At 45.3% G+C, this 70,987-nt stretch overlaps 5 protein-coding genes across 7 annotated transcripts in view; 1 reads left to right on the top strand and 4 right to left on the bottom strand.

Moving 5' to 3' along the window:
* Window positions 1-21,519: 21,519 nt before the first annotated feature.
* LOC119396807 (translation initiation factor eIF-2B subunit delta) lies at window positions 21,520-40,985 on the bottom strand. 2 transcript variants are annotated; one of them, XM_037664136.2, is made up of 14 exons: window positions 40,913-40,985; window positions 40,363-40,421; window positions 38,559-39,668; window positions 37,391-37,433; window positions 36,309-36,536; window positions 35,304-35,424; window positions 34,364-34,478; window positions 32,270-32,346; window positions 29,913-30,015; window positions 27,517-27,644; window positions 23,869-23,960; window positions 23,656-23,741; window positions 22,779-22,959; window positions 21,520-21,921 (listed from the first exon to the last, which is right to left on the bottom strand). In XM_037664136.2, exons 2-14 carry the CDS (start codon window positions 40,372-40,374, stop codon window positions 21,719-21,721), a joined length of 2,499 nt encoding a protein of 832 aa, XP_037520064.1. In that variant the 5' UTR covers window positions 40,375-40,421; window positions 40,913-40,985; the 3' UTR covers window positions 21,520-21,718. The 2 variants fall into 2 exon arrangements, with proteins under 2 accessions (XP_037520064.1, XP_049273204.1); XM_049417247.1 differs by having other exon boundaries at window positions 40,363-40,416; window positions 40,909-40,976.
* Window positions 40,986-42,772: 1,787 nt separating this feature from the next.
* LOC119396809 (3-oxoacyl-[acyl-carrier-protein] synthase, mitochondrial) lies at window positions 42,773-44,935 on the bottom strand. The gene is made up of 2 exons (XM_037664140.2): window positions 44,790-44,935; window positions 42,773-44,139 (listed from the first exon to the last, which is right to left on the bottom strand). The coding sequence occupies exons 1-2, from the start codon at window positions 44,805-44,807 to the stop codon at window positions 42,793-42,795; spliced, it is 1,365 nt and encodes a 454-aa protein (XP_037520068.1). The 5' UTR covers window positions 44,808-44,935; the 3' UTR covers window positions 42,773-42,792.
* A 376-nt stretch (window positions 44,936-45,311) lies between these two features.
* On the top strand, window positions 45,312-48,108 carry LOC119396812 (transmembrane protein 14C). Its single transcript, XM_037664145.2, has 4 exons — window positions 45,312-45,566; window positions 45,648-45,749; window positions 46,971-47,058; window positions 47,891-48,108. The coding sequence occupies exons 1-4, from the start codon at window positions 45,491-45,493 to the stop codon at window positions 47,973-47,975; spliced, it is 351 nt and encodes a 116-aa protein (XP_037520073.1). The 5' UTR covers window positions 45,312-45,490; the 3' UTR covers window positions 47,976-48,108.
* A 1,073-nt stretch (window positions 48,109-49,181) lies between these two features.
* On the bottom strand, window positions 49,182-56,469 carry LOC119396810 (adenosine 3'-phospho 5'-phosphosulfate transporter 2). Of its 2 annotated transcripts, XM_037664141.2 has the most exons (8): window positions 56,121-56,467; window positions 55,807-55,928; window positions 55,568-55,722; window positions 54,982-55,089; window positions 54,128-54,225; window positions 53,002-53,094; window positions 51,878-52,059; window positions 49,182-49,440 (listed from the first exon to the last, which is right to left on the bottom strand). In XM_037664141.2, exons 1-8 carry the CDS (start codon window positions 56,280-56,282, stop codon window positions 49,326-49,328), a joined length of 1,035 nt encoding a protein of 344 aa, XP_037520069.1. In that variant the 5' UTR covers window positions 56,283-56,467; the 3' UTR covers window positions 49,182-49,325. The 2 variants fall into 2 exon arrangements, with proteins under 2 accessions (XP_037520069.1, XP_037520070.1); XM_037664142.2 differs by lacking the exon at window positions 53,002-53,094 and having other exon boundaries at window positions 56,121-56,469.
* Window positions 56,470-59,301: 2,832 nt separating this feature from the next.
* Window positions 59,302-70,987, bottom strand: part of LOC119396805 (proteoglycan 4) — a 24,043-nt gene continuing 12,357 nt past the window's right edge. Inside the window, exons 12-16 of the mRNA XM_037664134.2 lie at window positions 67,904-68,933; window positions 61,838-62,241; window positions 60,210-60,748; window positions 59,723-59,758; window positions 59,302-59,637 (exon numbers count right to left, since the gene is read on the bottom strand). Coding sequence (XP_037520062.1) covers window positions 59,581-59,637; window positions 59,723-59,758; window positions 60,210-60,748; window positions 61,838-62,241; window positions 67,904-68,933 — 2,066 coding nt within the window. The 3' untranslated portion in view covers window positions 59,302-59,580. The remainder of the gene's footprint in view (window positions 59,638-59,722; window positions 59,759-60,209; window positions 60,749-61,837; window positions 62,242-67,903; window positions 68,934-70,987) is intronic.

The following is a 70,987-nucleotide window of genomic DNA, read 5'->3' as shown; positions in this document are numbered from 1 at the left end:
CTGCTAACGTTAAGAACATCCCCGTTTTTTATTTTCTCTCTCTCTCTCTATCTGCATCTTATTTAACAAATGATGCTAAGCTCTTCCGTTTCATTTTTTTTTTATTGTCTTGTATTACTTCCGACACATTCTTATAGTAAAATGCTCCGGGCTTTGACAGCGAGGACAGCAAGCATTGCCGTTCAACACAGTGCTGATAAATGCGATAAATTCCAGCATGCGTCTTTTTCTTTCTTTTTTTTATCCAGTTCTTGCCTCCCGTAGGGAAGAAAAAGAAAGCGTAACACAGATAAGTGGCGGGAGAAGTGATGGTCGCTTTCAACTAGTGTCAATCAGCCAGCCCGTGTTTACGCCAAAAGCACAACTGATGTGCGTGTGAGAGAGAGAGAAATTGGCGTAAACCATGCATTTGCCTTATGCTTCATTTCGAAAGCTGTATACCTACTCTCTCTCACAAAGACACACACAAAAAAAAAAGAGTAATATCTGGGGAATTCAGAAAAAAGATAAGTGGAAGTCACGAATGCGATATCCACGTTTGTTTATCGATTTTTTTTGCTTGTTTGCGCGAACGTGACAGCTAGCAAACCGGTAATCCGCGCGAGCGAGCGCGCTTTCCGAGCTCACCAGGCGGCGCACCTGCGCGGCGTTACAAGCTGCAAACGTCAAGAAGAACCTCAGCGGGGGCGGGCTTTCTTGTCTGTTTTCTTGGCTCGTTGTGGATACACGAAGCATATAGTATAGTATACCCATAGACACTCGCTGTGAGAAGACGTCGACAAGACGCGAAATAAGCCGCAGGGGTGATGAGAGTATGAGGAGTTGGTTGAGAAGAGACAGCAGAATCACCCCACTCAGAACGCTAGTCACTTTCCATTTTCGCCGCCGTTTTCTGTGATGCCTTCAGGTGGAGGCTGACGCGGCGTTTCTGCCACGAAACGAACCCTCCCCCTGGAGTGTTCTGGGTGTAGTGTTTTTAGGGACAACCGCGAAGAGAGATTTTTTTTTTCCTTTCTTTTGTGCATATGTCTTCGCTTCGTATTGCAATCGGACAGAAAAATGCCTTAAATGATGCACGACGGTGACGTCATTCGCTCGTGCTTGTTCTTATTTTCGCTCCAACTTTCTTACGTAAATACCCTGTACGTAAGCTATGAAGTATTCGAAACGGCGAACTTTCGTGTAATCTATGGAATACAGCCAAACGCCTTTATAGGGAAGCTATCGGGAACTTAGAGTCGGGTACAGCTTTGGAAGGCAGCGGCACATCCACATAGTAGGCGACACAAGCCTGCACCAATGGGCGCGCACCCTAGTTACGTATTATGAGCCGGAGGGCTGGTGATCCTGCCGGCGGGACTGTTTATGTAGTCGCGGAGGCGATGAGCTTCTACGCTTCGGTCATGTAGGCTAGGCATGTTCCGACTTTCTTAAATTGTGCCCGACTGTAGATATACTTCCGTCAAACACGTCATTTCGCTGCGAAAGTTGTGAACCGTAACGCTTGCGGTCCAACTGGGACCTAACAAATCCTTTGTTATATTGGTAATTTCGCTGTATAGAAACGTTCACTGTATATGTTCTCGACTGTACTGCTTTTGGGAACGAGGTTGCGGATTCGATTGCAGCTTACGGCAGCGGCACTTCGGGTGATAGGCGTCTCTGAGCTTCGAGATCACGTCAAAGTGTATGCACTGTGGTAGTCCGAAATCGATTACTTTCTACGGTACCACAATGACCTCGCTTGCATAAACGCTTGCATATTTGGGACGTGAAACCCCACCGAGCAATCGTTTCAAATACTGTAGGAGGATAGGCTGTGTGTTTGTAAGTAGAAGAGTGCGAAGTGACGTGCGGAGTAAGAACGCTCAGTGTCTTCGATCGCTGTTGGAGCGCTAACCTTCGGCAACTACATCTTTGAATGTTAATGCAAAAATTAACTTGGTCGGCGCTGGACGTACAAGTCTCACTGAACTTGGCATTCCAGAAAACGACCAATTAACTGGCAGTACACGACTGTTCGCACCTCAAAATGTCACGCCTTTCGAACGTATATTTGTGGGTTCATCTTACACTATACAGACCATGCGAGTCGAAGCGAAGTCAATGCACGATCTCTCGCGCTTGATTGTCTCACTATATTATAGCCTATGCTTCTTTTTTTATTTTATTTTTCCGAGCCTGTACATGTGTGCTGTTGTTCATGCCCTCATCTTCGGGTGTTTCTGTTTGTCAAGCGATGACTTGTGTAAATACACGCGACTATGTTGTCTGCACATCACCTAACTTATAAGGCCAAATGTTACGCATTAAAGTGAGAACGTTACAAACAAAATCACTGCTTTGTATTGGTCTAATTAATAAGTGTCTTCTCCTCATTGCTTGCGGTGTTCTTGAAGTGAGAGCTAACTGTATGTGCAGAGCAGCACTTCAAGTGATACGCTGCGACGCCTCAGCTGCTAAAGCATTCGGCTGCTGGTCAAGCTTTCCGGAAAACAGAAGAACGGATGACAACCACACAAACTGGAACTTACAAGCGAACACACACACACACACACACACGTGCGCGCACGCACGCATATACAAAGGAAAGAAAGGCGCAATCACTGTATATGACATGTTTGCATGAGAACAAGCAACAATTATTATTTTAAAAATATGATATGAGTGGAGACAATATCATTCCTGTTCCAAACACACACGAAACGATTGCGTCATGCATGATGGTTAATTTTGTGGTTTGTCATCTGCTGTTGTGTCTAAACGAGCATTTCACGTAAGTAGTGGATACCTAGAACGATGTCGTGAGAAACGATCTCATGTGCATCCGTGACAACGACAATGCAAGTGAAGTCCATAACTTTCTTTTTAAAAGGCTTTGGTTCTCGTAAAGTGGCTAAGTGCATGCATAATGCAACGCGCGCTACCGGCGCCCTCGAAGTCTATACAGTCGTAACATGTACGTAACATGCACGTTAAGCGTAACATGATCGTTTCTACGCTGTAAAGGGCAAACTAACGGTTTAAAAAAAGTCTGTACCGGCCCGAATGACCACCAGTATGTAGTGTCATTAGTGCCCGCGCTCACCCTCTCTAGCACATTCTCATTTCAGGCCTTTACATGTACATCATGTGTAGGATAGCAAACCACGCCTTCACGTGGCCTGAACAACCTTAACGTTACACTTCGATTACTTTCTTTTTTTTTTCTGTTCCAGTTTCTGTGCCCGTTTTATTCGCGATGAAGGCGTACAGATAGGTGTGATTTGTCTGGTTAATTTTACAGTTCAGATATTGGAAACGGAGTATTCAGGTGCATGTAAAGACGACGTGTACAGTGTCACTTCCATGCACGTATGCTTCTTGTTTTCCAGCAGTTCATGCGTGCACATCACCTTTCGATTGGTCTTCTCCACCTTGCCGTCGGCCAAATGATGATCACGATGTTCTTTATTTGACACCTCCTTCCACTACATTCGAAGGCAAACTTTTTTTTTTAGTAATCAGAGCTATTTCATTAATGGTAGTCAGGCATTCTGGCGCTATCTTATTTATTCATTCTTTCTTCCTACAAGCCTCTATTTTTGTGGTTTACTTTCACCTATACTTCTTTGACGACTCCAATCTTATCAATATCTTCTCTGGTGTGTTTTTCTCTTTTAATATTTTAAAAGTACATTTTTACCTCACCAATTGACTTCCATCTACTTCAAAACCGATGAGCCTTTGAAAGAATGGGGCAAAGCGCCCCCTGCAGTAAGAAGGCCGACTCTACGCCCAATCGAAGCTGATCCAACGACAGCACGCGTCGTCCTGCAGACCCTCCTACACCGTGTGGTGCCGCCTGCCGCTGCGCATCAAGTGTGATGATGCCGGGACCAGATTCGCGCGTGCACGCATCACACACCCGATGAGGAGCATGCAGCAAGGAGGGAGGGAGTGGTGGCCGTGGTAGCTGAGGTAGGGGGGGGGGGGGCAGCAGCGATGGGGTGGAGTGTGTGGGCGTGCATACGGTCGCGCGCCCGTCACGTGCGGCGCGCGCTTCTCTTCTTCGTGCGGCCGGGCAGAAGGGGGCAGCGCGGCGCACGCCTTTTTTGGCAAACCGGTGGCACGTGCTGCTAGGTCCGGCTGCAGACGCGCCCCGGCCGCCGGACCTCCACTGACCGATGCATGTTCGGGACGAAGGGGTCCGGCGAGGTCAACGCGCGTGCGTGCGCCTTGCACGCGAGCACTGCGAGTGCGTGCCGCTCTCCGAAAAAGCTCGCCCGCCTGACCATTCAACCAAACCAACTCTTGCCCGCACTCTCACGGCACTTTCGTAACTGTTGCACGCGGCCACGAGCTGGCAACCGGAACCGGCGCGCAGGAGCTGCGTTCCCTGAGAGGAGGAGGGACGGCGTTGCCGCATTGACCGTGGTGTCCGAGAACGTGGCACGCGCCGACCATCACATAGATGTTGTATAACGTTGGTGCAGTATCCCATAGACAATTCCATATATTTAAACTCCAAAATTGAGACATTCTGTCACGTATCACTGACTGGAACAATCATTTGAATGTTCTCGTTCCACTGAGTCTAAACGCGAGCTCCGCGCCGAGATTAACAGCAACACCTTTCAAGTGCAGTGCCCTCTGCTCCTTTTGTTTTGCTTTTCTCACTCCTTTACCGCTATTCTCTAGTGCAGGGTAGCAAACCGGGCGTGCGGTTGGTTACTGTCTCTCTCATACTACGGCATCAACAGTGTGGTTGTCCTTTAAGCCGCAGCACGCGGACATCGAGGGCTGCGAGGGAAGCAAGTGCCCCTCGCTCCGTTTCATCGGTCCACACAACCCGGATCTGGAAGACTAAAAGCAACGGCGGTGCCGAGAGAAGGGGGGGGGGGTGGCGGCCGCAAGACGCATAGCGCACACACGCCAGCGGGCGGAGCTGCCGGCGCCGCTCGCGCGCGGCGAGTAATCACACGTAGCCGGCGCATAAAAATGAGCGCTGCCGCCGCCAGCTCGCGCGCAATCAAAAGTAAGCGAGCGACAGCCCGATCCCAGGCGAGGGGGTGAGCTTCGGACACGGCCAGTCTGCGGCGCGCGCGCGCCACCTTGTGTCCGGCGCTTTGCTGCGAGGAAGCCTCCGCGAGCGATGACGCACGGACAGGATCAAGTAGCGCGAGAAGTAAGAGACACTATAACATAAAATTAGCGCAGCTTGCGCTTAGTCGCGCCAGGCTGGGTCACAGCAGAGCCGCTGGGCACCTAGCTGGTCCTGGCTTGGCTATAGGCTTTAACCCCTTCACCTATCTCTTTCCCATCGCTTGCTGTTGTATACTATACATGACTATGCATGCTCTATTGTTTTTCTATCTTATTTTTTTGTATATGTTTCTGTCTCTTTCTCTATCTTTTTCTCTCTTTCCTTCCTCTTTTTCTGTCTATTTTTCTATTTCTCTTTCTCTGTCTTTGTATCTTTTCCGCTCTTTATTCCCTTACTTTATATTTTAATTTTTCTTTCTATGAGGTGGTCAGAATTTCCGGAGCCCTCCACTACGGCGTCTCTCATAATCATATCGTGGTTTTGGGAAGTTGAACCCCAACGATTATTATCTTTCTTCATGTGTATTTCTGTCTCTCTCTCTCTCTCTCTCTCAATTGTCGTTCTCTCACCTTCTATCTTTTTCTCTCTTTCTTCCCTTTCTTTCTATCTATTTCTCTCTTTCTATCTTTCTTTCTCTCTATCTCTCTCTGTACTCGTTCTCCCCTACTTCTTTGCCTCCCCTCACTCTCACATCTGTCCTCCTCACCCTCGCTTCCCTTTCCCACCCCTTGCTGTACTATACTATACAAGGCAATGCTAAGCTCTGCTCGCGTGCCTAGATAGCCTAATGGTTACGACGCTCGCCTTCGGATCGCCGGGACTCGGGTTCGAATCTCGCTTCGCCAAGAAACTTTATTCGCCAAGAATTTCTCTCTCTCTCTCTATCTTTCTGTGCTACCCTCTGTGTACTCGCACTCTCGCCCATCAGAGTTATTGCATCCCGCGCCGGAGAAATCGGCGCACGTGTTCTCGGAGCGAAGCAGACGAGGAAGAAGAGGACGACGATGAAGAAGAGGATGAAGAGAGCGCGTGCCGGTTCATGATGATGATAATTTTCTATCTGCGACACACGGCAAACCTTGAGCATAACAGCTCTGCTGTAAAACGAAATGCGTATGACGACCCAGAGCACTCTGTGTCTCTTCATACCTTTTCTACCTGCTGACGCGAACTTCGGTTCTTCAAAAACAAAGCTCACATACATACATACATACATACATACATACATACATACATACATACATACATACATACATACATACATACATACATACATACATACATACATACATACATACATACATGCGTGGTACCTCCAAACAGAATTAAGTAGCATATCTGAATACAAAGCAACTATACATAAATACAAAATGAACTCTGCTAACCAAGTGATCAGCTATCACGAAAATATATATATATTTTAACACCACAACGCAGCTAATAATGAAAGAGTGCAAGGCACCAAAGGACACAGACACACCCAGATACATACAGTTTTAGTCGCAGATGACATAACATTTCTTGGTTCTCACGCTTACGCCTGTCCTGATTGTAGAACCCAACAATCTGCATGTATCAAATGGCGGGAGTGTGAATCATGTCATCGCAGTCATATGTCTGTCATCACGCATGCGCTCGCGTCACACGCACACGCACACGCACGCACGCACGCACGCACGCACACACACACACACACACACACACACACACACACACACACACACACATACACACACACACACACACACACACACACACACACACACACACACACACACAGCGTGTTTGTATGCGTTCTTCTGGCTGTGCCAGACCATCTCGTCCCATGCCATCCCAAAAAACGACTTCGTTTCAGCTAGAGTGGGCTGACACGGGCTGGCTTCTAGCCTTAACAAGACCTCGAGAGAGACCATGGTGTGGCCAGTCGTGCGGCATGCACTGCACACATTGCAAAATGCTCCGCCTCGCTGATTGCATCGAGCCCTGCTGTGACGAAATTCGAACCGACTCGCAACCGCGCTGGTCTGGTGCGTAATCTGACGCTCAGAGTGGGTGTAAAACCATTCGTGCGAGACTGTCTGACATTCGAAGGGGTTAAAGAACGTTGCGAGCTTTCACACTCGTAAACAAGGCGATAGCAGCGATACCATCGGTGGATATGTGTTGCCCAATGGCATTTCGTCCGCGTACTAGTGCACGATGCAGGTCACACTCATATATCTGCAGTGTAGAACCCTTGCTTAAGATGTCGGCGAAAATCGCTGTGTACTAGTCTAAAGCACAGCGATGGCGCTGGGGTCTATTTTTGCAAGGAAGGGGGGAGAGGTTGCCCCCGTGCCCCCTCCTGGAGTCGCCCATGCTAAAGGAAATTTGTTAAATAAACTGGCTTTTCTACACGTAGTGTAAATGTTTGGGCCAGACGAAGTGGGAGGAAGTGTGTTGTATGAGAGGCAAAAATAATAAGTTTACTGATAGTCACACTGTAGGTGAAGGGGCTCGCTTACTCACTCACGCAATCACTCTTACGTCCTTCGTATAGTCGGCTACAACCTAAGAATCGATACAAGACGTCCCATCCAAATACATTTGCTCATTTCTGTGACGTCAAGCACTATTTGCGGGTTTAAAAGAGCTGCAGGGTGTATCCATATCGACAAATGTTCGTGTTGTTGGTTTTAAGTCGAAAATCTGTACGTCCTGTCAAATTTCATCAGACGTTCTCACGTCACTGCTTAGTCAAAGGTCATATTTTATGTAGGAATGACGAACATTTAGTTTTCGATATGCCTGGCATTTACATTAGCACAGAAAAAAGTTATGAAGCAAAAGGAAACCAGCTTGGACGACTCTCTTACATACGTGATTGACAAGCGCGCCGCGGTTCTGAGGGCGGAGCATGTATTTATTCTTTGGATGTAACAGACTATACTGAGCGTATCTGCAACTGTAGAGCTAACTTCACCTCACTACTTAGAACCAGTTTGTGAAGCACGCGCATATGGAGGCGCGTATTCCGGTACTCTTCAAGCCGTGCTGCGGTATACGGGCTACTCCGTGAATCGACGGGCGCTGGCGGAGCGAACCGGCATCGCGAGAGACGCGACCGCTCGTTTTCACGCGCGGAAGGAGTAACCACGCAAATCCGGCATCTGACGCGCGCGCCGCTCCACGTTCACGGCGCACAGGCACTTGCCCTCCTCTCGTGCCAAAGGCACGCGTGATTGATGGGGAGTTAAGTGTTGGGCATCTCCTCGTACATTCGGTAGGTGCGGCGAGTGCGTTGCGTCCGCATGACGAAGGGAAGGATATCGCACAAAGGCAGTGTGGGGAGCTTACGCGGGCGGACCCCGACCTCCCGTATGAGCACGTGAGGGTGAACGCCTTTGTGTGAGCGTTGAGCGTTTCAGTGGATGTGGCAAACGTTTACCGGGTTGTGAGCATGTCCGGCCCAATAAAATCTAGCAGCTGAGTGGAACGAAAACGAATTTGTTACATGTTTTTTCCGTGTTTTCCCTTTAATGTTTCGAAGATAACCTACTTTACAAGTGGCGGTAAAGAAGGCACACTGCACCTCATGAACTCTGTGCACTGCAGTGAAAGCTAAGTCACTCAGCAAACAGTGAGTGAGTGAGTGAGTGAGTGAGTGAGAGAGTGAGTGAGTGAGTGAGTGAGTGAGTGAGTGAGTGAGTGAGTGAGTGAGTGAGTGAGTGAGTGAGTGAGTGAGTGAGTGAGTGAGTGAGTGAGTGAGTGAGTGAGTGAGTGAGTGAGTGAGTGAGTGAGTGAGTGAGTGAGTGAGTGAGTGAGTGAGTGAGTGAGTGAGTGAGTGAGTGAGTGAGTGAGTGAGCGAGTGAGTGAGTGAGCGAGTGAGTGAGTGAGTGATCCAGAAATTTCGAACATCTGAGGTTCTTTAGCGTGCCCTAAAATTTAAGTGCACGGACCTTTATCATTTTCACCTCCATCGAAAATGCGACCGCCGCGGCCGGAATCGAACCCGCGACTTTCGAGTCAGCAGCCGAACACCGCGACCACTGTAGCACTGCATGGGGCGGCCGTGTTTGCGATTCAAGTTTAGTGGCTGCATGCACATTATGTACCGAAAAAAATGAAACGAAACCCAGTTTGAGTTGCATATCGTTCACTTTACTTTAGCTTCACTCTTTAATAAAAGCATTGGTGGTCTGATCGGCACCTGCTTTATCTATAACGAATTCCGGCGCCGCCCGTAAGAAATGCCGAACAACTTCAACATCAAAGTATAAGCCTTTCCACACGAGTATCGTCCTGCAAAGAAGCTGCACACGATTTGTCGGGTAAGCCACTGTCGCGGGAAGTGGAGTCCATCGTTTCATGCTGAGCTGCTGTACGCCTTTATCAGCCGACAATTTTAAACATTTGTCACTCGTCTCGACAGATGCTCAGTGGGATTTCAAACATCGTTCGCATACAAATGTCCATGTACTCTTCGAGCAGTAGTTCGCTGTACGGCAGCGCGTGCATTAATACGCAATCGCTTCAGGCATACTTCCTGCTTTTTCTCTTTTTCCGCAGGAGCGTCCGCCATCGTACGCGTCGTTTCAGAACCGAACATTTAGACGGGTACACCAACACCACTTCAATACATGTAGTTGTGTGTGCGGAATGCTACACGAAGAGACGTATAGGAGAGAGCTGTTATCAGTACAGTGTGCGTATATGAAAACAAAACGGTCGCACAAAACTTTGAGCGGTAGCGAGTCTGAGGGGAGATATACATCTCACTTTATTTCGACTTCAAAGGAATCCGACCACTCGCCTGTAATGCTTCCTTCTCTCTCAGCACATGTCGCGCCAAGGAGGTCCCTACTACATCCTACACACGCTCCACGAAAAGTGCCGCATGAGCTCGACATCTGATACTGCCACGGGCGCGCTAAAAACGACACCTTAGCGCGCAACTTGTATATAGAGCACGTCTTCGGCGTGGCCGTTTTAGCTTTGCACGATTAGTGAAAAGTGGTTTCCTGAAGCACAATCGAGTCTGAGAGTAATGTCCATGCGTATATATATACTCGGAGGGGAAGAACACAAGGGAAGGCAACAGCAAGAAGAGTAAAACAAAGAAACTACAAGCTATACACTATGTGGGGTCGACCCTCCGCACACATCTCTTTAAGCACGTTTGACCGAGTGCTTTGGGGCCGTACGTGTGACACCTTGGCATGCGTCGGACGGAGGTGCGATAAGCTGGGAGACCCCCGAAACTATCTGGAACATCGGATGTGCATTACCGGACCGAGCGCGTCGGGGACGCAAGATGCGCGGCGTCGTTGTGCAGATAGCGGTGAGCCGCGTTGCCGGAGCTGTATAATGCAGAAAGAGAACCGAGCCATGGTCTTTTTTTGTTTTTCCATGCACTAAAGCGAAACGCATCGTTTCGTTTGTCTTGTTCCATGGGCCCGCGAGTGTCCACTGCAGGTATGACGAGGTGAACACCTCGTTTGGCGTAAGAAAAGGGACAACATCTATAGCAGCGTTTTTCGTGCTATATTGTTCTTCAATTACCATAAAAAGCGTTCCGTGGTTAATTAACTGGTGTCGCAGTATACGCTACGTTGTGCTTTATAGTTTAGACCGTTAGGCCATCGTCAATGTCAACGTAAATCTGGGCTGTAGTGATGCTTAGAATGAGAGTGAAGTGACATACAGGCTGCATGTGCAAGAGAAGGAAACCAAGTATGTCGTTCGGATTCTACGGGAAACCGGTACGATGTCGTAACGCACCCGAAACCGGCACTTTTGTACCTTCTACAAGCGCCTGCTCTTGTGCAGCGAAGTGTCTGCATGGCACGATACGCAGCACTGTCAGACCGCGGCATTTAGCTAAGTGTGAGCTGTTCCATTTGAGGCGAGATGTTGCTACGAACAACTTTTCTGGTGCGCGTAGGCAAATGGAAATGAAAGGAGAGCATACGTAAAAGTGATCGATTACATCTTAATAATTAATCCGTTACTTTCGTAAGGCAGTAATCGGCAATTTGTAATCAATTACACTGTGACTAATGTAAGCGTAGTTAGTTACTTTTTTTCTGTTACGTGTGTAAGTCTGATTTATGGACAGTACAGTTACGGCAGCAAGTGAATGCACCATAAAGCCGGTGCAAAAAGAAAGTATGACAATATACAGTTGCCACAACAAGTAGCTAAACCATGTGAGAGAGTGGTCAGATGTGCCCCGCCATGGTGGTCTAGTGGTTATGGCGCTCGACTGCTGACCCGAAGGTCGCGGGATCGAATCCCGGGCGCGGCGGCTGCGTTTTCGATGGAGGCGGAAATGTTTGAGGCCCGTCTACTTAGATTTAGGTGCTTAAAGAACCCCAGGTGGTCGAAATTTCCGGAGATTTCCTCTACGGCCTCCCTCATAATTATATATCGTGGTTTTGGGACGTTAAATCCCAGATGTTATTATTAACTATGTGAGAGAGCATATCTTAGTGCATCTCTCCCACTTCGATGTTGAAAGAGCGATGAACGGTGGCTTTTCTACCGTTCTGGCCTACCGCATTTACTCGCACACTACCGTCACGTGACTTACACCGTATGCGCCGTAAGAATTCGTTAATGTTGAATAATGTAGGATAATGCTGACTAGAAGTCGGCTAATGTCGTCAACTGTTTAGCTACATCATCTGCCACGTGAACTGCAATAGCGTTCGCAAACACAGATCTTGAACTGTTATGCATCGACGTGCAAGTGGCACCATCAAATCAGTCAGTGCATGTGCTCAGCACCTCAACAAGTCCGTGCAAGCACAGCCGGTGATAAAGCAACGCGCGTTCTTTTCCAATTGTGTTGATTAGCCACGCCGCTTCACGCATATCTTATATACTCTAAATGCGTTGCACCGGCGAAAGCACTTGTTGGGCGTGTCCGTTCGCTTCCTATCTTTGTATTAGTGTTCTTGCATGTTTTCCCTCCTTCTCTGCTAGCTTAGTCGCACGCTCGCGACCGAAAAATTGCCTCCGACAAGGTGTCTATGTGGTGGGCCGTTGTTTGCGACCTTCCCACATCCCCAGAAAGCGAAAGATAAAATACACTTTGTTATTACCTTAAGACGAAGGCATAATATACATATGCGTACATAAATGCACGAGAACACCTGTTCCTCGTGTGGGAAAAGTGACCGCTGCCGCAGTACGCGCGTTGCAACTGCCGCGCCGCGATACGGCGTTGATGGAATGAGCTCGGCGGTGATGAATGTGGAGCTGCTAAAAGGAAGTGAATGCGTTCGGGCTGACGGCCAACGTCGCGCAAGGTCGAAAGGGCGTGACGGCTCGCCGTCCTGAGGCGCGCATGCGCATTCACGTAGTGCCGAGCAGAGCGACGTGTAGAACAGATGTCATGCAGGCTGAAAGTGCTGGGTCGAAATGTCTATAAAGCTTCTTCGAATGTTCATTCAACACTCCACTTAGCATGCGGTCAACCACATCCACCCGCTCGCTTTCAATGACCATTGAAATAAAAGGTCATTATACAATCTGAGAGCTCGAGAAAATACACGCGGATTCCAATTATCTGTGTTTTCAATGACCTTGGAAGCCGAGCGTGTGGCTGCGGGACATAAAGAGGGGAATTTTTTTTTTCGTTTTTTATGGGTTGGGGTGGGGGGGGGGGGGGTTGTAGTGTCCCAAAAGCACGATATGATTATGAGGAGTCCTATGATATGGCCACCTGGGGTTCTTTAACGTGCACCTAAATCCAAGTACACGAGCCTAAAGCACTTTTGCCTCCATCGAAAATGCGGCCGCTACTACCGGGATTCGATCCGCGACCTTCGGGTCATCAGTCGGGCACCGTAAACCACCGTGGCGAGTAAAGAGTATAGTATTAAGGGTTACTGTTTGCGCAGGTGACCTCAAAAGGCTACAACTACCATTATTTGACTTTCTTGTATACTGGTATAATACCAATCCATGCCTGACCCGACCATTACTGCTGGAGCACTAAAAAAAATGCCAGACGATGGTTACTGAAGTCGCCCTGAACAACAGCGACGGTAAACTAATGGCATGAGAGACGACAGTTGCGAACAGCGAACAATGCGAACAGTGCGACCGCTTCGGTGTCTTCAGGCTGGCCATAAAAACAGCGCACGCTATATGCAACACGCCTAATGAATGTACAGTAACCGCAAGCCATAGTTTCCCCTCCATGCATGTACCTCCTCTATCTCTCTCTCTCACTCACACACGCACGCACACACTCGCGCTTTTCTACATTTCCTTGAGATTGTTAGACATCGAAACGCAGCTGCCGTGGCCTGGAGTCGAACGCGCGTCCACAATGCGAACTTAGCAGCGCAGAACTTCATTGCCACAGAGCAACGATGGCGGTCACACTATTCAGTCAGTTTTAAGCTAATCTTCACTGCAAAGCATGCAGTGAAGCTTGCTATCATGCAGTGAAGTGCAATGCTTGCTATCGAGCCTTCAGTAAGGCTCGATAGCAAGGAACAGGATTCAGCGTTTTGCGCGATGGACGTATGAGAATTGCTTGCTAGGTCGACCCGATGAACAAATAGAAAATGTTTGCCATTGATTTCCAGAAATACTGGTCAAGGCTCCTCGTGCGAGCAGCGTAAGTATATACAGACAATTTTCACAGCCGGGTTATACCCACCAATCAACAGCTCTCGTCTTCGCACCGCATTTTCCTCCTCGACGATCGCGTAGGCTGCCACGAAACTTTGTATCAGCATGTTGGGAACGACTACAGGCAAGCGCAAGCAAAGGCCCTACACCATAAAGAACTAAGCAAGCAGGGCATCCCGAGTTCAACAGTTCGCGCGGCCCGTAACTCATCGCGATCGCGCCACATAATATCCAGCGCTGTGGTTTCTCGGCACACTGTAGCTACTATATACTTCGTTGCGTGAAAATGTAGCAATAACAAGCACGCTCGCAGCTTCCGTTGAATAAGAGCGATGTATATGAAGGAAGTAACATTAATCACCCTGGCTCCAGGACGAGACGAGAAAAGAAAGAAAAAACAAAGAATGCAACTAGCAAAGCAGGAAGAATGGACAACAACGGCCCATAGCGTGCAAAAGCATGGGCTAGTTCGCGACCGCGAAATAAGATAGCACAAAGACGCTTACAAAACCGGGGTAGACAAGCACAGGCAAAAAAGAAGTCACAAATGGCTGCGATATGCCAGTCCACCAGACGCATCGCTCGCCACTGGCGGTTCGCGGAAAGTAACTCGCGACCATGTAAATAAACTTCGTCTTCCGCCCGCTCTATATTTTGTTACTTCTCGCGTTCATCGCCGCCTCGACGCGGATGAAGGAATGATTTAGCGCCCTTGCGTGCATATGGGCGCGTACAAACGCGTACACACGTATACATCCAAGGGAGAGGCGAAGTTCGGGAGTTGGTCCATGGCGCCGCGTCGGATCACCAGCCTGCTCAGTTGCGTGCAGTGTGCTTCGAGTTGCCGGAAAATTTACCGTTGTACAGGAGATCGTTCCACGTTTGGCATACTTTCGCGCGAACAACTAATGCAATTTTATAAAACTTCAGACGGTCGAATGTAACGGAGAAACGTTTCTTTTTTATGTAATAGTGGTGAGAACCAGGTATAGGTATTTCTGCAATTTATATTCATAAATATAACCTAATTTTTCGTGCCATGTCGCAAGATGATGTTCGTGTTGATATAGAGCACACTGAAAATCACCACATCATTTTAAGCTGCAGCCCAGATACCGCTATCACCAAACGCATATACAAATTTTCTTATTATTTTGATGACAAAAAAAAATTTTGTGACGCTTACCCTGAGTGTATAGGTCAAACTTGACATAGTAATTGCTAGAGTGTTACGTCCCAAAACCACGATATGATTTCCGGAAATTTCGACCACCTAGTTCTTAAACGTGAGCCTAAATCTGAGGGCACGGGCCTCTATAGCATTTTGCCTCCATCGAAATTCGGCCGCCTCCGGCGGGATTCGATCCCGCGACTTTCTGGTCAGCAGCTCAATCTTGACAGTTAGAAGCAATGCGCAAAAGCACCTTCGGGTCAGCAGCTAAAGCTTGACAGTTAGAAACAATGCATAAAAGCATATGTGCATTTGGACATGGAAGGTGAGACCGTACCGACTTTCACTTACGCCAGATTACGCGATTTGTGTCAGTGTCGGGAAAGCTATAGCTGTTACAGTAGCTGCGATGCTGTCGTGCGATGCTGTCGTCTAAGCTAGTAGATGACGTGTCGTCTTTAGAGGTCAATGCGCAGATCCGAAATCTCGCCAAAATATATCCTCGAAATTCCATCTTTCAAGACACCTCTCCCCCATCTCTCATCATAGTTGCATGTCTTCGAATTGTGCATAGCTTTACTTACTTTAACTTTCTTTTCCTTTAACTGTATTCGGTAAAGATGTCCGGGATTCGTTTCATAGATTTCGACCGAAGCAACTACAGACAGCTGGCAGTGACGTCATTGAAGCCGTCATGTTGTAGCATCCTCGGATGAGAAGCTGGGTCCGTGACGTCAAGAAAATGTTATCAGTACATCGCGCACACAGCTCCTGTCGTAATTACCCTGAGAGGACAAAAAAAAAAAAAAAAAAAAAGCTCGGGCCGCGTCTTTGCGACATTGAAGCAGGCTAGCTCAGCAGTGAATAAGCTGCTTAAACTTTATCGAAGCCACCGTGCTGTAGCAACCAGACAGTGCGTAAGCTGCGGCCCTGACTATACGTGAAAGCCATCAATGGTAGTGACAATGAACAGTGCACACATACGCATAGGTCGGCAAAAAATGTGGAGCTCACTCAGACTCATTCATGAAATATAATTTGCCCGTGGGGCTCACTCGGACTCACACTCGCCAAAAATTTCCTCAACCGGACTCACTCGGACTCAGAGACACTATAATTTTTCTCAACCGGACTCACTCAGACTCACACTCACGGCTCGATCTGAGTCTCAGTGAGTCGACTCATGAGCCCGTTGGCCTAGAATTTGCTTTTTCTACCATAGTGTCAATCCTCTTTAACACTAACATCTCGCATAATCGGTGCTCTAATTTGTACATTTTGATCTCCAACCTACAAATACGAGTTATCAGTGTTTGCAATTCAGTAAGGACATTTTTTATTAAAAGAGATGACTCACATGAGATACTTGTATCAATAACTTCCCGTGAAAGAGTTTGCGGGGGGAGGTCAAAGCACCTCTCTCCCTCTCTCCCTGCGTCACTTACGCCTCTAATCAATAAATATCGAGCTCACGTATGAACAGTAGCGCGTGGAAGTATGTGTGAGTCCGACGTGAGTAGAAACGTGAGCCGACACAAGGCTAATAGTAATGCTGAAGTTGAGGTGATGGGACTATAGGTCGGCAAAAGATGTGGAGCTCACTCAGACTCACTCATGAAATATAATTTGCCCGGAGGGCTCACTCGGACTCACACTCACCAAAATTTTACTCAACCGGACTCACTCGGACTCAGACTCACAAAAACATTACTCACTCGGACTCACTCAGACTCACTCAGACTCACGTCTCGATCTGAGTCTGAGTGAGTCGACTCATGAGTGAGTTTGCCGATCTATGCACATACGTGAGAAAAACAAGCGGCTCCAAGAATTTCGCGTAAATCAAATCGTTTATAGCGACAGAAAGTGGAGCTAATGAGTGGTAATTGACAGTGAAAGAAGGTTAGGAGTGCAGACGTGTACTCAAGAGAAGATAACCAGACAAGTTATGTTGCGCCCGTGTTTGCACGCGTTAGATTATTTCATTAGAATAGTCTTCCTTCATAACACGGCGTAAAACTCGAAAATCAAGCAGTACACTTTAACCATTCCGCTCGTTTCTCGTAGTACGGCCAACTTACTATGAAAGCGAGTCGTGCCGAAGCGCACGTACAGTCTGAATCACACTTGTCTGGAACGGCCAGTCGGCCACTTCAGCCGCCGTTTTTTGAAGATATGTGAAGAGACCGACGCCGTAACCATATCAAACATAGTCACGCCGCATGCTAGGTCCTTGTGCTATAATTCAAGCATGGACGGATGCCTGTTAACGCGAGGTAGCAGCTGCGGACGGCGCCAGCGTCCTAATCAAGTGTGATTCAGACTTCATTGGCCGTCGGAATCTCCGCTGTGCTGCACGGAAATGCTGGGAGTACCAGGCGCGATAAGAAGGAACGCAGAAGCTGGCTGTTCGAGCGAAAGGGGGGTGCGAGAAAAGTCGCCTACCCTTGTTCTAACGCCTCCGTCCCGTCGCAGGAGAGGAGAGATCGTGCGTGACGAACGAGCCGCTCTTTCACGGAACGTCACGTCTGTGACAAGTGGCCCGCTCACCGAGTGAACCGGGGCGTAGTCGTCCAGTGCCGCCCTTTGTTCTTCGCTTGCCTCCCCCATTCTTTGTGTTTACGCCATTGACCCCTGCCGGAGCAGAGCGGAGTGAATGCGCGCGCCACTCCCATTTCACAACTGTTTTAGCAACGTGCTTATCAGCGTGTGCGCAACATAATTTCGTTAAAGGGCCCCACAACAACCTCTGAAAATACGAAGAGCGAGCGCGTTATTCTTTCCTGGCGTTTCCTGTCTTTTCGGCACAATTCGTAACGCCAGCAGTCTGTTCACGTGACGTCATCAGGAAATAAGATATCGATCAGTTATACAAGGGATATCAGTTGTGAATTTTCTCCTACCCTGCTTCGCCACGCAGTCGCACGCCCGTTCTCCTTGTCTCGCATGACCATCGTGTGCTATCTACTGATTTCACTTCGTTTTGTGCGTTTGCGCCTGCGCAAGCGGAGATAACAGCGAGTAGCCGAAAAGCGCGAAATCCTGACAGGCTCAACGCTTAGCTGGCTTAGCGCTCACACTGCCCACGTGTTTTATGAAGAAATACGCGGTGAGGAGGAGATAGCGACAGTAGGAAGGGTATAGTGAAGGCGAACAAGGAACCACACACTCGTCTTTGAACTCGGAGTGGCTTAGGGGTTTAGGGGCCCTTTAACACAACTCACGGTTTCGCCATGAAGCATGGACAGCGATATAGCAAGGCTTTCGAATATCGCACGAGACACGAGACACGTAATCCACCAACGTTAAGTGAGGGACAGTCTATTTGCACCTAAACGGCTCGCAGTCACGTATGACGAGTGCGTCTCATATGACGTCGCTGTCATCCCTGGATCTGGCACTAGTGATTACGAGTGGAAAAACAGCGCTAAAAATACGGGACAAGAAGGGACACGAGACCACGGCGCTGTTTTCTTTTTTTTTTCTAACAACCAAATGTGTTTATTCCTTCAGTAAGCACATGTATACTTCACCAATGAAATAGAAAATTGAATACTCAGCCTGCGCAGAGGCAGCGCCGTAGCCTCGTGTCCTTTGGTGTCCCGTATTTTTAGCGCTGTTCTTCCACTCGTAATCACGAACCAACCAGCCCAAAGACGTACCCTGCTACTGGCAGTAGTGACATCGAAGCGGCACGACGTAGGCGCGTGTGTTAGTGCACGCCCCTCCCCCTATGTGACACGGGCCAACCGCTGACACTGGCAAAATAGACACACTTTTGTGACGTCAGGCAGAACTTTGCCTTGCACTCTTAATTGTAAGCCGACGTCATGCGACGTTTCTGTTCAAGTCACGTGAGCACGAGCTGTTGAGGCTTTCTTTCCGCCTTGAGATGGTTGTCTAAAAAAAAACGGGCCCCTCGGCCATATTGTAAGAAACTCTATGCCCTCGGCCGATTTCCCACTTTTTCGACATGACATAGATCAAAGTAGTACGCTTCACTGCATGGCGACTCTTTCCGCTATTAGTATGCTTCCCTGCATAGGCGTGCGCAGGGTTCCCCATCGGGGGGCGAAGGTTCATCCCAGCGCCCCCCCCCACTCTACTAAGTCAATATGTGGGGCAGATTTTGTGGCACCCCTCTTAGGTGATTAGGGGGGGGGGGCGCCCCCCCTGCCCCCCCCCCCTGTGCGCACGCCTATGCTTCCCTGCATTACACTACCGCGCTGCAGCGAAGCTTTGAAAAATTCACCTTGCTCATTTTTCTTCGACGGCACTCAATTTCTTTCATACTCAGCGCCTTGGCTGACAGCATCTGCCAAAACTGCTGCTTCGTCGTCATGCATATTTGCGCTGATGCGCGCTGTAACAGCGGTACCGGGGCAGTGGCTTTTGAGACAGGATGCACCTCCCACCAGTGAGATATTTGTATTTGTTTTGCTTTATATGTTGTCGCCTTGCGTTTTTGCAATGTGAAAAGATGCGCCTTTTACGTGTACCACGAACGCTAAGCGACGTCTGTGTTGACAAAAAACGCTGATTGCAGGCAGCCATCACTTTCCACAGCGGTGCGAAACACGCCTATACTGGACTACTTTGGATAGGAGCACTTGTACAGAAGCTCCGCCCCTGTAGCTTTTCCTTCATTGCCAAGAAATGTTGTCTGCGAGTGTATCGAAAAAAAGGTCGCAGTTTCACCGCAAGGGCGAAGCAATGAATGCGACAGCAACAAATTGTAGTGTTACACGAAGTGAGGCTGGCAGCTAACTGTTTTGTATCCGATCTCGCGTAACTACAAAACGCTAGTTTCAGAGAATACGGCCGCTCCAGGGAGAGATGCTCTCCGCATAGTCACTTCGCGTTGAGAGCGCAGCACGTAGAAGGGTATACGAGCCGCCCGCTTTGATGGCTTTCGAGATAGCGCGCGCGCCAGCGATCGCGACCGCGCCCTTAGATTCAATGTTCAAAGTGACTGCTCGCGCGACAACCCCCCCCCTTCCGCCCCCCCACCTCGCGTCTTTTCATGGTCGTTAAATACGGGCGGGGCGTTTCCTGTCTGCTTCGACGGCAGGCCTCCCAAGCGGGGTGATGTTATCGCATGCACCCTCCGAACGACGGAAATGGGCCGGCTCGTTTGATCTTTGCTTCGGCCGCGTTCGTCGCCCCCGCTCGCTCGCTTTTACCCGCGGTAGAACATACAATGCACGAGGGGATATTATCAATTTGGACTTCATACCAGAAGGACATGACGGCGACGGCAAAAACACGTAGAGACTTTCATGTAATTGCTATCGCAATAAAATGGGAAATTAGACAAAGGTCACGTCAATGCACGGAACAAATAGAATATAGAAAAGTTTAATGTGATATATGATGGCTGAATATTAGATTATATACAAGCACAGGGTGGGCTCAGACAGGGCAGATGAAACATGAGTAGTGACCTTTGGGAGAGGCCTTTGCCTCGTGACATGATGGCTGTGCTTCAAATGTCCAATTAAAGGGCACTAAACAATAACATCAAGCAAGACATCTAGAATTAAGATTGCCATAAAATGGCAAAATGCTAAAGTCAGCAACTTTACTGCAGAAAATCACAGTGCGGGAAAGATAAGGAATCAAGATTTACGGCTCGGCACAGTAGAATGTGCAACAACGCCTCTGCAACTTGTACTGCACAAGGTGGTGTGTGATAACCATCACATTCACAATTTTTTACTTTGTGTTACACAACAAGTTTCCAACTCAATCTCACTGAATATTTTTTAAAGGTAATGTACAAGAGCGTTACTTTGTCAAACACAATGCAAGCTTTGACCTTGTCTGTATTGCTGTAACTAAATTTATGCATAATGCAATGCACTGCTGCTCATTTAAAAGCGAGGACTCCTGTCGAGCAGTATTGCACTGAATCTTTCTCTCGTATCATTAATTGTGTCCCTCCCCACAGGAGCATGGTGTAAAGCTTGCACAAAAGCACGCACACACTGCGCATGACAGGAAGTAATGCATAAATACGGCGGTTGTCATCACCCAACCCTTGTGAATCGGCACGTATTTTCCCGCAAGCAACTAGGTACACCCCCAGCAAAAGTTTATGGGACGCGAAATTTTCGGGAAAACTATATTCCTACTTTGTATGAAAACATAGCCTCCAAATAAATGTTCCAGCCTGTAGTGGTTATTGTGACCTATACAACCACATACAAGATTAGAAGCGTCGTGCGTTAACAGAACCAAAATGCGCATCTGAAGCCCAAATTTTGTAAACTGTTGTTGGAGGGTGCACATCTGGTCTATTCAAGTACTCTCAATGTACTTCATAGTACTGCATCTTTGTTTCCTTGCTAAGGAATGATACTTATAATAGATTGTAGTACGTAGTGCAAACACTCAAAACAGCCCTGGCTCCCTGATAGTGAATGCCTACTTTAACTATCAAGCGCTCTAGACTTGCTTGAATACAGAACTTATCCCAGATGTTTGCCACGAACTCATTTCTTTCAACTTTCAGAGGAGCGCTGGACTGCAACACCACTCTAAGTAGTCTTCACAAGCAGCGCCGGCCCTGTGAAAGGCATTCAGGTCAGGAATGACACCACCTAGAAAAAGAAACTAACTGTGTAAACCCTAGTCACTGTCATTTACTATATTTTATTACAAAAGAAAAACAAAACAATCAAGATCACTTCATACAGCATAATTAAGGAGTCCTCCCACCTCATCAGTCAGACTGCTGGAAAGCTCCCGAGTTAATGTGAGCTAATTCCACGAGCCTGCCGTAGGTTTTGAACACTGTAATATCCTGAAACGAGGATTATCCTAAAGGAGTTCTACTGGTAGACTGCGTTCCGCATCCGTAACACGACAGGCACTGAGGTGCAGGGAAGTATGCCTTTCTCGGTGATTACCATGTCCACAAACTGGGGTGCCGTAACGTCATACATGAGGTTAAGAAAGCTGAGTGACGGCAAGTCCTTCAGGCCGTCGGTCTTGACGCTAGCAGGCAGACTCGACTCAAGCTGAGAAGTTGGCCCTGCAATGGAAAAAAAAATATATCACACACAGTTAAGCGACACCTTCCCATAGCAGAAACAGTTATGAATCTTCTTCTATGCTTTATCAATCTTTTGACATTAGATTACTAGCAAACAACCTCTGATAAAATCGCTGAAGAGAAAACCAGAGACGACTGTAGACGTGACAATGAAAATCACAGACAGGATCATCAAGTTCGTTTGGTGATCCCAGCCAATGTGAGGCCATCTGGAGACTAGTAAATTTACAAGAGCCTCAGGAATAAAAAGAAAAAAAAAATGATGGCTGACTCCTCTTTCATAAGAATCATTCGTGACATATTACACGAAAGTGAAAAATGCCTCCATAGAAGTATAGTCGCAACTATGTTGGACATTAAGAAATACAATTCATGCAGTGTGCATCTTTTAGGGCAATTACACAATATCTAAAGAATCACTACCTACGCAAATATCAAATATCATTTGCATATTTCACACATACAGTGGACACATCTCTGGACTGAAGATGTAGAATAAAGATGAAGAATATATGTAGCATTCACCAGAAAGTGTTGCCCCAGCTGGAGAAAGAACGCTCCCTAAAAGAATGCAACCAAGATCTCCTATGCACAAGCTTTCTCTTAAAGTAACAATGATCGTGTTTTCAAGAACATGAGGTCAGACCAGTAAATGAGTCAAATTTATCAAAGCAGGGTACATGCAACTGGCTTTACAGTGCAAATTAAGAAACGTTGGACTCAGCTTCACTAACGAGGCGAATGCTTTCTTATCTTAGAAAGCACTCAACACCAATGGTGCATCAAACCCCAAAGGATAAACTCAGACAATGATTTTGGCACAAATGTTTTCTCACCCAGTTCATTGAGCGCAAAGGAATCGGTGATGACCCTGTCAGAAAACTTGTATGTTTCGCAGCACACCAACACAGGTACATTCCTCGATTTGGCAACTAGAGCTATTTGGGAGGTGCCTATGTGGCCCATGACATAACCGTTGGCCAAGAGAGTGCTGGCTCCGAGCACGACTTTTGTCACCTGGAAGAATGTAAAAAGCATTTGATTAATGGCAACACCTCATCTTGCCAGTTCAGCTACAGGCCACAGATGCCTTATTACCAATGCTAAGGCACTGAAACATGCCACGGTCACAAGTGCAAAGCCTTGTGAGTGCTTAGTCACGGAGGACACACAAGGTAAGACCTGGATGCCAGTAAGTGACAAGCAATATGCTATGACAATAGAAGCCGTTAACAAAAAAAGCATGAGAACTATGCTGGACAGAAATATCTTTTCATTTTAGTTTCAAAGCAAGGCAGCAAATGTGTTCAAGAACGATTAGTTCTGAAATTATGACTTTCATTGGACATATGGAAACAAATTAAGGAAGAATTAGATTGTGTGAGATGCCGGAAGTGGTTGGTCATTGACGGGTGGTTTCTTTGCACATTGATTGATAGTGTGGCAATCAGAGACACCAGTGTGAAGTTTTTTACAAGCATTTTAAGCGTTCTAGCATTGGAAAAGATGGTCCAGCTAAATTAGTATTCCATATAAAACTTGGTAATTCTTAAAATATGTACATTCATACTACAGATGAAAAAAATGGCAATGAAGACCAAAACAAGTGTGACGGAACTCCTAAAAACCTTTTTCACCAGTGGTGTTCGTTAAAATTGTCAATGGAGCCAATATCGTTTTTTCTAACCATAAACCAACTAGTGTGAAACCTACCTCCTTCATTATATAAGATACAGCAGTTATAAGGACGTAAGTACAGTTGATTCCGATATTGGACAAGTACTCCAACATTTCTCGACCTGCAGGAAAGAAAACTGTAGTAAGACACTGCTTTGTCTGGAACACAGCAATGGAAACAAGAAAATAAGGAAAACATAAGCAATGAACAAAGACTGCAGGGGTTATAAGATAATGTTGCAAACCTACCTCGAAATTGTGGCCGGCTGTCAACAACAATGACCCTGAAGCTTTTCCCGGACTCGTGTGCCACCTTGAGGACACTCTTGACCAGTGATGAGCTGCATTTAAAGATAGAATCACGGATTATAACAAAGATGAAATGAAAAAGAAAGCAGTGATAAGTATATCACCAATAACTTGCAGTATATTCAGCGATGTACGACAGACTAACCCAAATCGGAAGAGAAAACAATTAACCAACAATATAACCAACAAACACAACTGTAACTATAGAAGTACAGTCGAGCCCGACTATATCGAACCCGTTTATATCAAATTATCCCGTATATCAAACAATTTCTAAACACGTTAAATTTACATTGAGAATATATAGCAAAAGTTACTGTTACATCGAACGAAAATAGCAACGACAACCGATATATCAAACTCCATGTGCCTCAAAAGTGCCCCAGCAAGTTGGCTTTCCCTCGCGGTTGCGGGGAAAACTGCCGGCGCCACCCTAGAAAAAGTGGTTTAGACCCAGCTGTGCACGGGCGAACACCCCCCTGCACAAAATGATCCTGGCCTGCTCGCAGCGCCTACAGCCAATCAGGGGCCGCCATGCTTTCTCCGAGGTGCGGAGGTGGTACAAGTGAGCGCCATTTTTTCTTTCTTTATGCTTGCGTGCCTACTGCTGCCTCTTTTCCTCGAGTCCTCATTCAGCGTGGTCCGTGCTGGTGGTGTTGCCTGTTGGCGCTCTGTGAACTTGCTTAGCGCACTGTCGTCATGGCATGTGCAAAGAGGCAGAATTTGCCGTTCGCCGCGAAACTCGGAATCATAAATCGAGTCGAGCGCGGTGAGAAGTCCGACGTCGCCGCCGCGTATGGATCGACATTCGACGAGTTCGTCAGTGCGGACGATGATGTCGCCATCATGGACCAGCTACAAGATGAGGACTACATTGCAGATGTCGTGCCGACCACGAGCCAAAGCGACAGCAATAAGGAAATTGACGATGGCCCGTTGCCTACACCCTCCAAAGTGATTAGTGCACTTGCGTTGGTCCGGTGCTATTGCGTGAATATGAAAGGCTGCTCCGACTCGTTGGACAATGTGGAGGCGTGCGTGCTGTCGCAGGCAGCGAAGTCGTTCAAACAGAAGAAAATCCAGGACTATTTTGTTCCAAAGTAGGGCACGCAAGTAAGCCACCATATTAATAAAGTACTTTTCTTATTGGTATGCGCCTTTGTGTCATCAAATCCTACAACGAGCCTATATCAAATTATGCCATATCGAAGTCGTTGAAACAGAAGAAAATCTAGGACTATTTTGTTTCAAAGTAGGGCACGCAAGTAAGCCACCATATTAATAAAGTACTTTTCTTATTGGTATGTGCATATGTGTCATCAAATCCTATAGCAGGCATATATCGAATTATCCCATATATCGAACTAATAAACGTTTTTTGGCGAGTTCGATATACCCGGGTTCGACTGTACAACATGAGCCCCATCTCTTTTTTTCACACTTCACCAGCTTGAGGAAATGCTTGACATTATTGCAAGCGCACCCAGAATATCCTATATTTATTCAGGTCTCCCACGTCAAAATGTGGCAAGCTCAACCATCAGGTGACTGTGCTTTGCAGAAAAGCCAATCTCTCAAATAGCACGAGTTCACCAACACAGCAACTCCAAGCAGAAACGAAAGGTAGTGAGAATGGTATCAAAAGGATCCAATTAGACTGTAGAGTCCTACAGCAATGACTCTGACATCTAGATGCAATTGATTGATTGATACACTACAGAAATGCTTGCCCACGAAGCACCAGCACACCGTCAAAGCCATGCCGATGAATGCATGGCCAGCTCCTCAGTACAGTGCGTGTCAGTTTTAGAACGTTTTAGCACAGTGCAATGTTACCATGAGCGACGTCGTGAAGCGCATACGCACAGCAGTATAACGAATTGCCCGTTGCCCAACAGAGACATTGCCTATGTTGTGCACGCAAACACAGCCTATACCGTGTGTCCTCACTTGAAGTTATAATTAGGCTTGCGCAAATATTTTTTTTCATACAAAATGAAGTTGTTGTGAATGGCAATTACCGGTAGTGTCGAATAATTTCAAAACAAATTCAAACAGTAGCACGATTTAAACAGCAGTAGGGTGCAAGATATAAGCTGCAAAATACGTTATGTTTTGAAATATGCCATACTTAGAGCCTGTATAAGCTGTATAACATGCTTTTAGACTTTACAAGAGAATTCACTGGGGTGCGAGGGCTCCGTACACATAACCTTGAAGTGTGGCTTCACGACAGTGCCGATTTCCCTGAATAGGCGGTTTCGCACCATAACAGCCCCAAGCTGCAGTGAAACTACCTTCTCAGGTGGGTTGCATGTGGTAAAATACGTCTTGTTGGTTTCAAACACTTTGAAATTTCAGAAATTCGCGTCAAAGTGAATTCGAACATTGTAATACTCATTCGAATATTCTAACCACTCAGTTATTCATACAGGCCTAATTGTAATGATGTCATTACTTCGATCATGCAGTTGTCAAAAGCCAACCCTCACTTTGTGGTCGTGGTTTTGTTATATCCTGGCAAATGCTGTGCTTTACAATGCAGTCAGAAAATATTAGTATGCCAAAGAGAAGTACTGATAGAGTGACGTACGAGGGTCTTTCTTAAATAGTTTTTAACAGTTTCTTAGGAAGAAAAGGTGATGTGCTCTATTTACCCTATTCCATTGTGCACTGTTTTTCTTCCAAGAAAATGTGTCTGAGAATAAGCAGGTTGTTAAGACCAGATACCATATGACATTTAAGGTGCTGGAAACAGCAATCCTCCAGAACCAGCGTCTTCACCGCTGTCAACACAGGATGGAGACAGAATAAGGGCTTGAGCATTTTAGCCACACTGGTGGATGCGTTTTCTTTACAAAAAATCATTCAAAAGTTAGTCTAGATGCTAACTTAATGGCAATTGTTGCCATTGTGCACTTCTGCCATTCCAGAGACTCCACACAATGCAGGACAAAGCAGCTGGTCTAGATGTGAGCCACACTCTCATTCACGATTGCTGCGGAGTCATTCAAGAAATTATGGATGTTATGGATATCATTCAAGTACAACATGTATGACACACTGTGGTCTATAAACAGTAACAGAGTTGCCCGAGAGAAATAATGATGGACAATACATGTGAATAAACCTAAAATCTGTGAAGGTAAGCTCAGTTTATAGTTTTTTTTCTTCATAATCACAAAAACCATGTGCACTCACAAATTTCAGTGTGCAGTATAATTGGGCACACATGAGTTCATTATTTCGGATCTACAAAAAGCAGATGTGCATTAGATTCGGGGACAATTTAGAATTGAGTAATTAACAACATTATAAGAAGATAGTCAAACTTAGTAAACAATGAACAGCAGTCATCTTTCCTACCGAGAAGCTTTCGCAAGGTAGTTCTGCCAAAAAAACGTGCAGTGAGCGTGTTCATAAATCCACTTAATTAACAGAGCACCGTCTATAAGTATTTACTAACTGCCATTTCTAAAACCATAAGAAATATCAATTTGGCACAAAATGTCTATCATATGTCTATCATCAGAACAAATATAAGAAAACTGATATATCAGAAATTTTAGGGAAAGAAGATAGCTTTACCAGCAATAAGTCAAAATGACGTCTTCGTCCTTGATCTTTTGCTGGGCCTCCACCGTAATCTGACGCTTTGCCAGACACACTTCTTCATACACAAATTTCTCAATCCATTCCACTAGACTGCCTTTCACCTGAAAAATAAAAGTAGACGAAAAAAGGCTGTTGTAAGACAGAATACAAACAGGTATCCCATCCGTTAGCATGTTAATGTTATCATTTCCCACCCCTTATTAATCACATGTGAACAAAAAGAAAAGGTTGCATATTTTTCACACTTCTGATTTACATTCGAAAAGGAATCCCATCTCTGCTGACTAACTCTTCACTTAAAAACCATAGTGAGTAGTGCAATAAGACAGGACAACAGAAAGGAATAACTCGCCCACCATTCAACTTTTTAAAAACCATCCCTGGGAACTAAAAATCAAAAAAAGAATTCTCAGAAAGACAAAAACATTTTTCAGCTCTCTAGCTGAGAAATGAAAATTCAAGATTGGCCCTACAATAAACATTTAATTGCTATATGATATGTGCGGAAGCACATATTCATCATTCATTCCTAAATAACACAACTAATAGCACAACTCATTCCCAAATACGAGTAAACCGCGAAATGCCGGTGTAAAACATTTTTTTCCATAAAAGCTGAGCATGTCTGGAAAAATACTACCATGATGAACAATGACCAACAATAAAGTCTACTAAAGAGAGATATTGACAGCAATATGCACTAAAGCTGCAAAAGCCATTCGTTAGTGCACACAGCATATATCACAAGTGCTAATGACACGTATTCAATGCCAGAAGCACAATTTTTACCTAAACTGCAACGTGAAGAGTACAACTGCTCTCTCAATTACAAAGAGCAATCAAATGCTTCCACTTACAGCATGAGTACCTACTCTCATAAAAGATTTTGATGCATCTACCCTTAAATTTACAGCACAGAAAGCTTGACACTTGGCTCTAAGTTCAGTTCGGCTTGTGGCATTCACGCCAGAGCAAACATCGCTGACAAAGACTGATCTACGTGACAGCAATGTTTTCACGTGTTGCACGACTAGTAGATTGTAGTCCAGTTGTCAAGATTGACAACGTCAAGAAAAGAAGAAGAGGAAGAAGGTATTTGGAACAGATAATTTCAAGGCTGGAGTGAAAAGAGAAAAAGGAAGAAGAGAAAAAGAGCGCGCAGGGGTCACCAGATTGGAACAAGGGGGTGCACGCAGTGAAGAACGTGAGAGCCGGGACACAGCGTTCGAGAAGTGGACAGCTGCGGAGCTTCTGGCTGGGTCTCGCCCAGTTTCCCGCCCGAGCACCGGTCTCGGTGAGCAACTCAAGGAACTACTGACGACCCTGGGCTGCAGTGTATTCCGCCCAAGCACCTGCCTCGGCGAGCAACTTGCGGTACTACCGCTGCAGTGGTTCCTTCAACATTTACGCCACCGTTGAGCATGAATACGGCGTGTCGTGATTCAGCTTGAGAGGGACTCGCAACGAACCGGAGGTCACGGCGGAACCGTAAGCACGATAACTAGTGAGACGCGAACGGTAGCGGACGTCGAAACGCGAGACATTAAGACATTTCTTTTTCTTTGTTTCTCCAAGTGTGCGTGTTTTTGTTGTTGTTTTGTCTTGTTATTTTTCTGGGAATGAAGTGGGAGTTTTGTTTGATACCATCGGCCTCTGTAATTCATTTCGTACAGCCCGACGAGCGAACCAGGCACCAGCATACGCGTGACACCTGTATTCCCATGAAAAAAATTCAGGAGCCGTACCGAAAAAATGGGGCAAGCTAAGATTGGCGCGCGCGCGCGCGTGCATGTGTGCATGCGTACTACTTTTCTTGTCTGTCTACCTATCGGATTGCACAATGTTCCCTCCTATCTGTTTCCTTCCTCCAGACCGGAAATCGGACAGTCATCCACGTGCTTAGCAGCACTACACTTCAGCTGCTACAGGCAACAACAACCATCATGCGTTCATATCCATGCAACAATGAGGTGTGGCAAGGTAAAATGACAAGTCACCTCGATAACACAGATAAAAGATAAGATTGTCGTATCAAAAACGGCTGATCGTTTACAAGCCCATGAGTGAGAAAGCATAAATCATTGGAAAACGGTGCAATCAAATACGTATGTGACCGGCGCATTTTTGCAGGCCACGTTTCTCTGCGCTCGCAGGTGCCGAGTTTTGCGGTCACACAACATCGACACTTGTGAGGCAATACAAGCTTCGCTTGAAAACTATGTTTTATTGTGGTTTACAGCAACCAGACTACTAGAAGCTTTTAGGACTATTTAACACAAAGTAAATATGGCTTTTGCCGCACATGTTCAGTTATGACAGCACAAACTTGCAATTTTTCGAGACAATGGTGAGAATGGTGACCTCCTTACCTTTTCCACCTGCTCTGAATCTTGAATTTCAGAGATTTGGGCCTTCAGAAATGTCATTGCGTTCTGCATGCTCATGCTCAGAGGTCTGGATTTATTTAGAAACCTGCGTAAAATAATTTTTTTAAATACACGTACAACACAGTGTAAGGTGAAACAGCTCTACTGGGCTTTCCACTCAAAGCTGTTTCTGGTTTATCAAGCACTCACTCTATCCTGATAGAAGTGTACAGTAAAAGCTTGTTAATTCGACACCCGTTAATTTGGAAATTCGGATAATTCAGACGGCTCTATTGGTCCCGGCCAAAGTGCATGTTAATCTATGGGACCAAACCTTCGTTAATTCGTCAGAATTGGGCTCCGCACCGCTTAATTCGGACAAATGCTGACGGCTGCCGCTACAAAAAAGTGTGGTAAAGCATCGCTGGCACCACTGGAGCGAAACCGAAACCTGAGTGACATCGCCATCGTCATCAACTAGTGGGGGCGATCGCAGCGTCACCGAATGTCGGCGTCTTCTTTCTTCACTCCAATGCGCCTCCGACGCCATTTTCCCTTGTGTTGTGTCGGCACCGTCTCTTCTTGCGGAGTTCTCTTATTTTTCCCCGTTGTGACCGTGTTTACATGTGAGGCCCGAGCATGCGGCAGTAGCTGACGATGGCATCGACGAGTTATCAGCTGAGTCCACCGACGATGACTGTCCAACCTTCGATGCTGTCCTTCCCACAAATATGACCCTTCAGGACTACATCGCGATTGATGATTGTGTCGCCACGACTGGTCTCCTGCCCGATCAAGAAATTATTAATGATGTCGTGACCTCATCGTCGCACCTCACGGGAAGTCTCGGAGGCGCTTTTGATATTAGAGGACGTTTGCCTGAGCACTTGCAACAGTTTGCGTGCTGTTGGCCGTTTGGAAGAGTTAAGAAAAATTGTAATGTCAGCCGGAATCTGCGCGAAAACGCACACGACCATTACAAAATACTTCAGCAAATAAAGGTATGCCTCTGCAACTTGATTTTAATGTTGTTTTTCCTGTTTATCCGTTAATTCGGCATTCGGTTAATTCGGACATTTTTTCCGGTCCCATGAAATCCGAATTAACGAGCTTTTACTGTACTTTTCTTTATGACGCTAGCACCTCGTGACACTGTGTTTTTGAAGGAGAATACTGTAATTTGCCCACAAGCGACTGGAAGTTGAGTGATGGCTAGAATTGGATGGAACCCCAATAAAAAATAAAAACTCATGTAAACAGGAGGTACTGATTCAAGTTAAGAGTTGCGCAGGATACGTATGACATCAGAGCATAATCTTATTTAAGATGATTGCCAATCAACTACCAGGATAATTAATGAAAATTAACTGAATGACTTCATGGAAAGAACAGACGGTTTTCATGTGAACAGATGGGATCGTTGCGGCTGCTGGCGGAGCAGATCTCAACCACAGGCTTCTTTCTACGTGGCCTCTGCGGCCTGCATCAGTAGCAAGACGGGGCACAGCCAGAGCTCATTGCAAAGCCCACGCAGAATTAAGCGCAGCTCAACTCGTCGAGTGCACTTAAAATAATTGAATGAGTTCACTGAAAGAGCAGACTGTTTTTGGTGTAGGTATCTGCCATCAAGATGGCACATACCCACAAGAAGAAAAGCCACCACCCCAGCATTGGTTAATCTCAAAGCGAGCTGCGAAAGCGCATTTGCACGCTGATCCGTAAGGTGCCATAGTGAGTGCTACAAGACCGACAAGATCCCTTTCAATATCCCCACCAGAAGTCGGCTTCACCGCAAGGCGAAGGTGTTTCGCTGTCAAGCATATGCAATGTATTGCAGTGAAGCATACCAAGACTAGAAAGGAGCTGCTATCATGTGGCGTTCCTGATTACGCATGCCGTCTCTGGTCACAGCACGAGCACTGAGGTGCCTGATAAGCATACCAGTAGGCTGTCAGAGCTGTTTCTATTTCTATTTTTAGGCTGAAGCATACCAGTAGGTTGTGACAGCTATTTTTATTTCTATTTTTAGGCTTAAGCATACCAGTAGGTTGTCAGCACTATTTCAGATGCTGTGGCAATCTGAGACCTTGCAGGCCAGCAGTAAAAGGCATGCACCTATTTTGGACTGGACTAGCCAATTTTTTTTTTTTTATTATGATCTAGCGGTTTTTAGAGAGTCAGAAAAATTGTACATTGACTGTTTTTGTGTATGCGTTCAAGACCATCAGTTACGGCATGCTTTCTTAAACCGCAGGTGTAGTGTAGGATGTGAAAAGAGGTATGAGCGACTTGCAGAGCATACAAATACTTTGTTACTGCACAGAAATGGAACAGCCGATAAAAGAAAACTTTCTATTTACTCAATATTTTTGTCCAGTCTCTCCCTGAGGTCCTGGGACACCCTCTTGCTGCCATCACAAGTGTAGTCCTCTATCAGCTGCAATTAAAAGAAAATGGAAACATAAGCTGTGACATTAAATTTGCTAAATCGAAATAATTTTCTAAACTGATAGTCATAATGACTGAACTTTAGAACAAAAACTTTCGGAGACATCATTTACACAGCCTACTAGCAGACCTGCCAAGTACTGGGGCACAGAATTAGGAAGACCCTGCCCGGGGGGGGGGGGGGGGGGGGGGCATTTTTTTTTATTTTTTTGAACAAAAAAGCGCAACTTTTTGCTTCAAGGAACTCACTATGCGCTCCTGAGTATGGTTTGCCATCTCGCCAACAATTGCACTTGTCTTGGTTCTCGCACAGCCGTACCGCTTTGCGACATCCGAAGTAGGGAACATCTTTCGTAGCAGGGGACCCACGTGGTCAGAGACGGTCAATGGAAGGTTATGTTCCAGCAGAAACCCAGTGAAGAGACATTCCGCTCGGATCACGTCACTATCAGAGTTCCGCTTTGAAAAAAACTGTCCCAGCTGCTGCTGCTTTTCTTGGCATTGCACGTGACTTACGTGTTTCTTGGATGAAACGTGAGCGACAACGTCGGTTTTGCCTCCGTGAGAAACGCTGATGTCGCAGCCACACACCGCGCAGAACGCAAAATACTTGCCCTTCCTCGATTCCACGATGCAGGGGAATTCGGATGTGTACTGCTTCAAAAACACCTGTAAGTACTGTTTTCGCTCCCGCTCTTTACTAAGAGCCATGGCTGACAGCAAACCAAGACACCAACACCACTGCTCCGAAGCACGCCAACTCAACCGCTAACAAAGCACAACATGGCGAACATCACAAGCTCGATCAACTGAGTGATGGCGATGGCAGTTGGTTTTGATTAGTCTCACCAAAGTTGCCAGACAAACAGTAAATTTTCTGCTAAAAACGGCTAAAAATTTCCGCAAAACTACGTTTTTGCACGCTTCCCGGAAGATTTTTGCGTCAACCGTACAACCGTACAAAGGGGTCAAAATTCGTACATTGTACGGGTAATCCGGAAGACTTGGCAGGTCTGTACTAGTGAACGATAAAAAAAAAAATGAAAAAAGATAAGCTATCAATGCTTTGAAGTGGCAGGCTTAGGCTGTTCAACATACTCAATTTCAATAAGATGCTTTAGCGCTAAAAAATTATGTCATGCAGACAAACTTTTTTTTGATGCATGTGCTTCATGCTGTTTCACACATGCAACACTGCATGCTGAACCAAATCTTTTTCTAACCAATAGCAAAGCACTTCTGTTAAAGCCGGCAGAACTTTTTTGTATCAGTATATATAGCAATGTAAGAGAGGCGGGGGCCGGTTTAGTGTCAATGGTGGAGATGGAGAAGAGTCTTTTGCTTGTAATTTTGAATAAATTGAAACACACTGAACACCATTTTGCTGGACTTGTGCAATTGAACACTGTACGCACTAATTAAGCTTGCTTGCTCACAAATTCACAAGTTTTCATTTTTTATTTCACTGCCCGAGAGAACAATGAAACCTAACATAACGCCTCCTCCCTTTTTGCAAGCTACAAGCATGTGATTTTTTTTTCTTTTTTCTTGTGCACGTCGCAGGAGTCTGTCTTGAATTACCTGTGCCCACCTTGCAACATTGTCACAACAGCAAGTTCTCAGCTACCTGCATTCACTTTGCATCCTGCTGTGATGGAAGACACAACCTTCGCATGTAAAAGCAACGAAAGCGTTACTATTGCTACAAACAACCAGCTTCTGCCCTTTTCTGTCTGTCTGTCTGTCTGTCTCTGTATTTGTGCATGTGTGTTTGTGTTGTGTGTTTAGCCTCTTCTTCTCCTTGTTCTTTTCTTTCATACCTTTCTCTCTCTCTCTTCTTGCAGTAACTGTAAACCTTTCTTTTGGTTAACCCGTTAACCTTCTTCGAGATCTCATTTACCTTTCTGTCTACAGAAAAAGACACAACTAAAGAATTTTAACATTCATCTGCCTTTTCTTTTCCCTGAAACAATACGGCACAGTGTGTGCAAACATCGTTGGCTTACCGATCTGAACGCTGCCAGCATGGCAACACAGCGAGCGTTCGAGCCAATGACAACGCCTTCCGCAATCTGGAGGCCAGTTCGAAACACAGCTGGGTGGATGGAAGAACCAGATAAACTGAAAAACACAGAGAAGCACAACTGTATGTGAATGCCTCTCCAGGACACTCCAGCCATGGCAGGTCCAGCCCACAGCTTTGGCATCCTCATCGCACCTTAGATGTTGTGGAAGCACCACTAAAGTACAGTAAACAACAACACATTGTTACCCCTTGCACAGCACATGGACAAATTCTCACTTGCCTCAACCCCAATACAATGTGTATGCTTCACCACGACACAAAATTGTTTTGCAGTGAAGCCATGACAACTGATCGAAGTAGAATCTCGTTGAACGGAAACCACTTGAAACGGATTGACTGCTGCCAAGTTGGTTGATTTTATGTGCAAATGCTGCACTTTTATACATCTTTCTTAGTAAATGAAACAACTGTTAAATAGAACATAGTTTGCCAGTTCCTCCAGGTTTTGTTCAAGGATATTCTACTGTAGTATATAAAACCAGCTGCCCATTTAAATGTTATTTAAAGGTTGCTAGTGAAAACATTAGATGATTACCACCTTTACACAACTGGAAATATTGCTTCAAAAGTACATACTACTCAGCACAACAAATTTAGAAAATGTGAAGTTTCGCAACAATTATCATTTAACTATACATTTTCAGATATGCGTCATTTGAAATTAATAAATGATGGGTAGGCTTAATTGTTTTGAGTAACAATCTCAAGGGGGGTGCAGGGTGAGGCAAAGTGGTTTTCATACGAGTGAAAAGTTGAACAGTCCAGGTGTTGATGCCTGAGTCTCAACAGCAATAAGTTGAAAGCTCCAGCTTTTAACAGCTAGCTTTCTTCAACCGCAAAGAAAGAGAGGGGCCATATACCCATAAGGCTTCAGGTGGTCCACTGTTCCAGGGTTTTGATGCAGATGAGAGAACAGCCGCAAGACTTCATGCTGCTTGCCTTCAGGTGCTGGCTTTCGGGCAGCCTTCTTTGTGGGAGCCTCTGAGAAATGAAACACGTTTTGCAGTGTCATCATATTTTGACCCCATAAAATGATAAAATGTCGACTAAGCCTGCTTAGTTATGATCCACACACTTTGGAGCATGATAGGAGCAACACTGAGGGAGTAAACTACAAGAGCGCTACATAAGCTTTGTATAACACAAGACAGCAGCAAACTGCTCTGTCATCGTTGTCCTTTGTGCTTCTCACAGTACACAACAAAGTGAAAATTCTGTGACTGCCAAGCCAAGACTAGAACACATTCCAACCATGACAGATGCAAGTATGCTAATACGTCAAATGCTAAACTGCAATCAGCCCATTAGGTTATGTCTATAAGGTTATGCAGTCGGCCCACTATCCAACAACTGCAGTTTAAAGGGCCTCTCTACAAACACTGCTTGAAAAAGAAAGAGGGGATGGGGAGGCTCATTGCAGAATGTGACACGCCCTTTAAGCTTTGGCACCAGGGGAAACATAGGGCCTTGCTGACGCTAACTGAGCCAAAAGGAAACAATGTATCAGTATACAGGAACACTCCCCTCCTTAGTGGCATGGTAACAGGACAGTTCAATTTCAATGAACTCCTCTGATAACAAACTGATTGGTAAAAATTATTTAGGAAAAACACTGCCTAGATGGCACTTTACAGCTTCCAGTGTCAAGGTTAGGCTGAATTAAAAATTGAGCTTGGTGGCCCACAGGTCACCACCCGTCACATAGAGGATGCTTAGCATCCATCCATCCATCCATCCATCCAACCATCCATTTATCCATTTATTCATTTATCTATCCATTCATCCATCCATGTGCAAATGAAATTTGCAGTGGGGCCTGGCTATTTCATAGGATATCGCTGCCAACAAAAAAAAAAAGAAATTACCCTGTGAGTGAGAGCCTTGTTCCTGTTTGCCTTCGCCATCTGCTTTCTTGGCAACTGGGTGATGCAGAGCACCTGCAGCTGCAGCCTGCTTAGCAGTCGTGGGTGCCTGCTCTGCTGCTTTGCTGGGCTTTTCGGTCGCTCCCTGCGCCTTTGCTGCCCGCTGAGCTTCTTGCAATGCTCGCCTCTGGGCTTTCAGCTCTGCCTTGCTTTTCTCACTAACGGCATTTCCTGGAGGGACGCACATTAATCGCATGTGCTTGACTACACTATAGAGAAACCTTTTTGGGACTTGCTGAAAATTACCAATGGTTAGCAACTGATCTTTTGAACAGGTAATCTCTTATTCAAACAAGAAGCAGGTTATATAAATCAAGCGTGTTGGTTACTGGTATAGCTCATAAGTTAAAGTTGCTGTTTTTGAAATTTCAGCCATCTTTACAAAATAAACGTGACTCCAATGTCATTTTGTTTATTCCCAACAATTTCTATCCCATGAAAGTTCATGGAGTTTCCTATTTCTAAGCTTTCAAACACATAATATGCTTTTAAGGCACACAGTTATGTAATGTAAACGTAAAGCAAGTGTACTAATCGGATACGGAGACAGGATTCGACATCTTTGGTAATCTTATTCTACTAAGGGCCATTATTGAAGGACGCGTTCCCGCTACCTTCCACAGTCCTTGAACTATTTTCCTAATGTTTCTCTTCTTTTTTATTGCCTATCCTACATGCAATTCACCTGGCTAACACTTTTTAGTGACAGTTCACACAGGTGCTTGACATTGTGCAATAAATGGAATATTTTCACTCAGCACAGCACACAGTGGTGTGAATAGTTATTTTTATTACTTGAAAACTGTCACAGCCCGTGCACAAGATGCTTGCAAACACAAGCATGAATACAGCAAATTTCATGAACACACAAAAATCTGAAAAAGCATGATGCAAAAAGTGACAGTAACAGTCACAGTCCACAGTACCAGCAACAGTCCACAGTAAGAAGGCTGTTCGATATTGTTGTTCAAAGGCTCCTCATCAATATCATTAGCTTATTTCAATCTGCAAGCGGAAAAACTCACCTTCGGTTTTCTGAGCAGCAAGACGGGCAGCATTCTCAGCTTCCTTGGAGCAACATGAAAAAAAATAATAATAAAAGCAATGAGATGGTCACAGCTAAAGCTCAGGCGCATCACATGATAAGCTCCAGCAGGTTAAAAAAAGCGTGGCCCAATAAATTAAAAATAAGTGGCGACAGTTGCACAAAATCTTTATTTATGTACATAAGCTGCAGCAGCAGGAAAAATGTTTCCCTGCAAATTGTATTCAAAACAGTAAGAGCTATTTATATGCACACTCAGTAGGGTATGAGAGCTGAATAACCCATTAGAACCGAGTGCATAGACGAGGGTCATTCAAGTCAATCCGGGATTTTTTTCTTTCTTGGTTTAAATGGACGCCTAGGCTTAAGGTTTTGTATGCAATAGAGACCGGCATCTGTTTCTTATTACTGGTAGACGGTGCTCATTTCCCGCACCTTTGGATAGACTGTCACTCAAGATGGCGGACAACAAAGTGAACATCTACGTGGAACAGCGTGTTCTGACGAAGCTTTCAGTGAACGGGGGCCTAAAACCTGCTGAAATTTACAGAAGAATTTAGGCTCATTATGGTACTCAGTTGCACTAAGACATTTGAATGGTGTAAGCACTTCAAAGATGGCCGTATCTCCTATTACTCCGTGGTTTGCACAAGAGTTCACGGAAGAAACGGCCAGATTTGATCACAAAGGGTATGGTCTTATTGCAAGAAAATGCACGACCGCATAACGCTCAACGCACATTTTAAACAATGCAAGAGCTTAGCTGGGAGCTATCACCACAACCCCCCTATAGTCCTGACTTAGCACCAAGTGATTTGCACCTGTTTGGGACCCTGAAGGAATTCCTTGGAGGAAAAGATTTTGACACTTTTGAAGTGAAGGATGGTGTCTTACAATGGTTCCGTCGTAACAATAAATCTTTCTATGCCGACGCATTCCAGGCATTAGTTAAACACTGGGATAAGTGTATAACTGTAGCTGGAGGTTATGTAAAAAAATAAATCCACTTACCACACTTTGAAATTTGTTCTTCTGTTTGTTTTTAACAAAAGTCTCGGACTGACTTGAACGACCCTCGTATAATCGCACTGCACATAACTTTCAAAGATTGTTCTAGCAGAAGCAAACACTCGAGGCACAAAACTTACGAAAGCTGCTCTTCTTTCCGCTTTCAGCTGCGCTTTTGTTTTCTCTCCAGCCACACCCTGTGCTGTGTCGTTCGTTGAGGCGTTTTTGGCCGCTGGGCCGTCGATCTCCTTTTTTGGCTGTGCGAAAGGCACTCCACAGGGTTTCACGTCTGCTTGTTTCTGAATGACCTTTGTGGCCTTGTCGTCTGCTTTCTGGGGATGTTTGTCGCCACTTATCACAACGTGATTGTTCACAGCTTTCGCAGCGCCACCACTGTCCTTGTTTTTCTTGCCGGACTTCTTTGAGTCACCACCGTCTCCCGACGGCATTTTGCCACTAGAGTTCTGCAACACGGCACTACCGCTCACACCACTGTCCTTTCCAAAGTCAATCACGCTTGTACCACATATGTCGACCACTATTTCGGGATCAGGGCCGGGCAGCGGCTCCTGCAGAGCACGGACGATTTTCTCGCCGACGGTGGACTCGTCCTTGGGGTTCACGAGGGTGATGCTGATGGAGCTCTTGTCCAGAGATGCTAGGCTCTTCACAATGGCGTCGGACAAGCTGTCCAGGTGATTCTGGGTGAGAGCGTTGGTGGCGGCCGCAGGCTGGGAAGGCTTTGGCGAAGGCGACGCTGCTGCCCCTGCATTCGGGCCTTCGGACGAAAATGCTTTGCCCGCTGGCTTGCTAGAGTGTGGACAGATCAGCTCAAGACAGGTGATTTCCTTGAGATTTCTGAGCTTGCAGCAACCGGATTCGTGCGTTTCGGCAGGCTTGTCCGGCACAGATTCCTCTGCCTGATGCTCAGGCTGCTGCTTGGGCTTCTTCTTTTTCTTCTTCTTCTTCTTTTTCTGACCTGCTGATGCCTGAGCAAGCTGCACTTCCTGAGGTTGATTTGTGATCGGTTGCTGCGGCAGCACTTTGCTGAGCACCACTTTAGCAACTGGCTGTGGGCTGTTCTCGTTTCCTTCCGCACTCTGCTTCTTGGTTACAGTAATCTGTATCGGCTGCGCTTTGGCCTGCTGTAAGCTGGGCTGGCTTTTGTTGGCTTTCAAGCTATCTTTCGACTCTGGGTGAGATTCCTTGCGAGCTGGTTTCTTTTTTTTCTTTTGCTTTGTTCTGGAAAGCTGCAGCAAAGGGTGGATGTTTTTGTGAAACATGCAAACGTATGAAATGTGAGCGTGCAGAAAAAATATGGATAACCTATAACTGAGGGCTGCATTCAGAGAATGCCTGGAACGTTTTTGAGCATTTCATTAACATCGAGACAGGCGCCAACCTGCGCCTCTGATCATGCAGTGAACCATGCAGAAATGACAGGACAATGACATGCCAGAATTTACCTTATGCAGATTTGTGATAGACTTTTTAGGGTATAAACATTGCATTTGTGTGAGCTCTCTTGACAGTTGATGATGCTGATTAGCTGTAATTGTCGGCCAAAAGCAATATTGAACTTGCCATTGAACAGTTTCCTTCTACACGTCTCGCACGTGGAAACTTATATTACGTGACAGCACTAATGCTATATGCAACCAGATCATTATACTTTGGCAAGTGCATTAACTACACGGTGCGCTAGTAAAATTGGGTAAAGTAGAATTTAAAAATCGCATGCTGCAGACATTAAAAAGCACCATTATACAAAACGGTGCATTTGTTGCAACTTAGCATCATACGCATGCCAACACGCACAGCTTGGTTATATGGCTGTATAGTTTGTTAGTGCGAACAGAAACACAGTGCAGCAAGTATAAATGGGTTATTTCATGCGCCAAGCATTAAAATGGCAAGCACGAAAGCGTATGAACGCTAGTTTACCGATGTGTCCATGACTGCCGAGGGGAAAGATAACCCCGACTTGTGAAGATGAAGCTGGACTGTCAAAGAAGTTTCATGCCATGAACGACACACAAACTGCGAGACAATACAACACAAAGCACCCGCAACCCAGCCTAACATGAAAAATTGTGTTACAAAACGTGGAGGCCTGGAAATGACGCCAGGCTTCCCAAATCATGAGGCGACCATATGTCAACTGCACGTCAGAGGCATTTTCGGGTTTGCCAATGCGGTATCACGTTTCCCCGAAGCATCGCCTAAGCAAGCAAAACTCAATTTGTGGACTTCGCCAAGGTTACTTCGAATACGCCGTACAAGCATGTTGTCGGAGCTACCAGCAACACACTGCGTAAATGAGTGTGCCACATGCGAACTTCTAACTAAAGTGCAACCACGCCGTCCTGTAACTGGTACGTAGAATGGCACTGCAGCGGCTAAATAAACGAATGCAAACATAATAAGCTTTTCTTCTGTTGTGAACTAAAACACGGAGCTTTTTAAAGCCTTGTAGGAAAATACGGCAACTCACTGACGTTACTCTTTGAGTATCTTGCAACAGAAGAGATCGGCAACGGCGGCCATTAAAATCGCGTTTATTGGCTACCAATGATGCTTGCTCTGGCTCGCGCGTCCGCAAAATCCACTCGACGATGCGAAACTACAGTAGCGAAACTGCTAAACAGCCTTCTTCCCGACGCCTTTCTTTTACCTTTGTCATGCCGCCGAAGGTGCATATGTGCGGCTTGTGTACGGTTGTTATAATTAAACGCGAAGCATTTCTTGTCGAACCAAAGGTACTTTGATCTATCCATCTATCTATCTACATCTGTTCTCGTGGTCATTTCGCTCATTTCGTTCAGGCAACTATAATTTGGTGCACACGAAAATTCCAAAAGAATCACATGAGTGCATCACGAACAGTGTAATCAGTGAAATGTCATTTATGTACATTATTACATGAATGACAATTAAGGTATCGCCGCACGTGGTGCCGTGGTGGTCATTGCATAACCTTGCTTCTGAACAGGCGTGTGTGACATTACGAGCGTATGCAAGAGCGTATGCGAGTGTGACACATGAAGGACAGTAGCGGGAACAGTGCGCAAAGCCGTGGGACGCAGAAGAACGAACAGCGTTGATTGTCCATCAGCTGCTTCGTCCTATGTCCTTGAGCGCGCTGTTCTCCTGCACGGTTGTACCGACTAGCCCAAGCCTTTATCCATATATGTCACGTATGGCGCAAATGACATGATGCATCCGGGAGTGCTACTGGCCTACTGGTGGCGGAATTTGACAGTATCCAGAATAGCACCCCCGTAGTGAATTAATCAGATCAGACAGTATGCATGATAATGCATGCATACAAGACAAACATGCGGGAATGTGTCGTGGCATGAATGCATGGCGTGAGTGACAAGATGTGATTGCGATTACATTTTTATGGTTGCAAGTGAACCTTCGATATTTTATTTTTTCACCACGATAACGCATTTAATTTATTTTGTGTGCCTCGCTCAAATGAAGTTCGGATTGGGCGATAATTAAAGTATCACACGTAATTATATGCGTCCTCGATATGCGCCATACCTGCCGGCCGCTGTCATGATCGCATAAAATGGGCGTACCACGAAAAAGGGCCGCGGGTTATCCAGGGCCGTACAAAATAGGAACCCTGTGCTTCCTTCGCCATGGCCAGACCCCCATATGTTTCTTTAATTCTATTTTTAGGGGGGGGGGGGAGACTCGGAAGGACCGAAAATTTCCGGACCGACTCACAGCCGACCCTGCATTTATGTGCGCAAACCACAGAAGCGCTTTGATGTTACTGCGACAGCACGGCGACGGCCCAGATTGCACGATTTCACAGGTGCGTTTAGGCGACGCCACCTTCTGTTAATGTTGCCCTTTAGTATCTGTAATAGCCGACTGCACTGCCACAGTAGATTTATAGACCGAAAACGGCTGTTTGCATTCGGAGTCTCCAGTAATTTGAAGTTATTGCACGCAAAACCGAGAAATCATCTCTAAAGCCCGGGATGGCAGTACCGATGAATACAAAATATCGCCTTATGAATATGCATTTTAAAGTGCTAGAAGAAAAAAAGACGGACCAGAGAAGGAAAAAAAAAAAAAGAGGACAATAAGAACGCTGGTCTTCGAATGAACTTACCCCGTGAAAAGTGCGAGGAAAAAGTCCATGCGTAAAATGCCTTAAAATCTGTAAATACGTGTAGTACGGAAGCGTTTGTCGCGAAATGCTAATAATTGCTCTTAGCGATGGAATGACCGACAGCTTCGACGTAAGTGTTTTTAATAATAACGCATATTTCACACTATACTGTGCGATAGCAGCAATCGTGCGAACGTTCGGTCCAATAAAAATACAATATAACGAGAAAAAAAAAAGTGCTATTTTCTGTACTCGGCTATAACGAGCGAACCGTTCGTGCCCCCGAATCCGAAAGAGTTCTTAATTGCAACTCTTCTGGTCGTGTTCTCAGTTGGCCACGGCCTTGACTGATGGGCCACGAAGTTGAGATCGGCACCAACATCCGGACAGTCGAGGTTTAGCGTCGGTGGAATGACTCCATCGCGAACAGCGAGTACCGTGAATGCACTTTCCGTGGCGCCGGCTGCTCCCAAGAGGTGCCCTGTCGAGCCTTTGGTCGCCGACACGGCAACTTTGCTGCAGTAGTCGCCTAATATGCCACGAATCGCTGCTGCTTCAGCGGCATCGCCGACCGGCGTCGACGTGGCATGAGCGTTCACGTAACCAACGTCTTGGATGTCAACGCCGGCGTTCTTCAGCGCAGACTCCATGCAGGCGAACGCACCGTCGCCGTCAGTGGAGGCTGCCGTGATGTGAAAAGCATCCCCAGAGAGTCCGTAACCTAGAATCTCGGCGTGAATGTTGGCTCCTCGGGCAATCGCGTGTTCCAGATCTTCCAGAACGAGAATGCTAGACCCTTCGGCCACGACAAAGCCGTCTCTGTTCTTGTCGAAGGGTCTCGACGCTTTAGCAGGGTCCTCGGCGGTGCTTAGAGCTCGCATCCTCGCAAAGGCAGCGACGCCGATGGGAGAGATGCTAGCCTCCGCGCCACCACAGACCATGACGTCAGCGTAGCCGCGCTGTATAAAGCTGAACGCGTCGCCGATCGCGTGTACGCCCGTAGTGCACGCCGTCGCAACCGAGTGATTGGGCCCTTTCAACTTGTGCTGAATGCTGATGATCCCGGTTGGCATGTTCGTGAGGATCCGCGGAATGAAAAACGGGCTAATCTTGCTGTAGCCTTTCTCTCTAAATGCCATCCCGCTGTCGACAACGTATTCCAGGTCGCACATGCAGTTGCCGATTGCTACTCCCGTTGCCCTGCAGTCAACTTCCGAATCCGGGTGCCACTGGGCGTCGTCTAAGGCTTCTTTCGTTGCGGAGAGGGCGAACGCAGTTGCCAGCGAGGTACTCCGTAGCTCCGACTTGGAGACGAACTTATGCACGTCAAACGGCGACGGGTTCTGAGAGGCATCGGTGGGAACGCGGCCCGCAACCCTGGAGGGAATACCGTCGTACTCTTTTCCCAGACGACTTATGCCGCTGTGGGACTGCGTGAGCCGACTCCACGACGTCTTAGCGTCAGCTCCCAGGGGAGTGACCATGCCCAGTCCGGTGACGACGACCCTTTTCGGTTTGTCGCGGCTGTTGCTGATGCCTCTTCTTCCGATCAGGTCACTGACAGGCCGGCCCAGCTGTCGCCATACCTGGAACAGCGCGCGAGAGAGATCACGTGTTCAACCGGCACACATCGCAATCAACTGCACGTTCGTTTCCGTTCCTTTTCTTTTTTTTTCGAGATTATTTGTCGCGAGGCCTACAAATAATAAATGAAAGTCATACGAAAACTTATCTAACTATATATGGTGCAAGAACTGCAGCGGTAATTACTCAGCAAACTTTTCGTCAACCAACGATTGTAGTTTTCAGGTACAAGATACATATGGCTTCTCTTCAGTATTTTTCTAAATGTTCAGTCTGATCGGCAACCACTCCCATCATACGAAAAGAACGTGGGATTACCTCAACTAATCGTCAAATCAGTGCTTATTAAAAATGTTACTAGTACGGTGGTGCGAGGTGATTTCTGTTGTTTACGTTTACCGGCATGCGAACGCCCAACGTTTGCGATAAATCTAGGCATCAAATGACTGCAGATTACATGCATTCATCAAGCAAAAACCCGCGTTAATAATCAAGTTTATGCGTACGACATGTCACTTTAATGCTATATATCAAATTATCATTCTTTCTGCACTGAATTTCAGCTTTCGAGCAAACTGCAGCGAATGCTACCTGCTTCATCTACCAAAACATCGCGTTCATATTCAGAGAGTAGAAACTCCAAATCACTTGCCGAAGTTTGAAGTGGCATTCTAGTTGTTTCTGTGGGGAGCTAAAATCGCTGTAAGCTGTTAAAGCATCGAAGTTCCTACTCCGCACGGAACAAACAGCTGTGTGGAACACCGCGAAAGCATTCCGGCCGTGCAAAATGTAAATTTTAGGTTGCCAGACCGTGCAAAGAAACCGAAACTGAAATTCACACGCACCATCGGCGCTAAGTGAGAACCCTGCTTTCTGAGTGAGCATTATATATGTGCTAGTTTCGATTGAAGTGCGTATTTACGAGTACGTAAACGCCAGTAATTTTACATTTCATAACGTCAACGTATGAAATGTTTGGGACAGCAAACTTGCACTTGTCGCACCAGCGCGAGTGGCCTTTTTGTCCATTTTTTATTACAACGTCAAAAACTTCATGAATTCCGCGCTTACGGCAGACACTGCACAAAACCTGGAGTGAAGGCAAACATAAATGCCACAGCCGAGCATTTCAAACATCCGCAGCAGACCAAGCGCAAAACTTTCGTTTTCGTTTTCTTTACTTGTGTCTATGCAGTCACAGGAAGCCGGGACGTTGACCGAGACAATCCAGTTGCTGTTTTCGCGAAGTGGGCGTAGTGAGCGTGCGTCGAGTGTCGGCGCGACGTGGGTCCTTCCTTTAAAAATTCGTCGAGAAACCGTTCTTGCGCGCCGTTGATCGCAAGAGGAACGGCGATGGATACCGACATATGGGCTTTCGGATACGCCTTCACCGTGGCACTAGGAGGTGTCATAGGCTACGTGAAAGCTGGTGAGTCCATCGAGGAAATTGCGTATCTTCGGAAAATCCGTTGGTTTGTTTATGCTTTATTTCACCGTAATTGCTTTGCAGGTAGCATCCCATCATTGATGGCGGGCCTGGTGTTCGGCGGCCTCGCCTTGATAGGCGCTTACCAGACATCGCAAGACCCCCACAACTACTACTTATCTCTCGGTGAGTGCTTTTGTATTCGCGATTGTTGTGGTAACTGTAACATTGAGCGATCAACCAAATAAAAGTTTTTCTTTTTTTTCTTTAATTCTTACTGATGCGCAAGATACATGTAGCTAACCAAATGGTCCTTATATCAGATGTGCGGTGATCGCACTGCGATAAACCTTAATAATAATAATATCTGGGGTTTAACGTCCCAAAACCACGATATGATTATGAGAGACGCCGTAGTGGAGGGCTCCGGAAATTTTGACCACCTGGGGTTCTTTAACGTGCACCTAAATCTAAGTACACGGGCCTCAAACATTTCCGCCTCCATCGGAAATGCAGCCGCCGCGGCCGGGATTCGATCCCGCGACCTTCGGGTCAGCAGTCGAGCACCATAACCACTAGACCACCGTGGCTGGTTTGCGATAAACCTTCTTGTATTGTACGTACACGGCGCTGGGGCGGCTTGACGTGCATTAGATAACCTGCCAATGGCGACTGTCTGCGAACATCTGCAGCATTCATTCTGCAGGAAGTTGAATTTGCTCTATTTTGTGTATGCTCTCAATTTTATAGACAACTGGTACGATTTGGCATTGAACTTTGTTAGCTGATTATTTCTTTTTTAAAGCTATTTGTCAAAGATCTGGTTTTGTGTATTGAGTATTGTGCATGTAGAGGGGAAACATGGTAATCGTGCAGGGATGAGTCTGTAAGGGCATTTTTGTATATCTGAGAGTAGAAGCGCTTGGACTGAAGTTAAACTCAAAACTTTAATCAATAAAAAAAGGGGGTGGGGGTGGCATTAGCAAGCGCGCTGCAGCTTCTCATCATAACATAAAGAAATTGATTCCATGTCTGTGTATAATCATGCCGCAGCACAAAGCCCCATCACAGCATCAACAATTTCATTTGGCATGTGCCTGTTTGTTACATACGTGCTGCACTGTACAATATCACATACTACCTGCCGTGGGACACAGCCAAACTCCCATGCAGTGTGCATTTTAAGACAGTGTGTGTAGCCAGGACTGTTGCAACTAAAGTATGAGGGTGAAACCATTTCTTTTAGTTGTACTAAGCTTCAAGACTAGATTTCACCTTTAGGTCTGCATGATAATGCACATCATAACGTACACACACCATCTCTCTGCTAGCCAAAACATCCAAGTCACTTACAAGCTGCCAGCCTCATTTTGAACATGGATATGTATTTTTTTACTTTGCTTACAGCGGTGTCCGGAGTGTTGGCCGGTTTGATGGGCTACAGGTTTGCTCACACGTCAAAGATTATGCCGGCAGGACTGATTGCAATTCTGAGGTCAGTGGCTTCATGTTCTACACATCTGTAAACAAGCGTATGGCAAAATTGTTGAGGTATCTGTCTGTAGCACCTAAAGTTATTTGTAATAGTATCAACAATTTTTCGAAGCCTTAGAACTAGTGCGAGGTATTTTGTCAAGTTGAGTGCAGCCGTCAAGAACTTGCCGTAGAGCCAACCTTTCAATGTGCGCTATTCTCAGTACTATTCCTGTGGAATGAAAAGGCAGATTTAGGTTAACTTACTAGGGATACTGTCATATTGCAGTTACACCACCTTTAACAACAGAATGGGACTGATGTCACATGTTGCTCTCTAGTAACTGCATTTCATCATTGTTCTACTTCGAATTTTCTATTTGCATTTTATATTTCACGGGCATAGTGTGCACTTGTGATTTGAAATGCATGACAGACCAACAAGCCCGAATTAGTGTTTCTGTCAAGTGCGCTATTGTGAATCTATATGTGTCGTCACCGCTGTGGTGTCGTGTGCGTGAACAGTGTGTTATGTCATTACCAAATAATGTGTGGCAGTTTGCCAGTGAATAGACAGTCTAGAATAGTCACCGCTGTGGTGTCGTGTGCGTGAACAGTGTGTTATGTCATTACCAAATAATGTGTGGCAGCTTGCCAGTGAATAGACTGTCTAGAATAGTGTGCAGAGCCACTGTGTTACCGTGATCTCTTTAATCACACTAAACAACTCGTTTTATGAGTATGACGAATGTTCGCAGAGGCTGAAAATATCGTGGTCTCTGCGTTGAAGTGTGCTCATTCCCATCTTCGCACTACTGAATCCATACTCACGTGCGCTACCCTTTTCATTGCAGCATTGCCATGTGCTGCAGAATACTGTGCAGAGCCTTTTCACCACCTGGTCCACCCGGTCAACCTGCACCAGTTGTCAAGCAGTGATGCCCTCCAACCCCCCCCCCTTTTTTTTTTCTAAATGAAAGGTTGATTGCATCGAAGGGTTTCGAAATTACCCGCATTTTGTATGAAATAAAGAGACACTGTCTGAAGTGCTCGTTTGCCACACCGAACAAATGAACGCCTTGCTTCTATTGTCCCTCTGGCTCTTGTTTCAATATGTCAACACCCCGTGAAAGGACATCATAATGATATTAATTCTCCTGCTTCATCAGTGGTCAGAGTGCAGTTGCACTTGCATTATCATGGGGATCAGCCAGTCACAAACAACGGACGATAAAACTAGATTGTGCGAAAGGAGCTCTTACAGCAGGTGCAGTGACAGTCTTGCACCCAGATCTTTTGAGCAGGGGCTAAATGGTTTGACATAATTCTATCAGTGGTACATGCTTATGCTTGAAAACAGAGGCAGCAAGAGTGGTTTTCCGTTTCTTGTAGCACCTGCTCAAGGTGCTACTGCTAAAGCCGCCAGCCTTGAGGACCTACAATACCTGATTACAGCATCATTGAAAAATGCTATAGTTTGGAAGCTGGTAGCAATACCATATCTTTAGTTTTCAAAATTCACACAGATCCCACAAAAGCAATGCTTTGAAATCTGCGTTGCTGCGGCATCAAACCAGGCAACGACGCGTAGAGCCACTCGTGACACGCTTGCTGTGTGTGGCCTGGCAACTTAACCGCTCGTGCCAACACCTCGGCGCACTTCATCACCTCATGGCAATGCCCCTCTTTACCACCTGCCTTCTACAGTCCGACCTTAGCCACTGCCAACAGCATATAAACCACAAAGAAAGCGTAACCTGCAACCTGGTTCAAAACCAGTTTGACTCCACTAAAAAAGTGCTTCACTCCTAAGTACATCTAGACATTTGTCCCATACATATCATATAGTCACTGATAAGAGGAATCTTTATGCTGGTAGCATGCGAGGCATATGGTTGCTGTCAGCAAGGGCTAAACGTTAGTAGCAAACATAATTCCATGACATTGCATTCAACTTGAACTAATGTGCCAGCAGTCCGCATTGGCTCCGGCTACAACCCAAAGCCTCTGCAGAGGCCACAATCCACGGTGGCACTGGTTAACGAAAATGACTAGACACAGCCAACCTCACACCTGAACAATTAGTTTCATTAAGCTGCACATAAGTAGATGATCAAAACATGAGCATTTAATTGCACAAGAAAGTTGTGTAAATAAATCACCCGCATAATATTTTTGGCTTTGGAATGTATAAAATACTGGTCCATGCGAGTATAAATGGCTCGCACACAATAAAACACTTTCTTACACTACTTTGACTAGATCTGTCCAGCTATCGCAGGATCGTGGTCACGAAGAGTGCTTTTCTGGGTGGACAAGGGGAAGATGCCGCAGCTTGGCAAGCCTTTTGCTGTAGGCATGAAGGTACACCCCCAGAAGCACAAGTGCACCTGACCAGACGTACCTGTTGCGTAAATGAAATGGACGCAAAACAACAGTTTAGGAATTGCCAGAGAAGCAAAAAACATTAAAATGTGCTATGCGGTAACTAAGACAACACCACTGAAGGGTTGCTACTAAGAAAAGGCTGTCACTAGAGTCATGGCCACACATTCCAAATAATTAGGGGTGTGCGAATATTCAAAATTTCGAATATTTTTCGAATAGTGTTTGCTATTCGATTCGATTGGCACTGGAATTTTACTACTCGAACTTCCCAAAGACAAATACAGTCAACGTCCGATTGAAAGTGACCCCTTCAGATTTTCAGTACGCTTCGTCATTACACTCTCGTATTGCAGCAAAGCTGCCTTTCAAGCTCCGTCACGGTCGAACTTGGCCAAGACACAGCCAACGTCCGATTAGAAGTGGTCCCTAGATTTTTCAATATGCTTCGCCCCATTACACTCCCGCATTGCGGCAAAGCTGCCTTTAAAGCTCCGCTATTGTCGAACTTGGCCAAGACAGTCAACGTCCGATTAGAAGTGGTCCCTAGATTTTCAATATGCTTCACCCCATCACACCCCCGCGTTGCGGCAAAGCTGCCTTTCAAGCTCCAAGTGTATTAACTCAAGAAAACGCTGGTTCCAACATGGAGATCAAAGATGTGGCAGAGGTGGGGGCTCAATTAATGCTGTTCTGGACCTGAAATTTGGTCAGGAAGTCCAAAAAATCGGAACCCGAAGCTTTTTAGCGTCCAAAATTTCAGATGTTATTATATATCGATGTCTACGAGGCAGATTTGGAACTCCGGACTTGAAGGGAGCACACTCTTGTCCGCCACATCAATTGGGCTTCCACAGAAGTTGAAAGAGGAGGAAAGGCTGAGGAAATGGCAACTTTGCCTGCCACGTGTAAAGTGTTGTCGGCAACAGTTTGGTTGCACCAGATCATGTCCATAAATACAATTCGGCCTCTACATTGCGCTTCAACCTAGTGAAAAGAAACACTTTCCTGTTGCTATCTCATAAGAATCTGCTTAGGAATCCTTCCCAACTTTTTTTTCTGCAATTTCGCTTCGAAGTATTCGAAAAGTATTCTAGAAATAATGGACAAATATTCGCAAAATATTCGATTCGCACTCACACTTCAATATTCGAATTCGCTTTGCACCCAAAATTTTGCTATTCGCACAGCTCTACAAATAACGCTACCTGCTTGAAGACCACTTCTTCAGTACCCACCGTGGTAGCCTAGAACCTATGGTGTTGTGCTACTAAGCTCAAGGGCGCGGGTTCGATCCCCGGCCATGGTGGCTGCATTTTGACGGGGGTGAAATGCGAGAACGCTCGTGTACTTAAAGGGGCCCTGTAACACTTTTTGAATATGGTAAGAAAATGTTGCCGATCGGTAGTCGAGGCTCCTGTGAACATGTGAGCCAAACATTATACCGCAGCACGCGGCAGGAAATTTACAATTGAATTTCAAGGTTGGCTAGAAATCGCTTGACCTGCTCTCGACAAATGATGCCATATACCCAAAATCAACTGCGTCAGATACCAAAAAGACACGGCCATTGGCTGATTTGAACATCGTGATCTGCGTAGTTGCCGCGGCCACCGCGGTGTGCCATGACGTGCCCGCGCCGCTGCACGGGATAGTGAACCGGCGTGCACGTACGAGGAAAACAAGAAAAGAAAGTGCTCAAGGTCATGACACACGCTGACCTACAGATGTAAATTCTTGACCGCTCGTCATCCACCGGCCCCGTGTAATAATAATAATAATATCTGGGGTTTAACATCCCAAAACCACGATTTGATTATGAGAGACGCCGTAGTGGAGGGCTCCGGAAATTTAGACAATCGAGGTTTCTTTAACATGCACCTAAGTACACGGGCCTCAAACATTTTCACCTCCATTGAAAACGCAGCCGCCGCCACCGGGATTCGATCCTGCGACCTTCGGGTCAGCAGTCGAGTGCCATAACCACTAGACCACCGTGGTGGGGCACCGGCCCCGTGTAGCCTTCAGCGCGCTGGCTGGGGAGAAAGCGCTTAAAGCGTGCGACAAATCCCTGTAACTCCACTCGTACTTGACGGATCCTAAAAAGTGTTGCGGCAGTAGATTTGTGAGCCAATAAACTCCAATAGAGAGATCATTTGATGATTACTTGAAAAAGCGTAGCAGAGCCCCTTTAATAAATTTAAGCTCAAGTAAAAAAAAAAACCCAGGTGGTCAAAGTTAATCTGGAGTCCCCCACAACGGTGTGCCTCAATCATGTTGTGGTTATGGCGTGTAAAGCCTCAACCTCCTCACTGTGTACAGTTGCACTTTAATAAATAGCTAACAAAATGTTTTCCTCAATATCAGAATGTAAAGAATACATGCTCATAATAAGATAATAAGACAAAGATATGCTTATAATAAACAATAGACAAAGATAAAATTTGATAACTCACTGGAATGAGAATGGCTTGGCAAACAGCATGAAAGATAGAATGATGGATATGGCCTTGCGACAAGTCGTGACGATCACAGTGATAAAGGCGTCAGAGATGCTGATGAGCGTGAGAACTAACTGTATGCCAAGATAGCCCAGTATGGAAAATATGACGGCGTAGCCATAAGTCTCCACCGGATTCTGTGTAGTTGGGAAAAAGAGAACAGGAATTGCACTCTATGAGTGAAACATTTTGCACACACGCGCACACACACACAAAATTGGGACCAAACTCAGAGTACTCTATCTTATCTTTCCTTATGAAAAGCAACATTATAGGTTTTGTTTTATTATTGGTTGTTGACTAGACTTCCATGCATTTTCAGCGAGAAGGGAGATGTATGCCAGCAGCAGGTACCACGCTTTAGATTTGGTGCTTCCACTGCATTTGCATGCCTCTGCTATTACTTTTTGGGAACATTAAAGCACAAAAAATTATTTTGCTATCTCCGCTATTAACTCTGCTATTATCTTCCTCGAAGATATGCTGTGCTCAGTACCAGCAGGGCATCAGTTAGCTCCACAAAGCATTTCTATAGATTCAGTGACCCCCACTTTGTCTACCTTTCAATGAGTATTGACAGGTATTGGCAAAGTCATAAAAACTCCACCACAGACACCTTCAGTGTGAAAGGATGGCATGAATGAAGACAATTATGAAGATTGATAAAGATTTATACTGTGTCCCGATACTAAAGCTGGTCCCTAAACGCAGACCTAGCTGGTTTCATAGACATCACAAAACAGAGAAAAATTTGCTGGCGCTGTGTACAGATAAGGCTGCGTGATGTAAAAGTGCTCGGAAAAGTACGAAGAGTGCCAAATGTGTTTCTTTTAGTTGAGCTCGCACGTAGCAGCAACAATAACTGCAGGGACCGAGTGAGCAAACGTATCATGCCTCTACGATGAACATAACTTTGTGGATATTGAAACCCAAGCTTGTTTTGGCAAGGCAAGTGATGCAGTAAATTATTTAGCGCACTGAGACACTTGCCACGATCGCAAGAGTTAAACTCTGGACACACTGATCTTAAGTCTACAGCAGATAAAAAAAATAATAAAGGCGGCTGCACTGTTACCCACCTGAGCAAAAAACTCTACAGCTGGGGTTAAGTCCTGCATTGCCGCCAAGACAAAAAGCAGGATCACAGATCCAATGGAGTAGGAGAAAATCATCTGTCGCAACAAGATGATGAGTATTAAGCAGAAGTCGTGCACAATTATACTCGCGGACAACTTTTCTTGGCAATGAATAAGCGAAGGCTACAGAGCCACAATGCACGCATCCTACTGCTAATGCATGTAGTCCCACAATTGCGTACGCATTTTCTGCATGAGATATATAAAATACTCCTTCATTTTCTACATGTAGCTTTTTGAGCCAGAACGCTGCGCACACAAGCGAGATATTTGTATTTCTTTTACTTTATACGCTGTCACTTTGTGTTTTTGCGTGCGTGAAAAAGTTGCGCCTTTTACCTGTACCTTAGACGCTGAGCAGCGTTTGCGTCGAAATGCAACGCTAGCTATCACTTTCCACGGCGTTACGAGACGCGTGCCAAACCGGACTACTTCGCGTAGCAGTACACGTGCAGACGCTCCGCCCCCGTACCTTTCCCTTCATTACCAAGAAAAGTTGTCCGCGAGTATAGCTGCATACGACAAGATGTAATAAATAATCAAATCCAAGTATCGATCACTGTGGGGTTCAACGTTACAAAGCAGTACATGTGATGGTTTTGAGAAATGTCACGGTTGAGGACTACAGATTAGTCTTGGCCACCTGTGGTACTATCATGTGTTTATATCTAAGACTTCACTAGTGTTTTTGGATTCGTGCCCACCGAAATGAGAGTACTGCAGCGGTAGGGAATCAAACCCATGACCTTGCGGGGAGCATGAGATTGCCATAGCCACTGAACTCTTGAAGCGGGTGATGACAAAATATGAAAGCACAAGAGAGAAAGTTTCTCCAAAATATATTTTATGCAGCGCACGTCAAAGATGAATGAACAAACTGTTAAAAAAGAAAAAAAAGAAAGTGGCTAGTGATTGAAAATAGAAAAGGAAAAGCTGCAACATATCAACTGAGTTGAATGTACAACATTCGGATTCCAGTTAACTTTATGCTTCGGTGCATAAGAGAGCGGTTTGTTGAAAAATGAATTGGAACAGGAAAACCAAAAGTGGCGCTTTTTCATGAACTCACGATTTCAGAGTTCGGGGTGCCGTAGGCTGTCATTGCTTTCTCCTGCACGTTGCCAATGACAGCATCAAATAGTAGAGCCGTTGATATCATCACAACACCTGCAGCAGATACGAAGGCAAATTCGTTTATTGTTTAACATCTTACGGCAGTCGCTATGCCCACGAAAATTAGGAAGTGTTCTTTGTATGAAAGAGTATCCAAACAGGGTTGAACAATAGAGGTACACAAGTTACACTAAAGCTTTTCAGGTTTGTGTATAATATAGATGGAACTTTCCAATGCACGTGCATGCAGATGGCCATTGAGCAGGGAATGTCACTGGAGCCAATGTTTTGGCAAAGGTATTGTCTTCGTCAAGTACTTTTGTTGAATCCAAGGTTTCGACAAGTTCTCTTGTTGAAATGTTGGATCCTGTGGCATCTACTGTTCAATAATTTACCATCTCTTTAAGACTACATGTTCCCCTGAACTTGTGTCTAGCCGGGACGCGTGCAGGTGTGATGCATAGAATGTTTACATGAAACCCATTTACATACAGTGTGCTTATAATTTATAATGTTATGATGACCAAGTTTGTTTGGCTAGTTGATGTGATAAGTAAAGGAAACATTACAGAAAAAGCATAACATACCCTACAACCTTGTGCAAGATCCACAGTTATTGCTATAGTTATTACAATATCTCTTTTGCAATATTGCTAAGATGCAGCTCTTACACAAAGCTGGAAAATTTCGGTCCCACTTATGTAGCCATGCATATTCTCCGTCATCCATTTGTAGCAAAAGAGAGAGATTTTTTTTTGTGTGTGTGTGTGTCTAAGAGCAGGATGAAATCAATAAATAAAATATACGTGCCTATAAGTGAAAATGTTGGTGACAATTTATTGTCAGTCAGGATGAATGCAGCCAGTCCAACGCTCATAAGCACGGCAGCTAGGAGGTCGAGATAACTGTACCTCTTCCCTAGAAAGAGAACGTTTATATACGCAGAATTGTAGCGCGCTCAAAACATTAAAATTTAATTACATTGATACAGTTGGCTACATGACAGCTCATACAAAATGCGCACAGACAACTTATATACACTGAGGGTTGATTAATACACGTATCAGTCTACATGGACATTAACATAAAGAAAAGTTAATTAAAAGCAGCCATAATCGCGAAGATATGGTGGAAAGCCGCCGCTTATGTAACACAAACACGGTACAAAGAGGACCGCGTTGTTTGAAGGCATGCGAGTTATATACATACGGTGGTCACCATAAAAACGCAAAGCACCACGAAGCAATGCTCCGCAGCCCAAACGAGCAAACACCGTCGTAGCAAAAATTGCGAGTACCGTCAGCTCGATCCCGAAGGAGGGAATTCAGTTTCGGTTTCGTTAAGCACGCGTCGCCATCAGCCATGCGAAACCTACGAGGCAGTCATTTTGCATTACCTTGGATGAGTATGCCACCGAGAAGCACCGGGATTAGTTTGCAGCACTTAAACAGAACCTGGGTCGGGTAGTTTAGGTAACCCAGGGCAGCATTAGAGAGGCCGATGGTGCCCACAGACAGCACCGATAGTAATAGGTGGGTTCGCAGCGGTGCTCTGAAAACGGCGAAGGAAGGCAACCCCGTGAATGGATAAACGCTGCGCCAAAGCGTAGCCGGTGTGAAATAAAAAAAGACTTACGTGCGGCCGCTCTCCCTTCGCATGTTGCGCTCGACGAACGCGAAGATGCTGTACAGCACGAACTGGACAAAGGTCAGGTAGAAGCCGTGCGGCTTGAACCCTTCGATGTGAAACATGAGCTCCTGAAAGATCGTGAAAGTGATCGGCCCGGCAACCTAAGGTGGGTGTCGCACGCGTGGCACGCGCACTTTCGATCGCGATCGAATTTCTCGGATGCGATTCAGTAGCGTAAGGGTGCGAAGGGAGCGACGTCGAGAAATTCAATCCGGACCGGGCTCCAATCGCGACCGAAAGTGCACGGCGTGACAGCTTACCTGCGTGTATCCGTATCCCAAGAACACGATCATGATGCCGGCCGCGCAAATGACAAACTGGGTACACTTGGGAAATGGGTCCAAGCCTAGGCAGCACAGTATGACACGCTTACGGGAAATTTTCCCGTCGCAGGTATGCTCCGCGGTTGCAACTGGCGCCATTTTTCTCAAAATGCGTTCGTGGCGCGCTCGAACAACGCCTGCTAAAAAAACTTGGCTCGTACTGGCGCTGACGGCATAGAGTGGCTTATTTCTGGCGCTACATCAAGCTTGCGCCACTTGCAGCTGCTTCAACGGGAGCGATACAGCCTGCAATCCACACGCGCGGCCTTCGTGAAGGCTCAACCCCCTACTATGGTGCAGCCGGAGAGGTTGGCCGTATAAAAAAAAAAAAAAAAAAAAAGCACGATAAGAAACAAATGAGGAAAAATCAGGGTCTCGTATCTCGGGGAAAAAAAAAAAGTGCGCGCACGGCCACGAACTAGCCTTTATTCGCATGCCCATCCTCTCTTTATAGATACCTGCAGGACCACGGAACCTTAAACTAAAAAATAGACGCACACACACTCGAATGCACAAGATGAGCTTGCAAATAAAAGCATATGAATTTTTACATGGCCTTTATTGGAAGGCCGTGCCTCAGTCTAAACACAAGCTGGTAAAAATGAACTCGTGCTGTTTTGCAAATTACCTGGCTTTACCCTTTACAGATATGACTTAACGAATGAAGAAATGTCTTTGGTTGACTGCAGCAAGGTTATAATTCAAGGGCTCATACATTTTAGCAAAAATGCGGCATTATGAGCAAAAAAGAAAAAAGACAACACTTTAGAGCAGTCAAGTAGGAAGAGAGAAAATGAAGAAAAATACAAACCAAAAAAGAAGATAAATGATAAGAGAATAAGCTTTAAAAGGTAAAGGATGATTTATGCAGACATTTTTATCTTCTGGGGAATGGTACACTAGCGAGCTAAAACTATTCTTAGTCACTAAACCTGCACTGCATGTTTTGATATTTTGCCTCAAGAAGGACCGAGCTCCGGCTGAAACAAATTTAACAATAGATTATATTTTTGTAACGTGTGTCATAAACATTTTCACTCGCATACAACTGCCACCCGTTTCCTTTTGGCATGACTGATTCACTGAATGATTGATTCTTTTTCCTTCTCACACCAAGAATGGATAACTGTGGTATTCTATGCTCGTGAACTGCCACTTATCTTCAACAAACCCTAATGAAGGCAGGCCCACTGGTCGAAAACTGTTGGACATTAGTTTTACAGTTTTCCTTGCAGTAGTTATGCAAGTTCTGTCAGTTAGAAAGGTGGCCTGAAGAATTTTCAATCAATATAAATATAGAATTGATGCAATTGCATGGTATATTAGCCATCATGTCAGATGGCACAACTTTGTTTGCTAACTGCCATCAGCATGCTGATAACCGATTAACATACAATGTTACAAAATGCAGGAACTTTGTCTCTGAAATCATGTCCACCCAAGCATTTTCGGTTAAGGTTAACCTTAACACCTGACATGCTGCCATATTGTTTACGAATGTAAGGGCCACAAACGGTATTGTAATATGTATTGTATGGAAAAAAAAGCTTTTGTGCTTAGTCATGCACCTTTCTAGTTCATCTTTTCTTCCATTCTGCTCTTTGCACTGAGATTTAAGTAATGCTTTGAGAAATGTTTTACAAATTTTGATTGCACCGTTCTCATCTGCACAGAAAAATCTGTAAAATGACAGATATATTATTTTTTTAGCAGGGCAACATATGCTGTTCTCGTAGATCAAGGTAGCTAAATGTGACTATTCTAAGCCGGAAATCAGCTCATCACATTCGACTTCCTGGTTAATAAAATATTTGCAAATGAGACTGTTTTGCGTTAGTTCAAACCACAACCAGTAAAAACAAAACACGTCAGCGATAAAGACATAGAGAAATAAAAATATTTAGCGAAATTCCACTAGAAACTATGAAGTTGTTTCAGAAGAATGATCATCAAAATGTTACTTAACAGGAATAACATTATGTGGGTACGCATTTGACAACCAAATACTGTGAGGAATGGACGCGGTATTGTTTTCGTCAATAGTTTTAATTATGTGCCTTTTTATTCCTTGTACTGATTCTGCGGAACATATGGTTTTTATGTAGTGCAACCATGCACGTAATTATGATGCAAATTGTTGCATTCCTAATGCTTCTGTAAACAAATGTTGCGAGATAATATGCAGCACAATATTGTTGCTGCATTCAATAAATTCGCATTGCAGCTGTGGTGTGGTGTAATAGAATAGTGCCATCCAGATTCACTCCTACTTTTGTTATCTAATACAACTGCTTAGCAGGTGACAAATTGCTTACAATTGCTTAGCAATATCCTAGTGCCGGTGTAATATCCCCAAGCAAATGTATTCCACATCAATGTTACAGCCACAATCACTGGCATTTGTATATATAATATAGTGTGTTTGTAGTAGTAGTAAAGAGACCTTCAAGATAACTGTTCAACAATAGGAGGGCAGAGACTGTGCTATTGATGAAAAAACTGAGCAAAGATGTGCTGGACCAAGCGGGTTGTTTTAGTTGCTAGTTCTATTGAAAGCTATCACAACACTGCGACCCTTGATACTCGTCGTAGTGTATTATCCCTATCTCTTTTTCATAAGTTCTATAATTGTTGGCTTAATCAACCACCGTACATTAATCCCGCTGGCTGAACGTCGCATCGAACTCTGCACATGAACCAACTGGGCCGCCCCCGTATCATACTACTACTTTTTCATGTTTGTTTTTCCGCACAGCCACAGATTAGAACAGCCTGCCCCACGAAATCGCTGCCCTAACCAGCGCACCCACATTCATACAAAAAATACCCGAGCATTTTTCAGAATAACAACTACTGGATGTTTCATCATTCCAGCTGCTTGTATACATTACAGAATCATGTACCCATGTTACTCATGCCGTGTTTAATAATGCTTATACATGTTATTTCCAACTAATGTATAATGAACATATTAAACCCACCCCTTATGTAATGCCCCTGTTGGGCTTTTACGGTAATAAAATGAAATGAAACAAAACAGACTTACCCTTTTTTTTTTTTTGTTACAAGGCAACAAGGCATCCCTAATGCGAGAACTAAAGTGACTATCAACGCAAACCAAAATGTGAAACCTTGCATTTATTAAATACAAATGACAACCTGGACACAACCCGTATGAGCTTATAATTCCAGTGTCCTGTCAAGAATGTCAGTTATTTTATATATACATATATATATACATACTATATGCTAAAAACATTCCATTAACGAAGTTGGCTAATATACAATGCAAGATGTACAGCTAATTCATTATGATGAAGGATGGCTTTTTTACAATGAACTGTACAAGGTTATGGCATGGGTGTGCCAGTTAACGAAATAACATAAAAGGCAGTGATCAGCTGTTATGTATCTTGTCCAGAAACTTGTTTACGTCCATGCTTTTCAAGTATTCCTGGAAATAAGAGAAGAAATTACGTTTAGGTTAGCAGGGAGAGAAAGTCAAATGCGTGTTGAAACAAAAGGAACTGTTTCCATACCTCATTTTTGGCCTTTTTTGTTTTTCCCCCGGCATTCTAAAAAAAAAAAACGTAAAAAGCCGCACAGATTATTATTTTAACAGCTCTCAAAAAGTATGTCGCACAAGCCTATCATTTTACAATAATGTAAGATATTGTTGTCTGCAGAAGATATCAGTGCATGATCAACTGCTAGCAGCTTAGACTTACAAATTATTCATTGAGAATTATATTGTTAATTTCACGATCAATTGACTATTAGAAGAGAAAATGAAGGTTAAAGTTGCATCTCTGTGCCAGAAACCCATCACCCAAATGTCCCCCCATGGTACAGTAATGCCCCAGAAAGGCAGTGGTGCTGGGTTCAGATCCCAGACACGGCACATATTTCGTCAACTAGGAAGTCTTTTTTTGTGATAAAACTTGCATGGAGTTTCCTTCTGGCTTCATGCTACAAATGGATGGACAATTTGTTTTTTTGTTTTTTCTTTTTCACATTTCTACTTACATGTGGTGTTCCTTTTCTCTTCTTCTTCGATGGACCAGGGCCGGTAATGCCTTCCGAGTTGTTTCTCAACACTCGGTTCACGGCTCCAGTCAGGCTAGTCCGGATTGACTCGATCGTCTTGACAAGGCGTTCGCTGGAAGCGTCGTTAGAGGCACCCTCGCTGCTATCCTGTGCAAGTTCGCTGGGACCACCACCAAAGTCTAACACCCTCACGTGATTCTGTGATGTCGTGCACTTGGAAGCAACGGCCGCAAGAGACTTCAACTGGGGGCTCTTTTCATTGGCCGACGGGGCATTCAAGCGATGCGAGGCACCTGGCGGGGTCTGTGGCTTGGCAGTCGAGTGCTGTGGTCTGCCTGCATTGAGGGAGCTTGCCGCGGATGTGGACGGCTGCGACGTGGCACTGTTGCTACTATTTGCAATCGACTGGCCCTGCCTGCTCTCTAGTGACGGCATACCATGTTTTGTTATCTCTTTAATACGCTTTGCATTCTTTAAACGGTTTCCCATTACGTATCTGTATTTTGGATCTTCCACTTCTGAAATTGGGGGAGGAAAAAAAGAAGAGAAAAGGGGAACAGCATATCAGGCTTGATCGCTTGTTCGATGCATCAAGGAACAAAGACCACATGAAAAACAAGGTGCAAGTCAATGTCCATTTTCATACTTACAACAAAATTTTTCGCGAACTGCGCTTACAGCTGCTGCTAAAACATAAATATATATATTCAAACTATCTGCTGCCAAATTGAAATCTGTGGGCTAACGAAAAAGCTGACAACTGACTGAATCTATTAAAGGTGCCTTTACAACATCGTGCCACGTCATTATCCAAAGGTCGTACATAGGAATGTCCTGCATAGGCAGATATTTGCAGTCACCATCAACGACAAAAAACGACGTACAGTATTAAACTACATCAAAGCTGATGTGCTCATTGCAAGCCACACAGAAACTTGCGCAGAAAAGCTAGGGCAAAACAAACGGGACACAGCGCAATGGAAAAGAGCGTCTTAGAGGTTGAGTAAACAACAGCAATTTGCACCTTTACGGCCTCACATGCGCTGATGTTCCAGTATGATGCATCTGGCCTCCGAGCCAGCGCTTCCAAGCTCCGTCATAACATTTGATGAGGAATGATGGGCAATCCATTATGTACCACATTACATACTCGCAGTTATCTGTAACAACCTGTGCATCATGCTATTCTATATTAAAATGCAGCCCGTGGCTATTGCTTTTGTTATAATTGTAAAGATACAGTTTCTAAAATCTGTGGGTTGTGCGATTATCACCATTGCATTATATTCACTCGAATATAGCATTTATGAGCACACAACGATTTTCTTCACCGTCCAGTTTCCTGCCCACAGATGAACATAAGAATGTTCTCTGCTCCTTCATACAGGGACAACTTTCAAATAATGGTTCCCTCCAATGAGTTAAAATGTGGCACCAATGTGCAAACGCAAGATTTTGGAAGAGATTGGAACAAAGAAAGTAAATGAGAGTGCAAATAGTGCAAACAGTGCTTTCAACAGTGCCAACATACATCTTGACCTTGCAGTACTGACAATATTGGACTATGATGCAAGTCTTAAATAGAAGAAGACTAAACTGAAGCTCACGTTTGAAAGCAGCCGGCGGAGAAGGCTGCGAAGGCAGGGGCTCCTTGGGCTGCAGCAGGGGCAGTCGTTTCTTGGCCACGGGCGCACCGCTCTGCACCACAGCCGTTGTGGTGCTGCCGTTCATGGTTATAAACTGGCAGTTGGAAGACATTGGGACATTGGGCATTACAATGCTGAAGGAGCCAAGCTGGGGCATGCCGTTGACCATCACATTTGGGTAAATGATGTTAGAAATGGTCGACGTTGCCGTATTGGTCAGCACCGAAGACGGTGCGAGTGTCTGATGTTCAGAGGTCACGCTGTCGTTGGTGCACAGCATGACTTGGGTGCCATCAGACATAATGACGACGGGGCTCTGAGCATTGCTGGAAGCTGCAGGCAGTGGTGGCAGTGGCTGTACCATGCTGAGGAGAGAGTAAGAAAGAATGGTTGCTCAAGGCTGACAAGAGAGAACGTTTAGATCAGCTAAAAATGAGTAGTATGCAGTAAGGGACACTAAAAGCAAAAATTAAGTCGACGTGGATTGTTGAAATAGTGTTCCAGGAACCTCGTAGTGCTTGTTTCGTGCCAAGGAGATGCTAAGTTTGAAAGAAAATCATGTTCTGAGTGGTTCACATATCATTTGAGTGGTTGCATATCGTAGCATTTGACATGCGAGGAAGTTCTTTTTTCAATGAATCAAACTGAAACACACAAGTTGCATTTTATTCTATCTCGTAATGCACTGCAATGTTCTTTTCTATCATGAGCAGTTTAGGCATCAGTGATCAATTGTACTGAGGATGTTCTACATAATTGGTCTCTTGTTCCAGAATGTGACACTGGTGAAGCAAATCATGTCCCACATTTGCCTCGATTTCTAGATTACTAAAGTGCATCTTTGCATGATATAGATGTTTTAGAGGTTCTCAAAGCATTGACCTTTCGCTGTGACATAAAAGGTTATTTACCTGTAGTGTCCCTTTAAAAGGGCCCTGCAACACATTTTTGAACGTAGTAAGAAAAAACTGCCAATCTGTGGTCAAGGCTCCTGTGAACATTCAAGCCAAATATTATTGCACTGCACGCAGGCAGGAAACTCACAATTCTGTGATAAAAATGGCAAACAATTGCATGCGTTCTCTTCAGCAATGTCATGATCAAATATGCAAATAGGTGCGACAGGTATTGGTTCAACGGCGTGGCAGTGGATGATCTACAATGCCACGCATCGTCTCATGTAGGTACCATGGCCATCCATGAGGTGCTGCCACATGTCACAGCTGCACACGTCTGAGCCAAACGTAGCAGCCAATGTGGTCAAAGAAAAAAAAATGTTCAAAGCTACGACTCCAGGCAGTGTAACTTTAGAGCACTGCATCACCCCCTTGGCATCTTGCGCTGCATAGCTCCGAACGTGCTCGTGGCTACAAAATTACAGAAAGGGCACTCATTTTGTGTGATAACTCCGCTTACATGTACTCGACAGATTAAAAAAACTTTTGTGGCGGTAGGTTCATGACGCAACCAAGTTCAGTTGTAGGGTCATTCTATGATAACTTCGAAAGGTGTTGCAGGGCCCCCTTAAAAGAGCTGTAGAGACAGGTTATGGCCAATTTGTTCTGTTTTTTTAAATTGCCTTTACGTAACACCTAGGAAGACAAGCTGAGTGCCAAATGGTAAGCAAATGTGATGCATGTCTCGGAATACGGTCTCTGAAATTTCCAGCACAACAGGTGTGCCTACAAACCTCAAAGTTCGTGCCTAGTCACTGCACTCTTTCTGAGTCTCCGAGGTTCCCGCCATTCCTTCCCACATTTTTGACCAGCAGTAAGGTCACAGAGTCTCAGTATCAAAAACGTCTACTTTTCAAGCTTAGGTTTTAATTCGTATTCAGAATGCAAAACCTCGAACAAAGGTGTGTGGCATTTGCATGCACTATCTGCAGGTAGGCTGTCCCTGCAGTCTGACATTTTATGGCAGCTGGGCCAAGAGCAAGTAAAATGTTCTTCCCATATCGTCAGTGCACCATGTCCCAGCAAGTCAGCCGTAATGAAGCTGCTTCCAAACAGGAGTATAACACTACGGCAGGACCATAATCTCAATCAGAGGGAACAGCACACACAATACAGCAGCGAAGGTCAATGGTCTCTCCATTCCAAACATGCTGAACACATTTAAAGGGACACTAAAGAGCAAAATGATTTTTCTCACATTAGTAAAATACTCTGTCACGATACCAAAAACACCATGCTTGCTGGGAGAAGATGCTTAGTAAGCGACAAAACGCGCAAAAACAAAATGTGGGTGGCGACGTCACCTTGTAGTTTCCGCACCATTCGCCGTGACGTCACGTTTTGACGACGCCTACTAGGGATAGGGACTACATAGTTGCTATTCGGTAAAAATGAAGTACATTGTCCTCTGAGGGGGCCATAGACTTAACATACCAAGTTTGGGGTAACTTTGTTGAGCTAATGGCGCCAAAATACGATAAATACACCGTGAAACCCGTGACGTCAAGCGGGGAGATTTCAGCGCGGAATTTAAAAATGAAACTTTGAACTTGATTTTCTCCTCTATTAATAAACCTATGATGGCAAAATCAACGACGTTCGAGTTCTCAGAGCACAATTTATCAATCTAAACCGATTCATTGTTTCTCTTTAGTGTCCCTTTCAGGCAAGTTTCATTGTGCAAGGTCAGGACTATATGCCATGCGCATTAACTTCGAAAACATGAAGCCAGTGAGCGTTGACTTGATACGATTGCTGTCAATAAGAAATCAAGCCCACATAGGCAGACGATACACATTCCAACTAAGTCATGTCACAGCAAAAGCCTATCTACTAAGATGTCGTGTGTGCAATGTGTGTAAGGTAAGATCCAGTTAGTAGAAATGACCTTCATTACATGCTTATGTAGCGAGTAGTATCTTGTGGTATATATATATACATAAGTTAACAAAGGGTTTCTTGAACAATCTTTTCGAAGTTATAAGCACATAAGCAGTTAGGCCACAATTAGAGTGAATCATTAACACCATAATTTACCTAAGTGCATCATCTTCTATCAAGGGAGCTATGGGAAATTAAAGGTTACCCTCCTCCCGAGCCATGCTTTATCTCCTCAACTTGTTTGCGATGCGGTCGGGTCCAAGCTGAACCTTCCACAACCATCTGCTGATGCGCGAATGATCGTGGGGGCTATGTTCCATGTTTGTTTGACCGACCTCTGCACCACAAGATGCCATGACAAATGTGCCCACTTACATTTCTTTCCTTCAATACAAATTCTAAGTCAATCGAACTTTTAGCACGAGTGAAATCCCAAAAGAGGTGCCACTGAATATTCGCTGAAACCTGAATATTTGCTGACACCAGCCTTGTCCTCTGCGTTCCTCTCTTCTTGTGCTCACACTTGAAACTTGCTGGAACCCTTCACCACTCATCATGTACCAACTGGCCCAGAAAGCTACACTGCTAAACTGACACTGAAAACTTGGTCTGGCGGTACACTGCGATCTGTAATAATGTAAAAGGGATACATACTGGCACAAACTAGGAAAGACGCGAGAAAGAAGTAGGAGGAAACAAAAAGGTCGGGCGAAAGGTGAAGCCAACAGAATACGACAATTTGCGCATGCATGTATCAGTATCGGCAAAATACAGTAGTAGTAGTAGCAGTAGTAGTAGTAGTATTGGCAAAAGGCAGGAGTAGTGACATGTTAACGCGAGAGTTACTGGAGGCTTTTCACATTAAGAGGCACCAGTTGTATCAGTGATACATCTGTTTGTCTTCTCTGAAATGAGATGCAGCTATATGTTGGTGTGATTGCATTTTGCCGATACTGACGCACGCATGTGCAAATTGTGGTATTCTGTTAGCTTCACCTTTTAAATAGGGGTGTGCGAATATCCGAAATTTCGAATATTTTTCGAATAGTGTTTGCTCATCATTTTGATTCGCACTTGAATTTTTCTATTCGAACTTCCCAGAGACAAATACAGTCAACGTCCAATTGAAAGTGACCCCTTCAGATTTTCGATATGCTTCACCTCATTACACTCTCGTATTGCGGCAAAGCTGCCTTTCAAGCTCCGCTACGGTCGCAAATGTATTAACTCAAGAAAACGCTGGTTCCAACATGGAGATGAAAGATGTGGCAGAGTTGGGGGCTCAATTAATGCTGTCTGGGACCTGTAATTTGGGCAGGAAGTCCAAAAAATCGGACGCCGAAGCTTTTTAGCATCCAAAATTTCAGATGTTCTTATATACCGACGTCTACGAGGCAGATTTGGAACTCCGGTGAAGGAAGCACACCCTTGTCCGCCACATCAGTTGGGCTTCCACAGAAGTTGAAAGAGGAGGAGAGGCTGAGGAAATGGCATCTTTGCCTATCACGTGTAAAGTGTTGTCAACAACACTTTGGTTGCACCAAATCATGTACAAAAATTCGGCCTCTACATTGCCTCATTCTTGATAAGACAACTATGAAACACCACCCCGCCAGTGCTTCATCAACCTAGCGAAAAGAAACACTTTCATGTTGCTATCTCATAAGAATATGCTTAGGAATCCTCTCGAATTTTTTTTCCTGGAATTTCGCTTCGAAGTATTCGAAAAATATTCTAGAAATATTCTAGAAACATTAGAAAAATATTCGATTCGATTCGCACTCACACTTTTTTCAATATTCGAATTCGCTTCGCACCCAAAATTTTGCTATTCGCATAGCTCTACTTTTAAATAAACAGCTGAAGTTTAGCGCCCAACCTTTCTACTTCCTCCTACTTCTTTGTCGTGGCTTTCTTTCCTAGTTTGCGCTAATATGTATCCCTTCGATGTCAACCAACTCGCCCAGCAACAAGTCTTACTGTAGTAATGTGCCTGTTTAAAACGTTATAATTAGGGGTGTGCGAATATTCGAAAGTTTCGAATATTCGTCGAATATTACATTAGAAATATTCGTATTCGATTCGAAAATCGTGTATTCGAAAAGTTTCGAATATTCGATAACTTCGAATATTCGAAAAATTCGAATCTGCGATTCGATTATCATGCATAAAATAACTCGTCTTCCACATTTCTGCTGTGTTCGTATAGCTAAAAACGTTGTCGAGAGGAGCGATAAACATCGTAAGTACACGGAGGCGCGATCTCTGCCTACGACGAGCGCCCCAATACGTATGATTTATTGCTGGTGCATCTCCGACGTGCAGCGCTGTTGGCGATCATGTAACCGTACATTTTCAATATTATGCGGCCGTAACGTGCCGCACTACCACTCGTTCACTATGCGGGACCACGTCTGAAGAAAGACAGTGACCCATGTGACTGGTGGCGGACTGTTGGCACCTTCAGATACCCCAGTCTGGCAAAGCTTTGCCCCATGTACCTCCCTATACCAGCCACTTCTGTTACAAGCAAGCGTGCCTTTTCAGTGGCAGGGGGGGGGGTGTCTCTGTTAAAAGGGAGCGCCTGCTGCCTGATCATGTGGAGCAACTCATATTTCTTCATGATAACATCTAGTCATTACTTTCATTGTGCCGTGTTATTTGCTTGCGTTGTGATGTGCATTGTGCTAGCCTGGACATGTTCTGGAGATAGCAGTGTATGTTTTGTTGCCAGTCAGGCTGTTAATGTTTTTTTTTTTCAAATAGCACATATTAAATAAAATATTGTTACTGTGGAGGCATTTTTCCTTTGATATTCGATATTCGATTCGATATTCGAAGGTGGATATTCGTATTCGATTCGTATTCGAAAAATTTGATATTCGCACACCCCTAGTTATAATGATTCATGCACTCTACACGGAATGCTTAAATTGGCCTGGTAGTGATCCGAAGAACTTACGCCAAACGACTCAATGCGCCTGTAAACAATAGTCAATACCAATTCAGAGTCTTTTCAACAAAATCGTTTCATTAACCTTCTGCACACACGAACCTTTGCATAATTAACAAAAAAAACCAAATGCAACTTTTATTGTCATTGCACTGAACAACTCTAAAGAGAGCTTGAATTTTTTTTTTATGCGAGGTGTTCGCCACAAGTTGGCTTCAGATGCAATATTGCACTGACCTCTCAGTTTGGGAGAGCGCCTGTCGACGCTCTGGTGACAGCACTGAATCAATGACATCCGCCAGCGTCAAGCACTGCTTGAGCGGGGAGGACTTGGATGACGCTGGCGAGTCAGGAATGGAGATGCAAGTCACAGTCTCTCCGTTTTCTGTGGCCTTCGAAACAACCTGCACGGTGGGCTTCAGTGGCGACAGCACGACTTTAGGTGACAACGCTGCGGCCTCCTTCATCAATGACTTCAGTGGTAAGCTCACCGGAAGCCTGAAGGTCGCTGTTTCTTGGGGCACCTTGAAAGGAGATTTGTTAGTTGGCTGTGGTGGCAAAGGCAGCTTAGAAGGCAGCTCTGTTGCATGTTCTGCGGGTGCATCTTTGTTAGTAGACTGGTTGACCGGCACTACCTTGGCCGCTTGGGGTGTTGATTTAGGCTTCGCTTGCGTTCCCAGCGATGCTTTGCCCTGCATGCTGCTTCCTGCGTTTTCTGTGCTTTCCATTGAGCCTGTTGCGGCTGTGGAGAGAGGAGGTTGTTGTGCTTGCTTACAGTTTCGAGCATTAATTCTTGGAGATCGTCTTGGTGGGGTTGCCGGTGGCGCCATCTGTGGCAAAACATGTGGGGAAGCAGTTGGCGACACGTTCGATGACTTGTTCGGTGACACGTTTGGTGACGTGTTTGGTGAAACATTTGGTGACACATTTGGTGACACATTCGGGGACACGTTCGAGGACACATCTGAGTATGCATTCGGAGACCTGTTTGGGTACCTGTGCATCAACACGTGCGGTGAAACGTTTGGAGATGAGTGTGGGGACCTGTGCGGTGACTTCTGTGGTGATTTGTGTGGTGACCTGTTTGGCGACTTGCGCGGCATGGTGAACAGGCGCATGAGCTGCGGTGTTGTGGGCTGCGACTGAGGTCGACGAGAGTGGCTTGGTGTCTTGGGACTGCAGTTTTCCGTCCGCTGCCTGGACTTTGAACTGCTCTTGGAGGGGGTGACCAGGACTCCGTGAACCTCGTTCGTTGTGTCCAACTTTTCTGCAAGGACAGAGTAAAGAGCTTCATGTACCTGGAGTGTCACATTTTAGTTCCGATGTTTACGACGTCAAACTGCACCACTATCCTAAAAAAACTGAAAAAACAAGACAAGACGACTGCTAGGAGATCCTGATTCAGTCTCTGGCTCTGGGACCTCCTTCTGTATACACAGAAATTGTAATTCATATAATGCCTAAACAAAACCACTTCTGACTTCTGACTCTGAAATACCTTGATACGTGATGGAAAATTCTTGTCAAGTTCTCATAGTTTTATCGGACAGCCACTGACCCAGTAAATAATATGGTATCGAGACTGCCTTTCTCAAGAATGAACTGAATAATTACCGTATATACTCATGTAAGGGCCGCACCCCTACTTTGGAGGGGGAATTTCGAAAAAAAATTCGACAAGTCACGCCAGAAAAGTGTAGTTAGTTAAATTGCAGCTAGATGGCGGTGCCAGCTTTTCCGCTTCCGCCGACATCGACGGCGCCATTATTGCTTTGTGTGGCACATCGTTGGCATCGTGTGGGTAGCTTGGCAGTGTTTCTTCAGATCGGTGTTGTCGGTGTCACTTTGTCTGTAGTAGTGAGCCCTGTTTGAGCCATCGCAGGTGAGGGACGATGGGCCGGCACGTGAGATCTTTCACTGCAGCCTTTAAACTGCAAGTGATTGAATATGCCGAGGAGCACGGCAAGCGAGAAGCTGGACGCAAATTTGACGTCGATGAGAAGCGCGTGTGTTACTGGATGAAGCAGAAAGATGCCCTCGCCGCTACCAACGGGAGCCGAAAGGCATTTCGCGGAAAGAAGTGCAAGTACCCGAAACTCAAAGGTGAACTTGTCAAATATGTCATCAACACTCGAAGGGACGGCTATGCCGTCTCAACTGACATGATCCGCGTGAAAGCCCTGGCCATCGCTCGCCACATGGAAATACCCCAGGCACAATTCAAGGCAAGTCGGGGGTGGGCTACGCGGTTTATGAACCATAACCAGCTCTCCATCCGCCGCCGAACAACGCTTTGTCAAAGGCTTCCAAGCGAGTACGAAAGCCATGTGGTTAAGTTCCATCGCTTTGTAAATGGTCTCAGGAGGGAGCATGAGTACGACCTCTCCCAAATTGGGAATGCGGACCAGACTCCTGTGTGGTTCGATGCACCAGAAAGCACCACAGTAGATTTAAAAGGTGCAAAAAGTGTGTCTGTGCGCACGACCGCGCAGAACGTCAAAGATGCACTGTGATGCTGTGCATCACGGCAGACGGCAGAAAACTTCCGCCGTACGCCGTACGAGGCGAGCTCTTCCGAGAACGAGGACAGCGATAGCGAAATGGAATCGTAATAAAAACATTCCTGGAATGTCGTTTGCGACTCTCTTACACTCTGCTACTGTCGCGGAAACAGTATAGACCTTTGGTGAGCTGTCATCAGCCTGATTCGTGTAAGGGCCGCACCAAGCAAAAATTTCGAAAAAAAAAGTGCGGCCCTTACATGAGTATATACGGTATGTTACGTTTTAATGAGATGAGTTTAAAGTACGTGTCAAGTGTATGTGAAATGGAAGCTGTTCATGTCCCCAAAACCAGATGTCGCAGTCCAGTCATTCTGGACACCACTAATGCGCACAGTATGCTACCACTGCGCCACCGAAAGCAGGGCCCACTCGGCCCTTGATGAAACAGGAGGGGACAGCATGTTTCTCTACACTTATAAAAGAACTGTTAAAATGGAAAGGCCAATTTCACAGCTTTTGGTGATGCAGTCTGAAACCACCAAACTGGCACGCTCTCGACTCGTTGATGACAACACACGACAGCCACCACTTTTTCAGATGACTTGAAATCTATCTTTCCACATCAGCAGCCACAAAGCACTTGGTGCAGGTTTCGAAGCGTCGCATGACAGGTGCCGTCACCGTAATTACGGTGTCAGCAGCTACTTAAACAGGTAAAAAAAAAAAAAAAGCAGGACGAAATTCTTGTGGCATGCCCTAACATGCAACTTCGTCAGGAGTGTTAGTTTTGCAGATTGCTATGGTAAACATTTTGACA

This window comes from Rhipicephalus sanguineus, chromosome 6 (genome assembly GCF_013339695.2).
Source record: "Rhipicephalus sanguineus isolate Rsan-2018 chromosome 6, BIME_Rsan_1.4, whole genome shotgun sequence".
NCBI classification, from domain to species: domain Eukaryota; kingdom Metazoa; phylum Arthropoda; class Arachnida; order Ixodida; family Ixodidae; genus Rhipicephalus; species Rhipicephalus sanguineus.
Note: the sequence above shows the minus strand (reverse complement) of the source record. Positions and strands in the feature narration are given on the sequence as shown.

Coding starts and splice junctions, on each gene's coding strand:
- LOC119396807 (XM_037664136.2), bottom strand. Junction 30,016..32,269: donor AGACTGGACAAAAATATTGA/GTAAATAGAAAG, acceptor TATTTTACGCAG/GTTTCTAAATAAATCCAGAC. Junction 21,922..22,778: donor CTTTGCGCTCAATGAACTGG/GTGAGAAAACAT, acceptor TTTCCATTGCAG/GGCCAACTTCTCAGCTTGAG.
- LOC119396810 (XM_037664141.2), bottom strand. CDS start 56,282: ATGGCGCCAGTTGCAACCGCGGAGCATACCTGCGACGGGAAAATTTCC. Junction 52,060..53,001: donor CTGTAGAGTTTTTTGCTCAG/GTGGGTAACAGT, acceptor CCAACTACACAG/AATCCGGTGGAGACTTATGG. Junction 49,441..51,877: donor GCCAAGCCATTCTCATTCCA/GTGAGTTATCAA, acceptor TTTACGCAACAG/GTACGTCTGGTCAGGTGCAC.
- LOC119396812 (XM_037664145.2), top strand. CDS start 45,491: ATGGATACCGACATATGGGCTTTCGGATACGCCTTCACCGTGGCACTA. Junction 45,567..45,647: donor CATAGGCTACGTGAAAGCTG/GTGAGTCCATCG, acceptor ATTGCTTTGCAG/GTAGCATCCCATCATTGATG. Junction 45,750..46,970: donor CAACTACTACTTATCTCTCG/GTGAGTGCTTTT, acceptor CTTTGCTTACAG/CGGTGTCCGGAGTGTTGGCC.